Source organism: Choloepus didactylus, chromosome 16 (genome assembly GCF_015220235.1).
Source record: "Choloepus didactylus isolate mChoDid1 chromosome 16, mChoDid1.pri, whole genome shotgun sequence".
NCBI lineage: Eukaryota > Metazoa > Chordata > Mammalia > Pilosa > Megalonychidae > Choloepus > Choloepus didactylus.
Window position 1 is genome coordinate 58,142,537 of NC_051322.1, and position 72,089 is coordinate 58,214,625.

The 72,089-nt window shown below is 40.7% G+C and overlaps 1 protein-coding gene across 1 annotated transcript; it reads right to left on the reverse strand.

Annotated features, from left to right (window-relative positions):
- Nucleotides 1-7,455: 7,455 nt before the first annotated feature.
- LOC119511290 lies at nucleotides 7,456-56,734 on the reverse strand. Its single transcript, XM_037805773.1, has 4 exons — nucleotides 56,517-56,734; nucleotides 56,283-56,464; nucleotides 52,015-52,103; nucleotides 7,456-7,814 (listed from the first exon to the last, which is right to left on the reverse strand). The coding sequence occupies exons 1-4, from the start codon at nucleotides 56,732-56,734 to the stop codon at nucleotides 7,623-7,625; spliced, it is 681 nt and encodes a 226-aa protein (XP_037661701.1). The 3' UTR covers nucleotides 7,456-7,622.
- Between the last annotated feature and the right edge of the window lie 15,355 nt (nucleotides 56,735-72,089).

Consider the following 72,089-nt stretch of genomic DNA (forward strand, 5'->3'; position numbering starts at 1 on the left):
TCACCATCTGAAGGAGGAATAGAAGAGCCATCACTGAAACTTAAAACAGCACATAGCAGGAAATGAGAAAAAAAAATTATAAATATTGTAACCTTGTTTGTGTCTCTGAGGAGCAAACTGAAAAACAGATGCCTGTTATTTTAAGAGAACTGGGAGTGTGTTAGAGGTGCTAAGGAGTAGAATGTTTTTCATGGGGATTCCCAAAAGCCTGGATCTTCATCCAGCAACCTGCAGCTTTAGTGTTTGTGGTCTCTGGTATATATTTATTGTTGGGAATGAACGAGTTGGTGAGGAAAGCCCTGGTCCCTTCGAGGAGGCTTCTGTACCCACCATCACTGCCTCTCTGTGGCGAAGAGGGTCACCCAAGGATTCAGGGCCATTGCAAAGGGCCAGTCTCCACCCCCTTTCTTCCTAAACCCCCCTTCTTCCTCCCTACCACCTCTATTTCTTCCTGATTATTTTTCTGCTTTCCCACTTTTGAGGAAAAGACTAGACCAGGGAGTCTGGGGAAGACACATCCAGGCTTCTCCTCAAATCAGGTGTCATCACTGTGAGCTCTGTTCTTCCCCAGAGACAAGACCTGGAGCATGAGATGCATGTTGCCTAACTCCTTGGTCCAGCCAACTTTAGTGGCACAAAGTGAGTCCAGATAGTGAGCAGGCTGATTCAGCTCCTTGAAGGAGCCTTGGTTCTGTGGCATTTCACCTGGACTTCCCAATCTCGCCAAGCTTGCCTACTACAAGACATCAGGCATTCTACCCGGAATGCTGCATCTGATAACTAGGGGTGCTGAGTGTTCAGCTTACCTCATCTTTCTCCAAGTGGCCCAAATCTGTGCATCGTTTTCCAGATGCATGCTTATTACTAACTGTGCTCTCATAAGGATCGGTATTGAGATCTTAAATGCCAAACCCAACTTCCCGTGCATTTTTCATCTTCCTTCATCCCCTGTTGGGATGGCTCTTGTTCCTCTCCATATAATGCTTCCCTCTCCTTGATGCTTCCTCTTCTTGCCTCCTTCCTCTGATTGTGGCTGCTACTCTAAAGTTTGCTCTTGGTTCTCTTGTCTTCTCTCTCCACACATTGCCCTTTGGTAAAGTCATAACCACTGCTTTAACTATCGCCTCTAAGTGAATGACTCTTGAATCTGTACCTCCAGATCGAAGGCTCTCCACCGCAACAGTATCCAAGTCCCAAAGTGTGGCATTTGGAAATTTAAGAATTGGGAAAAAAAAAAAAAAAGTATAGTGGTGGATTGTAGCTTCACGTTTTTATAGATGAATCAGCTGAGGTCTATAGACATACCTGAGACCATGTCATTTAATTTGGGCAGCAAGCATAGCAATTTTCCTTAACCCACCTCTCCTTCCTTCTCATATTTCTTGCACCAGCTGAACTGGGCTACTGTATGCCTGCCTTTTCCTCCTGACTCCCATCCCCACCGTTTCTTACCTTGTTTCCCTCCTGAGATGTATACTCCTCCTCCTCCATCTGTCTACATGAGTACTATCCTAGTTTAGCACACGTGAAGCATTAGTGTTCTCTCCCCTATTTCCTTTCAGTTGACAGGGGTGGGGGGAGCCCAGTGATCGAAGGGGTGCCAGGATGGAGAGGAAAGTGGACTCTAATGGATCAGCTGGAGAAAACATGTCTACAGACTGGACCTCAGTGTCCTCGGGGGCTCAGTGGGACCTGCCCATAGATTTCAGAGAACAAAGACATGAAAACCACCCCCTCTCTCTTCATTCTTTCTACTACCCACCTCGCCATTGCTAATATTTAGTAAGATCCAAAGTACCTTTGACTAACTACATGTCAAAAAGGTAAGTGTTGTGTGGGAGAAAATTCAATGAAAACTTTTGAAACCATTATTTTTAACAACCCACTACAAAACATGTCCAAAATAGCTATGGGTAATTTAAGAGGTGTAGGAAAGATTTTGACTGTGTTCAAGTTTCTTAGAGAATGCTATATTTTAGGCATTATTGAAAACTTCTGGTTTAAAGGACAGCTATTTTTATCAACATGAATCATACACTTTTTTCTTTTTTTTTTTTTTTTTTTTACCATTTATTCTATCTGTCCCCCACATTCTACCTTACCCGTTCATACAGGCGGAATATTCACATGGTTTTACAATTCTCTTTTGTTCTGGTCAGATTTGGGGAAAAAATTAATGTGGAATGTACATGTACCAGAAATGTTTTTATATGTTTTCTAATTTATATTTTCTCCCATTATTAAAATATTTTGAGGAAAGAAAAATGGGAACTTGGGAAATTGTGCTGGTGAATAGCACCTCATGGATACTAATAAATACCCCACAAATGAATTTCTCTTTTATTTTGTTTTAATCATTGGTATTACTGGACAGAGTTCCTAGTGAAATACATACAGTCCTCTGTTTTTGGCCTCTTAAAACTAAATCTTTGCTTAGTCTCCTGAACTACTTTATTAGTTGACCAGAAAAGTCCATATATAATGAAGATTTTAATACTTGCATTTAACTTTTTTTCTTTCCTGCTAGCTATTGTAATACCCTAGCAACTAAGAAAAAGAAAAGTATATAGAGATTCAGAATTCATAATACTTTGTTAAATTCCATCTTGTCTGTTGCTACCCCTTCCTCTAGTTTAATCACGTTCCCAATCTTCAGGGATGTCTAAGCAGTGACCACCCTAATTTGTTCATGTTGAAAAGGGGTGTTGACAGTATGGGAAAAGGGGACATACCTGGTTGATCTTCTTGAAGAGGCTATTACCTCTGGGGTTTGGGAGTTAGCTAGCATAGGAGTTCTCTGGAGGATTTAAGTTTCTGAAGAATAAACTTAGTGAGTGAAACTTTTATAGAGTCTCAGATAGGAAGCTGGTTATTCTTTAGGGTTTTGGGGACTACTGTAGATTTGGGCTTATCATACTGTGGCTATTTGGCATATCCTAGGTGAAGCTTGTATAGGAGTAACCTCCATGTCAGCCTCTCAACTCTGTTTGAATTCTCTTAGCCACTGAAACCTTATTTTGTTGCCTTTCTTTTCCCTATTGTGGTCAAAAAGGCATTCTCCACCTCTCTATGCCAGGGTCAGGCTCATTCCCAAATGTGTGTCCCATGTCACCAGGGAAACTCACTCACCTGGAGGGTCCTGTGTCACATCAGGAAAAGGGTGATGAATTTATTTGCAGAGTTGAACTTAGATAGAGAAAGTCTGTATTTGAGCAACAAAAGAGGTTCTGTGGAGGTGACTCCTAGGCATAATTATAGGTGGGCCTAGCCTCCCTTTTATAAGTATAAGTTTCAAGATTGAGGGCTTGATTTATAAAGTAGTGGGTTTCTAAGTTCACAGAGCATATGTTCTGTCCTCAATAATCCATCCATATCTCACATTATCACTTAGTCATACAATCCTCATCACTCTCCATTTTAAACAAGTCTCATGACCCAAAACAGTAGCTTATAAAACTCGCCTGACATTAGTAAAATCACACAGTCCCCAGACTCAAACCCCGGTGGTACAGTGTCTAGCCTGAGAAGCTATATTGGGAAAGAACAGTGAGAATGAGGCCAAATTCCTCAGCTATATATTGAAGCAAATCAATTACAGTTGCAGTTGAGGAATGGGATGGGGAATGAGGACAACCAATTCGTAGCTGTGCTCCACCTAAAGGTGTGTCTTGACTCCACCCATCCCTTGCAGACCCTATAAGAGTTCAAACATACCTTCATTACTAGTGCAACTCCACAACTATATGGCACTGAGGCCTGATCAGTAACCACATCTTTGCAAGTGAATACTAGCATATTATCACAATTTAATAAGGTATTAGCAAACTGAATCTGATTCTTTTCTTGCAAATGAAAGTTTGTTGGTATCCAAACTCTTAAGTAGAGGCCCCTCCCTCACATTCTAAATTATGGGTCACCAACCTTTCAAAAGGGGGGTGTCAAGTGTTGGACCCGTTTCCAGTGAGATAATGTATGGGAAGTATCTGGTAACTGGTATATCATTGAGACCCAGAAAATTGCAACACTTATTCCTCTAATCAAGCCTCAGGGTTCAATTAATTCTTCTGAGGTTCTGGGGATGGATGTTGTGCCAAGGTCTCAGACCATTGAAAATTGACCAACCTGTCTTCCTTTGTACGTTGTACTTCCTCATTGCATTTGTCACAATTCTAAGACCACTTCACTCTGTAGCTTGGGAAATCCTCATGCCAACACAGCCAGAAAATGAAAACACGGGCTCACTCTCTTAGGGCTAGCCCCCTTTGCTAAATTTAAGCTCTGGTAAGGGCTGGGGCCCTGCTGGCCATGTTCCTCCACAGAGTCCCTAGGACCTAGAATAGTCCTGGCACATAGTAGGGCACTCAGCATTAATAAAGAGTACCCTGGCTCTTGCTCCAGGTCATGTCTTCTTGAGCCTCTAACTTCTGCTATAAATACAAGCTGTTCCCATGGATTTGATGTGACTTGACTCATCCTTCACCAGTTCATGTGAGGCTCTTCACTGTGGGACATTGGTTTGGCTGAGACGGAGTTTGCCTCCTACACAGTACCTCATGGGAGACATTGTTGGACTTTCTCCTTTGTGTACTCAAAAAACACATTTTTTGCATGTAGGAGACAATCAAGCTGCTTAGGTGGCCATAGAACTTTCTGGAATTAGGAAGCTCTGTAAACAATCATCTTGCAGAGTTCAGTAAACTTCCTGCAAACACTAATAGCTATCAGTTAAAGTTTTCAAATGCATTATATTGTCTGGGGCTATTTTCACTTGTTTTTTTTTCCTAAAGTGGTGGAGAGCTACAGGATAATTTTAATTGACCTTTCTATTTTTCATCTGTACCTTACCTTTTTGAAACATTTTGTCATAAAATAACATTGGTTCTCTTTGATTGTGTGTTGCACACCATTGTTAATTATTTTGACTTATTTAGAATATAGTAACAAATGATAATTAAGACTGACTCTGAAGATTGGGAAAGCCCCATTTTCAGGACAGACAGGAAATCACAGCTTGGGCTTTGATTGACCTTGAGCTTTTTTCTCATCTTCCTGGCCTCTTCCCTCACCTTCCAGTACCCCACATTGAAACACATCCAAACTCCATAAAAGGAGAGCTTCGGTAAAAGTGGGAAGCTATTTCCCAGCAATCATTTGGAACTCAGAATTTGCAAGTGGGAAATGACCTAGAGTTCTATTGCTTCATTAAATTCCTTCATTTTATAGGGAAAGAAAATAAAGCCCAGAGTGATTAAGTGAGGAGGTAAAACTGGGACCCAGCTCCTGAAGGTCTAGGTGAAATTCTCCAGACAAAGCCTGCATGAGGAGCTCCTGCTGGGTAGAATCTACAATGAGGAAAAGTTCATGGTTCTTTTGTGCACTGTATTCTGAAAACCTCCCAAATTCTAAATCAGATTTTAAAAGTAGAAATAAAGAGGGAGAAATCTATAAGTACTTAGATGTTGGATAAAAGTTCCTAATCCTACCAGAATTCCTCTTGATTTTATTTAGCTAAATGAAGACCAAATTACCATCATGGGTGTTTTTTATGAAGGAGTGAATGACTAATTAGGTTGGCTTTTCATTGTACCCTGAAGAGATCCCCGTTGACTACATGTTTTGACAAAGCTCAAATACCATTACAGATCAAAGGGAAGGTAGTATGAGATCTGAACATGTTAAGGAAGCTACATTGAGATCCTTGTGTAAACAGGTAATTGGGGAACTGTTTCCAGCTGGACTCCTGACCCAGAAGCTGTAACATCAGGGGTGGAGAGACCCACAATCAGTGGTGTTGCTTTCCTCCAGGGCTGAGAAATGGATCCTCATCCAGGCACCCATGGCGCTCTGGAACCAACTGCTATGCTGCTTGTAAATGTGCTCCTCAGAAAGGAGACCTCCGTGCATGGCAAGCTTTTATTACTCTCCAAAGTCTCAGAATTCCTTCAAAATCATTAATATCAACACCAAAGTTAGCAATGTGAAAATTGTTAATCTTGCTAACATTAATTTAAACCATATAATCTCATTAAACCAATATTGGTTACAAATAATGTTTCATCTAAATGTTGTATGTGGTTGTATTAGAAACAGAAGACCTTGGTTAAAATGTCATCTGTGTATCCTCGGGAATGATACTTAATCCTTCAGAGTTTCATTGTAAAATGAAAAGAATAATACCTTTATTTTTGAATGATTCTGCAGATAGTGTGTCTATTGTAGGAAACAATTTTTGTAGAAGAGTGTACATTATGCTTAAGAAATGGAAACAGCCACAGCAGGTGCTACGGCAATTAAGCTTCCAAATGATTTCAAATTTTATGCTAGAATTAGTTATTTGCAAAAATTTGCACATTACCCATATTATAAATTTTAGTTTATAATCAGAAGAAATTAAGAATTTTTTTTCCTTTGAAAAATCTGAGACTCTAAAGTATTAAAAGTGTGACCAATTTGATAAAGCTTATTAGGTAATTAAATGAAACAATATGCTTATTTTTTTATACGACTAGATGTTCATATATAAAATTTCAAATAATCCCCAATTTGTGAATTCTGAGTTCTTGGAATAATTTTTTACTTTGGCCCCTTTTATTAAAATTTACTAAGCTTTTACTGTAATCACTATCAGGACTTTTTTCAAGATGATTTAAGATCCTGCAAATATCTCATCATTATACTTAGATTCTACATAAGTGGATTGGGTAAAAATCTATAGAGAAATCACTTTTGTCTGGAAGTTTTTCAGTGGGAATGGCTATGAAGAAATAATTTTACAATGTTCTCAGAAAATATATGTTCAGACCTGTTCTGGACAAAAGGGTCTGCTCTGAAGTTCTTGAGATTTAGAAAGAAATGGTCAATAAAAAAGGAGCTATTCAGACCTGTTACCATTTAAAGAGTCTATAATATAGTCATAAATTCCTCATTTCTGTAGCACTTAAGTTTCTCTTGCCAAAAGGATCAAATAGAATCTGTTATAGAGAATCATGCAGCTATTTATGAATCTGTGAACATGTATGTTTAATGGAAAGGGTAGTATTCATGGATGTATAGTGGTGCTATCTAATAAATCAGTGGATTTTACAAAGTAGGCACAGAACCTTTTCTGGTTTCAACCTGTGGAGGTCCATTTTGACACAGAACTGCAATTTCAGCATAGAACCTAACATACCAAGAGCAATTTTCACAGCTTCAATGTGGCTGCCTGGTCGACCTGCATGGTCCATAGGCTGTTTTGATAAATAGCCCTTTTGAGAGATACAAGGCATAGATGCGGGTCTACTTGGAGGTTGATGGATGTTATGGCTTCTCTTAGGGAAGGAAGGATAATTTTGGTCAACTTGTCAAGAAATTTCATACCATATTAGAGGAACAAGGAGACATTTACCCCTTAACAGAATACATATCAATTACAGGATATATCAGTACTACATTTCAATCCTTTGAGACTGTTGATCAGTTTTTAATTTCCTACCCTTAAAAAAGACAAAATGGAATGGAGAAGAAAGGAGGGGGTTCACTCTAAATCTGTCAAGTGTAAAGAAACCCCCCAACACAGTGCAATTTCTTTTGAAAATTTGTGAGCTCATGATATTGTGTAAAGGGGCTGCCTTAATGTATACTTAGTGGCTCTCCTTATCTCCAGTGAAAATTCTATTTTGTAATAAGAGAAACTCAAGAATTGAGAGAAAAACACCCTCAAGGTCACATAGTATTGGATGCATGGTGCAAGATTCTGGGGTGGCATTCCAATGATGGCGACATTTCCAGTTATCTCTGTGCGATGTGGCATTGGTTTTTTCAGACTCAGTAGCCTGGGAGGTAAAATGGAGATATATTAGTTAGGATTGCCAGATAAAATACAGTTAAATTTGTATTTACATGCAATATTTGGGTCAAAGTTATGCTTAAAATTATTTGTTATTTATCTGAAATTCAAATTTAAACATTTTGTATTTTTTTTTTTTTTTCTAAACATGCCAAACCTACAGTAGCAGTAAATAACTATTTTCTGGTTCTATTCTCACCAGTTATTGTAAAATTTCTAAGCTCTCTTTAAATGGATCCCGAATATCTCCCATGTGTGCAGAAACACAGCTGTCTCTTAACTACTATGTGGCATCCTCTAATTTCTCTCTTCTGTTTTGGCTTCTGCTTCTTGATGCTATGTTTGTTGGCAAATCTTAAAATACTTGGGAGACCCCAGAAAAATGACTCTATCCTGCCCCTTTGGCTGGATCATTTTCCTCTGAAGCTGCTCAAGTTGCATTGTGTCAGGGCCATACAGGGGCTTTGGACACTGGTTGCTTTGGAAATTAAGAATTCCCTGCGATATATGACCGTAGGTGACAGCAGAAGCATTAGTGTCAGAGATCTGAGAGTTCTAGACCTGGCTTCTTTACCTTCTGGATGTGTGACTTTGAGCAACATTCTTTATCTAAATAGGCTTCAGTTTCTCATCTACAAAATAGGATAATACCCATACCTATTTCAAATAATCATTCAAGGATTATTATTTGAGAATTAAATCAGACAACACATGAAAATTATGTATCATGTCTACCACAAAGTTTGTGTAAATACCTTGAAGAAATAAAGCAACCTAAAAGACCATAGATAAAAGACCGGTTGAATAAATAAGGGTACATTCACACAGTGGAATACTATGAAGGTGTTAAAAAATTGAGGAAGATCTCTGTGAATTAATATGGAATATATTTATAAATTGAATGTATGTGGGTTATATTGCTAAATTTTTTAGAAATCAAGGTACCAAAAAGAATATGTATTTTATTCCACTTTTTTTGTGTGAGAAGGAAGGGGAAATGAGAGTATATAGGAGGCAGGGCTTCTAGAATGGCATAGAAAATTCATTCCTCCATTAAAGCAACAGAACACTGGAAAAGTTGTCAGAGTCAACTTTTTCAGAACTCTGGAAATTACCCAAAGGCTTGTAACAATCTGTTTATTCAAGAAAAATGGCTACATCTTGGTAAAAACAGTAAGATTTGTGGCATGTTAAGCAGTTCTGTTTCCCATCTCCTTCTCCCCAGCTCCGCAGTAGCCCTGAACATCAGCAGCTTCATAACCACAGTATCTATGAAAACCAGCAGACAAATAGCCACTGAAAGGGACAGAATAGGCTTGGAGCTTTTCCAAAAAGCACCATCCTCAGAGAATTGTCAGTGTTTGACCTTTATGGAGGCTTTCTGGAAGAAGCCCTATTCCCAGAGTTTGCCATTGTTTGACCTGACTCTGAGCTTGGTTGGTCTGAAGACCTCTATCCCCAGGGCACAGGCTGAAAATTATCAGTGGCAATTGTTTAACATGGCAGCTAACTAAGGCAGGGATAACAGTTGAGGCCAAAGGAAAAAAAAAGGCTCATACACACCCAAAAAAATGTAAAGGGAATATCTGGAAAATGAGATGTCCATCGGGGGCTTTGAAAAGCTATGACATATTCCTGGAGAAATATTCCCAGAGAAAGCCAAGCACATGTGCAAAGATGTGCACGTGCCCAGGAAAGATCTGAGGAGACCCTAAGTGCTCATCTCTGAATGACCTTGAGCTCTACACTAATATCATACTTAATGGTGAAAGACCGAAAGCTTCCCCTCTGTGTCTGCACCCATCACTTCTGTTCAACGTGGTGCTGGAGGTTCTAGCCAGAGCAATTAGGCAAGAAAAAGAGATAAAGTTATCCATATTGAAAAGAAAGAAGCATTTCACAAAAGTCCACATATTGTACGGTTCCGTTTATGTGAAATGTCTAGAATAGGTAAATCCATAGAGAAAAAGGGTTTATTAGTGTTTTCCAAGGGCTAGGGGTAGGGAGGCAATGAGGAGTGACTGCAAATGAGTATGGATTTCTTTTAGAGGTGATGCAAATGTTTTAAATTAGATACGGTAAGGATCACTGTTACGGATTAAAGCATGTCCCTCACAAAGACAAGTTCAAATTCCAACCCCTGGTCCTGTGGATATGAACCCATTTGTAAATAGGGTCTTTGGGGATGTTATTGGCTAAGGTGAGGTCCAACTGAAACAGGATGGCCCTTAATCCATTATGACTGGAGTCCTTAGAAGAAGAGGAATTTCCGACACAGGAGTAAGAGACAGGAGACAGACTATCTTGTGATGGGGGCAAGATTCAGTTATGGATTGCTGATAAGCCATCACTAAAATGCTACAGACTTCAGAGAAAGCATGATCCTGTTGACCATTTGATTTTAGACTTCTGGCCTCCAAAACTTTAAGGCAATAAATTCCTGTTGTTTAAGCCAGTCAGTTCGTGGTATTTGTTATAGCAGCCCTGGAAAACTAAGACAGTTACATGACTCTGATAATACGCTAAAGCCAACTGAATTGTATCATTTTAAATGGTGAATTTTATGGTGAGTTAATTGTATCTAAATATTTATATATATGTGTGTGTGTGTGTGTGTGTGTGTGTATTATTTAAAATATGAATATGCTTTTTTCTTTTGTAAAGAAAAATGCAAAATGAATATACCAGAAAATAATGAAATTATAAACTATAGATGGTGGGTAGGAATGAGATGAAAAAGGCAGGAAAAAGAATGAGACCTCTTTATGTATAATTTTTAAATGAATGCTTTGACTATTGAACCATGTTAATGTTTTGTACATTCAAAAATTAAAGTTAAATAACAAGGGTGGGGAAAATCTTAAGATTAAATACAACCAGAAATAAATTAACCTAACTACATCAATTTGATAATTAAAACATTCAGAAGAAAGTAAATTGCTTGTGTATATGCTATTCTGCAAATGAGTATAGAACCAAACGAACTACAAAAAAGTGATGGCTTTGAGAACTAGGAACCTCACTGTAGGAAAAGGGGTATATTAGGTTGAATGAAATTGCTGATATTCAATAGTTTTCAACCTCCCTCACCATGGAAATTTTATATGATTCAACCTAATAACAAATGAATGGAAGGAAAAAGGAAGAAGCCTGTGCTGTTGGATTGGAATTGGAGGTATCAGTGTAACCTAATCATCTTATATTTGCTAATTCTGTCCATTGGATGGACCTAGATATAATGGTACTCCAGTAGCAATGAGCACACTAGGCTTTTGATTTCTAAATGCCATTCCCCTTTAAAAGAAACCAATGCTTAGTAAAATCACTGCTTCCAGATCTGGGGCAGGAAAGGTTCCATGCTCACATGCAGCATCTTGAAGTGCTAGAAGGCAAGGAAGAAATCATAGACTCATTGAGATGTGTCAGAAGAACACAGGAGCCAACTTCAAGGGATTCCCACTGGCCAAATGACAATTTGAGAATGAAAAAAGAATGATGACCGGTATAAATTATTATACATGGAATTGAAAGAATAAAAAGGATGTTTTGGTAAGAACAGGGAAATGAAATCTCTTCTTTACATAAGAATACTAGTTAATAAATGTAGAAGAAATGGCAATTAGGAAATCTCCATTTTGTAACCACCACTGTAATAATTAATTTAGACAAGGATCATCAATGAATGCTAGAGCCATTGGGTTAAAATTTGTTGGGTTGCAGAAAGAGTTAACATAGCAGTACTGAGACTGCCATTCTTTGGCAAGGTTGGCCTTTGGTTGGCATCTGGAAGCTAGGATTTCAGGAAGGTTCCCAGAACTGATAAGAGTGGCTCATTATGCCTAAACTGTAAAAACAGTGGTTTTTCCTGAACATCTGCTTTCTTTCTGGAATCCTGGAACTCTAGTACATATGAGGCAGAGGGTGCCCGTGTAATGAACCCTTGGTAAAAACCTTGAGCACTGAGTCTCCAATGAACTTCCCTGGTAGACGACATATCACACATGCTGCCAAAACTTATGGCTGGGAGAATTAACCGTGTCCTATATGATTCCATTGGGAAAGGACTCTTGGACGCTTGTGCCTGGTTTCCCCTGGACTTCACCCCATATGCCTTTTCTCTTTGTTGACTATGCTTGTATATTTTTGCTGAGTCCTCCTTGCAAAATATCAATACTGGGTGTGGGCTTGGGACCCCCGACATATTGAAGAACAAGATATTCACACAATATCAAAGCATCATCCTACAGATTATCCACTAATTACAAAGGGAATTGGTATCTTAACATGTGAGGAATTTGGCAAACATCTTATTCAAATAATCAAAATCAACAAAAATGGGACAGACTTACATCATGTGCATCAAGATATGATGTACTACTCTTGCCAAAATGTTTAACCTAAATCTATCATGAAGAAACAAACAGACAAATCCAAATAGAAGGACATTCTACAAAACAACTATCCTGGACTCTTCAAAAATGTCAGAGTCATGAAAGACAAAGGCTGAGGAGCTGTTGTAGATTAAAGAAGACTAAAGAAACAGGACAACTAAATGCAATGTGTGTTCCTGGGAAGCTATGAAGGACATTATTGGAATAAATGGAGTATTTGAATGTGGAATGTCTATTAAATAATAATATTGTACCAACATTAACTTTCTTGACTAATAATTATATTATGGTTATACACAAGAAAGATTTTATTCTTAAGAGATACATGCTGCTGTATCCAGGGGTGAAGGGTCATGACATGTGTAACTCACTTATTCTTAGATAGTTCAGCATCTATCTCTATCCATCTGTCTGTCTGTCTGTCTGTCTATCAATCAAAAGCAACCATGACAAAATGATAATAACTGGTGAATCTTGGTGTAGGGTAAATGCATGTTAATTGTATTTTTCCTGCAATTTCTCTATAGGTTTGAAAATGTTTTTTAATCATGAGGAGAGAGGAAAAATCAAAGTCCCCAAGAAGAAGCCTTCTTTGTTCCTTGTGGTCTGAATGATGGTCCTGACATGTCATTGTAAGGGTTTTCACTGATAATGCTTTCCATAAGACTCAAAGAGGTGATGAGTTTGGGGAATATTTTAGTAGTATTGTTTTCCTGTGTTCCCCTCACCTTCTTTGACTCTAAATTATACGTATGTTAACCTGTTCTATGTTATTCCACAACTCACAGAAGGAGTACAGTTTTGGGTTTTGTTTTTTTTTCTCCAGGTTTTTCCTCCAATTTTCATTTTGTGAAATGCTACTGCTGACTTAAAGTTCACTGATAATGCCTTCTGCAGTGTCTAATCTCTTAATTCTATCAAGTATATTTTTCATCCTAGATAATTTTTTATATCTAGACGATTGATCTGGGTCTTTCTGATATCTTCATTCCTTTCCTCAGCATGCTTATGATTTCCTCTAATTTCTTAGAGCAATTTTCTATGGACTATAGAACTATTTTAACATCTTTGTGTATTAATTCTATAATCTGTGTCACTTTGGGGGCTGTTCCTTTGCATCAATCAGTGCAAAGTGGAAGACACAAGGGAAATCCTCTGCAGTTCTCTGAGACTCTTTCTATGTATGCAGCCCCCCCTCTTTCGTGCATTGCCCTGAAATTTGTAGCCTTCTGAACTCTGTCTCAACTCTGGGAGACCTCCACTCTCTGTTTGGGATTCTCCCTTCCCAGTGATGTGGTCTTGAAATTCTGGGGTAATATTCTTCTGCTTATTTGTAGGCACTTTTTTTTTATTGGAATCCATACATTGTGAACTTTATATGATGGTGTTCTAGTTTGCTAATGCTGCTGGAATGCAAAACACCAGAGATGGATTGGCTTTTATAAAGGGGGGTTTATTTGGTTACACAGTTACAGTCTTAAGGCCATAAAATGTCCAAGGTAACACATCAGCAGTTGGGTACCTTCACTGGAGGATGGCCATTGGTGTTTGGAAAACCTCTGTTAGCTGGGAAGGCACATGGCTGGCATCTGCTCCCAAGTTCTGGTTTCAAAATGGCTTTCTCCCAGGATGTTCCTCTCTAGGCTGCAGTTCCTCAAAAATGTCACTGTTAGTTGCACTTGGGATATTTGTCCTCTCAGCTCCTCCAGAGCAAGAGTCTGCTTTCAACGGCCATTTTCAATCTCTCTCTCATCTGCAGCTCCTGTGCTTTCTTCAAAGTGTCCCTCTTGACTGTAGCAGTTTACTCCTTCTGTCTGATCTTATATAGTGCTCCAGTAATTTAATTCGGACCCACCCTGAATGGGCAGGGCCAACACCTTCATGGAAATTATCCAATCAGAGTCATTACCCACAGTTGGGTGGAGTGCAAAAATTACAATCTAATTAACACTGATAGGTCTGCCCATACACGATTACATCAAAGATAATGGCATTTGGGGGGACATAATACATTCAAACTGGTACAGATGGTTACCAGATTTCTTTGTCAGCCTTTAAATTCGTTACTCTTTGTTCTGGAATGCAGTTAACTTATTTGAGACCAGTTTGAGCCTTTTAAATCTTGCTTTAAAGGTTGCTAGCACATTTCCAGAACAGTGTTATCAGTCTAGGAATCATTTGGTCCCACTCTTAAAGCCACAAACTCCTGAGGACTCTACTTAATGCTCGTATGTAGGAGGTCTTTCCTCTCCGGCTGGTGGGAAAACTCACTGAACTCTGGAGGTTTTTCCGCATGCTCCTTTCCATTGGTTCTTTCTTCAACCTTAGTAGTTTCCTCACACAGATGCATCAATCAGTGCAAAGTGGAAGACACAAGGGAAATCCTCTGCAGTTCTCTGAGACTCTTCCTGTGTATGCAGCGCCCCCTCTTTCGTGCATTGCCCTGAAATTTGTAGCCTTCTGAACTCTGTCTCAACTCTGGGAGACCGCCACTCTCTGTTTGGGATTCTCCCTTCCCAGTGATGTGGTCTTGAAATTCTCTTCAGGCAGTGAGCTGGGCAGTTGTAGGGCTCACCTCATTTGTTTCCCTTTTCTCAGGGAGTATTCTGTTTGCTATCTGTTGTTCATTATCTAAAACTTTTTTTCCTATATTTCATCCAGTTTTCTAGTTATTTGAGGTGAGAGATTAAATTTGGTTCCTATTATTCCATAAGGGCTGGAAGTGGTAGTCTTCAGTGAGACTATGTTTATTATAAAATGAGAAAATGCTTACTTAAGAAAATTTAAAAATTCCTTAAAACATAAAGAAGCAAAACCAAAATATCCACTGATCATTTGCCAAGCATAAATTTTGTTTATTTTTCTCAGGTATTCTGTTTCCTATGAGTAGCTTGCTTTATTTTTTAAAACAAATATATTTAAAATATAATTTTAATACTTTTTTACTTAACATTGTTTCATAAGCATTTTCCTATGCACTTAGCAGCTCTTATAAAACCTGGACAATATCCCAACATGTAGATATGTGTACCATAGATTACTCAACCCTTCGTTTGCCAGATGGACAGTTTTAGCTGGTCCCCAGTTTTTGCTATTTTATAATGACAATGCAATGAATATCTTTACACAGGTATTTTTGTTGAAATTTTGAATGATTTATTAGGCAATATTGGAATTACTAAATCAAAGGATACAAGTACTTCAAGGTACTGTATTCATTTGGCCAAGGTGATTTTTGAAGAGTTGTATCAATCAAAATATTTTATTCACCACTCCATGTACATTTATGAAGTGTTTACTCTGTGCCACTCACTGTGCCAGGTCTGGTGATGTAAGACAAACAAGACCCTGACCCTGAGTTCAAGGAGCTTGCGATCTAGTTGGGGAGACAAAGAGGAAAATAGATGAGTGCCACAAAGCATTATAGGGTTCTGTGGATGTGTGAACAGGATGCAGTGGGTTGCTTAGGCAGAGGGATTTGTGTACTTCGTTACCTAACCCAGAACCTGGCACAAAGTAGGCATTTAATAAATAGTTGTTGAGGGCAATGAAGGGAGGGAGGGAGAAGAGGGTGGGAGGACTGTCCATCTCCATTACTGGCTGATTCAGAAAAGGTTTCTTAGAAGAACCTGTGATTTGCAATAAGCATATCCTTTATTCATTCATCCGTTCACTGAACAAACAGTTTTTGGCAGTGCTCCCAGGGCTGTGCTAAGCTCTAAGCACATCACCACTATTGTTCCTATGGAATTTTCTGCCTGTTAAGGAAGACAGGTAACAAACAAGTAATTAAAATAATTAAGGAGATAGAGGGTAGCATAAGGTATATCATAGGAGTGAGTCATTTAGTCTCAGGATCAGGGATGCTTCCTATAGGAGTAACGACTAAGGCATGACTTAAAGGATAAGTAAAAGTTAGGAAAAAGGGGAAACTGGAAAATTATTCTAGGCAGAGGCAGTTACATCATTCATCTATGTGCAAATAAATGTTTTCTAACATTTGAGGCAGCTTCAAAGCAGTTTGTTTAGACACTTTCACACACACACACACCCCTTCCCCAGGAATCTGGTTTATATTATTCTTTGCTTTCTAAACCCTTTCTTTTATGAACAGTACAAAAGTAAACTTCACCCTAGATCCTATCCATATTCACATTTACTGGGGTCCAAAACCAAAGAGTTTAGTTGTGTTGCTTTTAAAACCATCTCCTTTGACAAACAATGCTGTGTGTTTTTTACAGTTTGAGGAAATTGAGCCACAGGCCATGATGCCCAGGTGGCACACTGGGAACCCGTCAGCCCCTGTCATGCTCGTGCCTTGGTCAGCCTGACTCCACGTGGCCATCCCGACGTGCCGTAATCCAGCGCACTCAGTGGGAGGCCGCCACAAAGACACACAGGATGCATGGGTAGGTTTTGCTGTGTCACTTGAGATATGGGAGTGTGTGTGTGTGTGTGTGTGTTTATGTATATAGATTATGTATATTTAATTTTGTAACTATATATTTCTGGTCATTAAGAGACCACCTGGGAACTAATGCTGCAGAGGATGGTATGGCATAAAACCTCACCAGACATCATTGTTTAAAATGTCTTCAGTGAACCGCTACTGAAAGGGAATGAAGTATTCCATAGGAATGTATTTCCATACCATTGAAGTTAACCCTGTAGGCACAAACACTTTTTAAAATGTAAATGTTAGTGAACATAAATGATTCTAAAATAAATAACAGACACTTTGCTTCACTTTCTTAGTGTTTCTAAGCACTGTTTAACCTGATTACTCAGCCTATAAACATTGACTGTTTTCTATCATTTATTGATTATTATTAATTGTCTGCTATGTATTTGGCCTTATGCTAGGAATTGGGGATGAATAAAACAAAATCCCTAATGTATAAAAATGCAATATTTAATAAGGAAAGAAATGTACCTATTCAAGTAGGCTAAATAGGCCTGACAAATATGCTAAGTGTTGTGGGAATTTGCTTGAGAGACTGCTCTTTGTGAGTCCAGGAAGGCACCACAGATAAGGTGACACTGGAACTGGACCTTTGTGGTGGTGGATGGGGACAGCATGCTAGGGGTGGGGGCTGGTGTTACCAGGTTGAGAAGAGGAGGAGGAGGAGCTTCCTGACCATGGGATAGCAGGAACAAGAGCACAGGGTGCACACAGAGGATGCTGAGTGGGAGAGGGCCCAAGGAGTATGGAGGGAAGTAGCAGAGAGCTTGGAAGGGCAATTTGGGGCCAGATCAGGAAGGGCCCTGGGTGCCATGCCAAGGATGGGAATCTGAGATTTCTGACAAGGGGAGTAGCATGATCTGTGTTGATTTTTACACACATTACTCAGGTGGAGCCTGAAAAATGATGCATGGAATGGTTGGCAGAGAGTGGAAACAGAGAAACCAGTTAGACATCTGGCCAACACCACAGGAGGGACAGGCTGGGGGCTGAATCAGGCCCATGGGGAGAAGAGGAAGGGCTCAGTTTGCAGTAATAGCTAAGAAGTAGATTCAGAAACAGCGATAAAATATGGTGTGAGAGCACAGGCCTTCGAGACAGACCTGAGTTAGCATGAAGGCCTTGCCCCTCACTAGCTGAGGGACCTTGGGCAAACCACGTCACCTCTCTGTGCTTCCGTTTCCGTGTCTGTCAAAATGTTAATTATACCTCCCAGGACAGCTGGCAAGATCAACTGAGATAATGAATGCAAAGCATCTAGCACAGTTGGCAATTTGCAATTTAGAGTTCTTTTCCTTGTACCAAATGACCCAGAGCATCAAAGCATCCATTTTAACATATTGGTGGTCCATCTGGGCATTATTCGGTCTCTAGAGCTCTCTCGAGCTCGCGCTAGGAAATTCGAGGGCGCATAGAGAGAGACACTAAACTCTCCTCCCTCCTCTCTCCTCTCTCTCTCTCTTCTCTCTTCTCCCCCCCTCCCTCCTCTCTCTCTCTTAGCTCAGCCTTTCTGCCACAATTTGATTGTTATTCCGGTCAATAAATATGTACTGTGTGCCAGGCAACATTGCCCTGCATGCTCCGAGCCAGCTTTGCCTCCACTCCTATCTGATGGCTTCTACTCTGCTTGGGCTCAGAGAGTAGAGAGCTAAATGTGTGCTTAGCATACAGGAAGTAAGCATGGACCACCCTGAGGCCCCCAACGCCTGCCCCAGCATGGAAAATCTGAGGCATTGGGGCTGCCCTTACACTGCTACTTTCAGTCTGAGCACTTTCCTTCCATGTCTTCCAAATGGCCAAACTCCCAGGAGGACCCTGTGGATGTGGGAGGCCCTGCTCTCTGCACAGGCAGTGGGGCCTGGGCTGGGCGCACCCCTGAACACTGCAGAGGAATCTGGGTTACACAGCAGCCATACCCTAAGAAAAGAATTTCCCACAAGCAGAGGGGGTAGGGAATGAGGTCGTTACCCAAGGAGCTGTGGAATCTGCTCCTGGAGATGCCTTGAGGCAGAAGACACTCTCCCAGGCTGGGCTGCACACTGTGGCTGCTCCCCCTGGAGAAGGGGGGTGGCGGCCCACCTAAAACCCTCCCCCAGGGCCTATCTTCTCCATTGTAGGGAGACTGTAGCACAAAACCCCACAGTGATGCATCTCCTGAAGGCAAGGCAGTTTGGGGGATGTTGCTGACCGAGACCTCAGGGCCAGTGGTGCTCTTGATGGAGAACATCTGTATTGGGCAGCAGAGTGGGAAAGAATGAAGGATTTTCTGGGAGCCTGACTGGCTCCAGGACGCGTTTGGTGAAGTAGCGGGGAAGGCTGGGATGTGTAAACACGGCGTGAATGTGCTTCTCAGGATTGGCTGTGTCTGCTGAGGTGAACCACAGGCCCTTTTCTTCTCAGGCACAAGATGGGAAAAGGATCCTTGTAAAGTATCTGTGCTTATTTGTGTGATTCCCTGGGTAGACAGATGTATGTTTCTTGCCCTGGGGGATGAATGAGTACCCATAGATATCATCTTTTTCCTTCTACAGTTGTTATTTATACAAAATTCACTATTTATATAGCTTGCTCCCATCTAATGTGCCAGTGTCCTGAAATCAGTTTATCTATGGAATGCTTTCCCAAGGATGCTGATAACGCAAAGAAGCAGATACTCCCTTTTGGATATTTGCATTTCTGTGGAGATGGAGGAGTTAAGTAATAGACCCCTACTCTCCAAAAAAGAAATGGAGGAAACATTGGAATACTATATGCCAATCAATCTGACCGACAAACTTAATGGAAGCTTCTGGATTAGGAAAAACAAGAAGTCGGGGGATAAGAGCTAAAACTCTAATTGGAACAGGTCATGATTTTGGTGAAGAACTTAAATGGCCACTTATTAGAAATTCTGTCCTGACCTCACCAGCTTTGGAAGCTCCATGACTGTTGGGGCAGCAGCTGGAAAAGGTCCTTCCTGCCTCCCCAGACCTCCTGAGCTAAGAGGTGGAAACAATCTGAGGGTGAAGTGGATTTTCTCCCTTAAGCACCTTTGACCATTCTGTTTTGATCCAGATCCAGGTCAGTGGGCAGAGAAAGAATCTTTGAAAGGCCTACAAGGTAGGGAAGACTATTTAGGATATTGAAATGTATATATGGCTGCCTAGAAGTGCACAGCAGTGTGTGTGTATGTGTGTGTGTGTGTGCGTATTCCCTCTAGCTGTCTCAGGACAACTAGATCACACCTAACCTTTTTAGAATTGATTCATATGTAATCCCTCCTTCCTCTCTGAGGCCTTTTCTAGCTCCTTTCTGTGGCACCCATACCAGGTAGAATCTCTCTTTGGGTCCCCTCTTACCTCACATATTCACACGATTTTTACCCCACCTGTAACTCTCATTTCCTGTTTAATTATGGTCAGAGATTTTGTCCGAATTATTTTTGTAACCAAGCATCTAACACTGGCCCTGATACATAATAAAGAATGCAATTGAATAAATTAATCTATGCATAATGCAACATTTCCCCCTCTATTTATGCATTCATGGAACATGAGCTCCACATGGGGCTGCTGCAAATGAGAGGATAAGTTTAAGGGACCCAGTGTGACAGAGACCCCAGAAAGCTACAGCCCTCAAGTTTGCAATCTAGAACCCGAAGACTTGCCATGCTTTGAAACTGCAACATTTTGCCCATTCTACCTAGCAGTGTAAGCTCCACATTATGGGACAAATTCTTAAAATTCCAAGCTCCTGCCTGAAATGGAACTGCTGGTTGGGGGGGGGGGGTGGAGGGGGCGGGGAGGGGGCAGAATCAGAAGAGGGAGGATAGCAACAGAGCAGGGCTGGGAGAGCTTCCTGCTGGGAGAGCCTCCCGCTGGGGCTCGGGACACTGCTGAGGCAACATCTAGCTTCTGGTTTTTGCTCTCAAAGCCCCTCAATTCTCTGGGGCTCATCTTGGTCTCAGTCTTCTGCCCTGAATTTTGAACCCCTGGGCCTTGGATCTTTTGTCTTCTATAGACTCTAGTCTCCTATGTGACCTGGTTCCCCTGAACTTCTATAGACATGGGCCCTACCTCCTGTTTGAACTCAGAAAACTATGCTGAACCCATCTCAGCCGAAGGCCCACAACCCACTTCCCACTTGCAGAAGGGATTCTGTACTCATGTCTGACACACCTCACAGGGATAAAATGAGCTAATAGGAAGTTCTTAGTGGTGGAAATAGAATTGGAGGAGTTAGTGGTGCTAGAAGTAGCAGTTGCCAAGACTGAGTAAAACAGTAACTGGCTACCAACCTTTAGGGAAAAGAGTCTTGGGCTTCCCCAGTTCGTTAGCTCTGAACTGATGGCATAGGCAGAGTCTACCTCCATCCAGGCTTGGAGTGCAGGAGACTGAAGGTCCTGGAAAGCCCAGCTCTAATGCACCATCACAGATCTGTGTCTATTACTTGCTAGTAGTCATTAAAAATATTTCTGCTTATTCAGCAAGGCATATTTACTGGGGCTTAGGAGAACCCATAAAACATTGCACTCTATTCAAAGTATTCTTCAGATAAACCCTCTAAAGCTTTGAAGTATCCACTTGCCAAGGATTTTTCATAATCTTTATACCCTTGGCAGAGTGCCTGTGTGTGTGTTTGTGTGTGTGTGTGTGTGTGTGCACTTTTTTTTTTTTTAGGGTCTCGATAGAGCTAAAGATCAACCCACACTACAGGGATGGATGGAATTTTTTTTTTTATTTTTGGATTGATGAATACAAGGACATGCAGACATCACTTTTATAGTTTCATCATTTGCCAAGAGTATGGTGTGGTGGAAAGAGCACTGGGATGGGATTTAGGAGATCTGGCCTCTAATGGTCACTCTGCCACCAACCTAGCTCTGGGGCCTCAGACAGGCCAGTTAGCTTTCAGGCTTTAGATTTCTGATGTATAAAGTTAAAGGGTTAGGTTAGGTAGATGAGCTCTAAGCTCTGACTGACTTGGCTGAAGGCTCAGTCAAATGCAGTGCTTTCCCAAATCCCAGCAGCACCCAGGAAGTACATTTTGGAGATGGTGAAGCATTAAGGAAGAAGATACCTGCAGAAAGACACCAGGATTCTTTTTCAATCAACATGAAACACTAACCAGTTTTGCTTTTTTAATTTTTGGAGAGAGAGAGAGAGAGAGAGAGAGAGAGAGTATATTTATATACCTGAGCTCACGAATTTGTGAACAGGAACTCTGAGGACTTTTTCATTAGTTTTGAAAGTGTTTTAGTGGTCATCTAATCCTGTGGTTTCCAAACTTTTTATAAGCAGCAGAATCCTTTCTTCAGTGAAATTTTATACAAAAGACAAACATAGAGCTTTGGCTATGGGAACCCAGAGCTCCATCTGTTTCTCTGCCTTCCTCATTCTCCCACCTGCCTCCCACTTTGACCTCTAAGGCTCCCACAGGACCCAGAGCTTCTGGGCACCCAGATGAACATTTTACAGGGATTCAGACTGAGGCTGAGAGAGGCAGTGACTTGCATAGGATCATATACCCAACTGGTGGAAAAGCTGGGGCTTCTCAATGCCTGCCCAGGGATCTTCTGAAGACATCATGTTATAATGCTTTTTTTTTTCCACCATCATCATGTCCTCTCTGAGGACAGTGGAAGCTTATTAAAAGTTAGCAACAGTGAAAACACATCTATGTTAAGATTTAGGTAACTATGGGCATATCATCCTCTGGCTAAGTTCACAGATTACTCTTTTGTGAAGACAAATATGTCCTTACTCCTAAAATACTTTTTAAACTGAGCTATTGAAAATAAGTCTTGTTTGCAAGTTCATTTCATATATAACTAAAGAAAAGAAATGGTTCAGGAAGAGGCAGAATGAAATCTGTTCACTCTGCCATTTGGGATCATGTCCATGGCAGCATACTGGCAGCATAAGCTCTCAAAATATGCACATAAATTTTAGGGCCCCTTGGGATGGCCCTGGTGTACTGGACATCTCTGAGAAAATGTGCAGTGTTCATCGTAATTGTATAGCTCCAGGGTCCAACTCTAGATTGTAAAATATTTCCCCCTTTGGACTTCAACTCAACAATAATTCAACTGTATGACAAATCAGTACGAAGTGGACCTTGAGCAAAAGTGATAGGTATCTTCAGCTTGGCCAGAGCTGCCCAGAAGGCTCGGTGGCAGATGACAACATCGTACTTACAGCCTTCCTCTCCCACGAAAGAAAAGCATTTCCATTGTGCACCCCAAGCACACTTAATACAAAATCTTGTTCCCACTTTTCCTGTAAGCAGTACTTGGCAGTTTTCATTAAGTTCCTGATGATTTGTTCTGGTTGCAAATAAACTTCCCTGTCTACTTTATAGGCATGCTGGATCACAAACTATCAGAGTTGGAATTGGCCTCGGAGATCATCGAATCCAGTCCTGGCATTTCAGACCAAAGGAATTGGAGGTAATGAGAAGGGACATGACTTGTCCTAGGTCACATAGAAAGTAAATAACAGAGCTGGGGCATGAACTGAACTGTGTTCCTGGTATCCACTTCCTTTCCACTTCTGGGTGTTACGTCTTTTAAATCAGTCACAAACAAGGAGATGAAGTGTTTTTTTTTTTTATGTCGTTCACTGGCCTGGTATTTGCAGTCAGATTTTTTGAGTCCCTGCAATGTGCTTAGGAAACCCCTCCATAGCCTTCCATTTGGAGGGAAAGAAAGATATTGAACAAATACTACTATATGATTAAGTACATAATTGCAAGTGAGCAAACTTCTAAGAAGAATTAGCTGTGATAGGAGCATTATCTTGCTGATATGGGCTGTTTATACTCAGGGTCCATTTGGATTGATCAATCCTGTGATTTAGTAGTTAAATATGTTGATTTTTACCCTTGGTTATATACTAAAGATTGTTTACATAATGTGTGGATTATTTAAGCTATTTGATTCTTCTCTATGTTTCTTCTCCCTGATGGTCTCTCGGCTTTTCCAGGGAAAGAGGTTCTGCAAAAGAACTAAAATTCCTATAAACCATATTATTCTTTTACATAACTGCTCTGACAATGAGAGTACTGAGGAGAGCATTTGAATCATCTGTAAGTTCCATGTATTTGTGCTCTCCCAGGTGTGGTGGTTTGAAGTTCTATGTACCCCAGGAAAAAAACATGTTCCTAAACCAAATCTATTCCTGTCGATGTGAACCCATGTAAGTAGGACCTTTTGATGAGGCTACTTCAGTTAAGGTGTGGCCCATCTCAGTCAGGACCAGCCTTAATCCTATTACTGGAGTCCTTTATACATGGAATGAAATTCAGACATAGGGAGAGATGGACAGAGGTTAGCAACCGGAAGCTGAATATCAGCAGAACCCAGAAAAGAAGGGAGAGACCAAGGGAAGTTGTCAGGTGCCTTGCCATGTGTGCCAGTTTGTATATATTATGTCCCCCAAGAAAAAGCATTATCCTTTAATGCAGTCTTATAGGGGCAGAGGTATTAGTGTTGATTAGGTTGTAACCTTCTGATTGAGTGTTTCCTTGGAAATGTGATCCACCCAACTGTGAGTGATACCTTTGATTAGAGTGTGACCTGTTGACTGAATGCTTCCATTGGAATGTGGCCCCGCCCATTCAGGGTGGGTCTTGATTAGTTCATTGGAGTCCTATAAAAAGAGCTCATAAACAGAGGGACCTCAGAGCAACTGACACTGACATTTTGGAGAAGCTGCAGTACAACAGACATTTTGGAAGATGGCTGTTGAAAGCTGACATTTTGGAGAACGCCATTTTGAAACGCAACCTGGGAGCAAGCAGACACCAGCCATGTGCCTTCCCAGCTAACAGAGGTTTTTGGACGCCATCGGCTATCTAAATGAAGGTACTCGGTTGCTGATGCCTTACCTTGGTCACTTTATGGCCTTAAGACTGTAACTCTGTAACCAAATAAACCCCCTTTATAAAACCCAATCCACTTCTGGTATTTTGCATTCTGGCAGCATTAGCAAACCAGAACACCATGTGACAAGCTAAGGACCAAAGATCTCCAGTAGCCAGTCCCAGAACACCAAAGTCCTCGGGAAGAAATCATCACTTTGATGATGCCTTGATTTGGACCTTTTTCTAACCTCAAAACCATGAGCAAATAAATTCCCATTGCTTAACCTGACCCATTTTGTGGTATTGAGCAGCCCAGGAAACTAAAACACCAGGACAGAAAATGTTGGATATTGGAACCCTGATACCACAGTTACATAGTTCCAGATTTATATTGAAATGAAAGCAGTGACTTCAAAATTGAACAAAAACCTGTTTTGAATATTAACACCTCCCCCTCTCCAACCCTCATCTTCCCCCATAACATTTTAGCATGATATTCCTGTTTGTTAAAACTACTCCTGCAAAGGCTGTCTCTGCAAAGTAGGAAATCTTAACATGAATCTTTCTGGAAAGTAAGCTATCATGTCCCAATTCCCTGTAATTCCAGGAGTGCATAAAGAAGAAACAGTTAAAGGAAATCCCTACATATTGGGATACACATAGAAGAGTTCATCACAGCATATTTTTTCTAAAGCAAAAAGGTTTGGATTTGGAATCTGGGGCAGCACCAGAAGCTTGCAGCTTGGTCCAAGCTCTTATATGTCTCTTCCCAGTTCACTTCCCACCCAGGAAGGTTCCTCTTCTTTCTTCTCCACCCTGTTCATCAGATTTCCCTGAACCCCTTCCTTTTCTTCCCCTTAGTCCCCAAGTTTATTCAGATTGTTCTCTTCTTCCCTGATGACTCCCTCTCGGCCTTTCCTGGCTTTCCTTAAGCCCTGTATCTTCATGGGTGGCTCCATTGCCTCTCCCCCTTGCCAGCCTTCCCCTCTCCTTCTCCCGTCACCTGCACCCCCCCTCCCAAACCCCAGTCATGAGCTCTATCTAAAAAGCCAGAACTATCCAATAGAAGGGGGTCAGAGCACAGCTTTCTCTCCCAGAATTTCTTTCCTTTGGCCCAGCAAGTGTCTGAGTGAGAGGGCACTGAGCTCACCTGGCAAAGACAAAGTCTCCACAGCGAGTTGGCTTTGAGTCAGTGTTCAGCTGTGGTCAATACTTTCTCTCAGCTGAGAAACTGGGCCAAGTGTGGCCCAAGTCCCATTAAAAGTCCAGTTCTGGAATAGAGTTCTATTCCTCATCTCCGTCGACTTTCCCCAGAGAGCCTAGGAGGCCAGAAGAGCCATTTCTACAACAGGCCCTTATCAGGGTGGTTTGGCATCACTTTTCCTCTCCAGGAAAAGAACTAGAGTTACATTTTTTTTTAAAGCAAGTCCAAAATAAATTTAGAATTAGAGAATAGCCTCTCCGTTTACAAATGGTTTTACTATCAGCATGTTTTAAATAGAACACGCCTATGTTACATTTATAATAGGATTCAATTTACAAACACTTCTAAGCTATTTTCAGGGATATATTTATTGCATAAAATAAGGTGCACTTACACAAGCAAGTCATTGTCCTGCCTGGGAGGAGATGGAACTCACCTTGCCTGATCACCTTGCTCTTGTCCTGACCTTCCACCTCTCACTGTCTCCGTATTTCCTGCTTCTATTCCTGCTCTTCCCACATGTCTAAGGTGTGGCTACAAAATTTAACAAGCACACTGGAATGTGGCAAAGTAGGCATTCAGTATATATTATGAGAATAACTTGACTTGAATTATACCTCCAAATGACTATTGTCCTCTTAAGTAGTCATTTTTAAAATGTATTGCAATGATGCTGCTTTTACTTAAAACCTCATCTTGGAATTTATCTCTGAATTACTTTGGAATTGCATCCAGATCCAGTTGATGAGCCAGACAAAAAATTATAAAGCCATAGAGGGACTTAAAAATCATCTGGTGCCGCCCCCACCCCCCATTTTATAGATGAAGAAACGGAGCCTCACAGAATTTGTGCATTTGGTTTTTCCTTCCACATCAAGAAGTTGTTACTTCATTCTTTTGTTGCATGAACCAAAAATTGATAGTAATGTTCAACTGTTAGTAGACTCAAATGTCTTTATCTAGCCTGTAGATATAATAATATAATCGCTACCATCTATTAAACTTGTAGTATACGCCAACACCTATGCTAGTCACTTATCACAAGAAAACCATACCCCAGAGATATTAGAATTCTCAGTTTAAGGAGGAGGAAAATGAAGCTTGGAAACTAAAAGGGACTTGATGAAAACAGTTAAGAGGTGGCCGGGGTGGAACTTGGACCCGGATCTCTGTTTCCCAAGCCCTTGGGCTTTTCATGACTTTATGGTGCACTAAACAAGCCAAGAAGCTGTTTTCAAAATGTTAGGAATTGTCATTATTGTAAAAACTAAAAGAGCTTGCAACTGTAACAAAGCATTTCCCATGAATCAGCCATGTACATATACTTTCACACGTAAGCTGGTTTACAAGAGGTCATAGAATGCTACAGCTAGATGGGAAATTTAAGACAATCTGGTCCCAAATGCTCGTTTTCTAAGTAAATAGTTCTAGAAAAGTAAACAAACTCGCCCCAAGCCAAGTGTGGAGCCAGGACTTGGGGTAATGCCTCCTGCTTCCTGGCGGTGCCTTCTCCACACTGCCATATAGGCTGACTCAACACCATACCCTCGTGCTAGAATGTGGAGGTGTCAAGACTTCAGGACAGCACTTCAACCCAGGTACATTAGATCCTTCTTAATAAATCAGTCTCATGCAGTGGGAAAAGTTTATATAAGACAACTCCCTTCAATGTCATGCCCAGACATTGCCTAACTTCTAAAGCCAGTCGTTTTCTCACATCTAGATCTTCCCATTGACATACTTGGAGGAGACAGGACTCACTTTGAGTAACTATCGTTCTGGAAACCTCTAATGAAAGTCGCTTACAAAGAAAATTGTATGAAAGAAAGCAGAAGGAGAAGAATACAAAGGGTCCTGAAATAAAACCTTTCTAGTCACCTGGTTTTATGGATCAGGGCACTGAGGCAGGGAACAGTTTGCTGGCTGGCTTACCCAAGCTCAAGCAGTTAGGAAAGATCAGATCCAGTGCCTGACAATAACCCTCCCGACTCACAGTTCACTCCTTTCTGCAACACTATCAAGTTGCCTCTTGTGCCTCCTAGATCTGAGTAAAAGGAATCTTTACCTGACACAACCTGAATTCCTTTTGGCTTATTAAAACTCAAGTCCACCCTGCAAGAGAAAATAATTGCCACCACCATGTCAGAGCTTCAGATAAGATTTTGCATTTTTTGGGTGGGATGTGAGCATAGCAGAAGCAGGCCTAGTATTGCCAAGAGATGAAAGCCACATTTTAGGGACAGAGCCTGCATTATTTACGGTCACAACTTACATTGTACAAACTCGTATTGTTTAAGAAGAGAGATCAGATTTTACCTACCAAGATTTGTTATGGAATTCCTCTTCTGCAAGGTTGAATCAGTAATCTGCCAGTTGATTTGCTATTTGTTGAGCCTGGCCCTTTGTGTGGCTTGAGCAAGCCTCCATGAGAAAAAATGAAAAAAGAGAATGGGCTTTGGGTGTCTTCAAGGAGCATAGAGAGATTTGTTTCTATTGTGTGGTCTTTTCTTCAATGGATGGTCAACTCTGGGGGCCTGGACTGTGTCTGAGTCACCTGTGTGCCCATCAGCTAGTGTAGGGTATGTGCATGGTTCACACTAAATATTCGCTGAAAGAATAAACAGATGAATTCATCTGTGAGATAAAACAAGTGGAATGGCAACATAAGGCACTTCAGGTCTCTGCTGTGAATGTTATGTTGGTAACAAGCACCATTGGAAGTCAAAATAAATAAGTAGGCAAAAGGCTTATTGGAAGTGTAGGAACTAAACTGGACCCAGAAAGATGGTTCAAATTTGATCAATATTAGAAGCCAAGGTATTACAGGAAGAGAAAAATAACGGGAGCAACTGAAGATAAAGTAACAAAGTGGTAGACAAAGCTTGGATGTCTCCATCTGGCTGTCCTAGACACCGTCCTCTAACTCACATGCCCAAAAATGAATGCTTCCTATTTCCTCCCAAACTACTCTCTGTCCCAGTTGGGAATGGGATCATCTAAGCCAGAAACACAGAGGTCATTTCTTTTACCAACACAACTGATCAGTCATTGAGTTGAGATGTTTCTGTCTTAGAAATATTTCTCAGTTCTAGCTCCTCCATCCCATGCAGATGTCCATGGCCCCAGTTCAAACTGGTGATACCTGTCACATTGCCACAGTTCTCTAATTGGTCTCCAGATGGGCCCTGCCCAAATCATCTCCACAACAATGTTAGTTTAGACCTTTTCTCATTCTAAAAATGTTATTAAAAATTACTATACATAAAAGGTAGATAATTGTGCAAATACAGATAGATTATGTATGTATGTGTGTGTTTGCGCTGTGTGCTGTGAAGTTGTACATGGTGACTAAAAGGAATCTGTGACTGCCGTTCTAATATCCTAGTGGCCAATAAAAAGAAGAAAATTCTCTATCACCTGGTTTGCATTGTCCATAGATTAAAAAAAAGAAAAAAATCATGCTCTCTGTTAAGGAGAAGCAAAACATTTCTTAACAATAAGATAAGAAGAATGTTTCTCTTGGGGCCTCTTAAAGGAAATATCCTTAGAGCAAATTTCATATAAAAATGTTGTCTCCTAATGCAAGGTGAGAGCATAACACAAAAATATAATTCAAAATATAATAAGAAATGCAGACCAATTCTGTATTCTCCAATGGTCTCTCTTGACTGGGATGGGGGTGGGGGTGGGGATCTAGATTATTTGGAGGATTGTATGAACGGAAAATGCTTCAGGAAACACTTTATATTATTTTGTACACTTGAATTCCTGTTATAAGTTGGGCTGTTTATTAAAAGGTACCATATACCTTGTAATCCCAGCTATTTAAAAATATGGATAGAGAAAAAGACTGATAGAGTGTATTCCAAAATGTCATTAGCAGTTAACTTTGCATAATTTTATATGTAATTTTTTTCTTATTGTTGCTTATGCTTTTAATACACTTTCCCAAGTTTCTACAATGCACAATAATAGTTTTATAATTTAAAAAAATTAGAAAATTATCTTTGATCTACCATGATACGGGAGAATGATTCATCTAAAATTTACCAATCCCCCGTAGCTCTTCCAACACCCCACACTCCTCAATGGTTCAGGCATTTATTCTTGTTGTGATTTTCCCTTGGAATACCCTCCCTTGCCTTTCCTCTTCTCCTTTGAATGCCCACCTCACTTAGGCAGTGCAGTCAAGATTCGGATCAATTGTCCTCTTCTCCAGGAAGTGTTTCTTGACCCCTTTTCTCTGCATACCCACCTCCAAATTATCTGTTTCCCTAAGCCCCTCAGCACCATACTTAGCATCTCCATAACCTCCATCATGTTGAATTTATATTCTCTTTACCTGTCTGCCTCCCCTTAAATGAACCAGAAGCCTCACCCTGGTCATTTATCTTTACTTTCCCAATGCCTAGCATGTTGTCCGCGGTGGGCATTCTGTGAGCTTTGTTATACTAAATGTTTAAATCATCCTGCCATGAGTACTGCTGAATGTTGCAGAGGTTTCCCATAACCTTTCTCACACAGCGGATTGTAAAAGGATCAAAGGCGCCATTCTCCAAGGTTCTTCCCAAGGCAGCCTTTGCCATGTCCTGGACAGAGACGGACAATGTCTAATGATTGAAATCTTTTCCGATGAGGCTGGTAGTCATGTGAGGGTGTCCTCCCTCTCCTGTTGCTCCCCTTCTGTGCTCCTGGGAAGCTGCACATGGACCCAGAGACTCTGGAAGCTAGTCTACCTCCTCTACTTGACTTGTGACCCACCCAATGCCCAGAGGAGGTGCATGATTTATCCCGGGTCCCAGAGCCGGTGTGGGCCCTTCATGCCCACCTCAGGGCTAGGTAGGCAGTTCTGTAGGTCTTCCTAAACAGGCAAATTTTATTTGCTCTGAATATGGCATCCAAATATCAGCTGTCCTCTTATTAGCACCACATCCCATTGTCCCCACTGAGGGACCAATTTCCAGTTTTATTCAAGGTCTCCTCTGCATTGTGATCACTAGAACCCATCCCCTCTTCTTCCTAGGCTCACAGCTAGACTCTGTCACCCAGCCTCCCTTGCATTTAGCCATGGCCAGGTGACTGAGTTCTGGGGGCCAATGAAACGGGAGTAGAAGTGAGGAGCATCACTTCCAGGCCTGGCCCATGAAAACCTTCCCTGGATGACTCACCATGGTTTCTTTTCCTCCATCTTCCAGCCAGCCGTCGACACACTGAACACAGCACAGCCCCCGTCAGCCTGGGGCCCTGAGTGTGCGGAGCTAAGCTGCCTGCTCCTGTAGCTAGTTGTGTCTGGGCAAGAAATAAACTTTTCTTGTGTTAAGCCTCAGACATTTAAGATTTGTTAACAGTCTTAGAGTTACCTTAACTTTTATACCAGGCCACACATTCTCCAGGCTCTGGGCAGTAAAGGACACATAGCATACAGAATTTAACTTGATCTCTTTTGTAAAATGATCCTTATGGTGGGTCACAGTTCCTCCAAAAGAGAAAGACTGGAAGAGCCTCCTCATTGATACTTTTATTGCCTGAACCTAGAATAAAAATTCATTATTATTTGCTAGGCGTACACATACTCATGGCTGCAGAGATGCCTGCTTTCATTCTAGGGCTAGAGTTGGCAAATACTTTTTTAAGAGCCAGATAATAAATATTTTAGGCTTTGTGGGCCACATATAGACTCTGTCACCTATTCTTCAGTGTTAGTTGGTTTTATTTAACAACACTTTGCAAATGTAAAAACATTCTCGTAAGCCTTACAGAAATAGGCCACAGGCCAGATTTCGTCCACAGGTCATGATCCATTGCTGTTCTGTGAGAACAAACAACCTCCTACTGCAATGCCGTTCTAGGCTTCTCCTAAATACAGCGCTTTCATAAGGTATTGTAAATGAAGCTTCTCAGATCTGCCTCCTGCATTAACCTATGGGCTCCTGGCGTGTAGAGATTTTGGCTTACCTCTGTTTCCCCAGGGCCATATCACAAAGCTGCAGAGAAAATGCTCTTGAGGAATTTTGGTGAATGAATGAATACACAAATGTGTGTGTTCCAGAAACTATTTTTATGTGTACTCCAGAAGTTTAAGGGTCACAAAGGAGTCTGTTTTGGAAAACTTAAGGGATCTACTAAACTACTTCATTCAGCCAGGTCCTCAGAGTAGACCGGACTGTGTATATTGAGATCAGTGAGGATGAGAGGGATAGTGGAAAGAGAACAAGCTTTGGAGTCAAATGGACCTAAGAGTGAATCCCATGTCACATTTACTAGGCATGGGATGTTGGAACTCTTTGGCTGAGTGACTTTCTGAGCTTCCATTTCCTCATCTGATAAAGGGGGTAATTTATCCACATAATTGCTTTCAGAGTGCTAAAACAGTGTCAACATACAATAGGTAATCAATAGACAGCAGTGGTGGTAAAAGTATGAACACTGAAGACCCCCACTTCATGTCAAAGAGGCCCCCAGAGACCACAGAAAGGTAGACTTTGAGCTGGAATATCACAGTCTTACTAGGTTTGAGCCAGAGTAGTGGCTCTCAACCAGCACTACCCCTCTCACCCCCCGCCCCGGGTACCTTTGGCAATACCTGGAAATATTTTTGATCATCACAGCAGGTGGGTGCGGGTAGTGCTACTACAACTACATGTAGTGCATAGAGGCCAAGGATGCCGCCAAACATGCTGTAATACACTAGACAGCCCCCTCAGCAAAGAATTTTCTGGTCCAAAATGTCAAAAGTGCCCAGACTGACAAACCGTAGGCTAGAGGGATGAGTCTCTCCTTTGACCATGACAGGGACTTTAGGAGCCTCTCAGAGAGATGTGCAGAGTGCCCACAGCAGTAACCCACTCATTATCAAACTCGGTGCTGGCTTCCTTCCCCACCCCCTACTGGTGCTTCCTGGGCTCAACCCCAAATAAACTACCTTCATGACAGTCCCAGTCTCAGGGTGGGCTTTGAGGGAACCCTGCTGAAGACAAGCACGTGCAGAGTGAGACACCTTTGCCTCATTCCTGGAGTTTAACCAGTGTGCGGCTTTCAGTAAGATGGTTCCCATGTCATCAGATGGCTTGAAGAGTTAGAGGAATCTCTTGCAACCAAAGTTGTTGATGTGCTTACCTGCAGGGAAGTCTTCCTGGGGATTGAGTTATGGATGTGTGGGTCCAGGCGGCCTGTTCCCCCTGCTTTGCTGGATGTTTCACAGGGGGGAGCAGGTCCAGGTAGGCACTATCCTAGAGACTCGATGGAAATGATAGACTGTCCTGCTGGTCCTTCGTAATCCAGAAGCACAACATAGAATTCAGGTCTGACCATCAATGATAGGGCAGATCTACAGCCCCTAAACCATTTACTATCAGTCTTAGAATCCATGATATTATTGTTAGTGTGTATGAGCATAATGTATGGTGGGAGGCATGTTTATCTATCTAATGATGCTTTAATTAATGCTGATATTAAAGTTAGCTTGAATTCTCAGAGCACCCTGGAGATGCAGCTTATGGAGCAACAGATGATGGGGAAAAGACAGTCCACAATTAAAATGTGACATGGGATAAATGCCAAAGCAGAGGTCCCACCCTGGGAGAGTTATGAATTGACTGCACCCCTTCTCATTCCATCCCCTCAGTCATTGCTGATGGGCAGAGGGAAACCATTTTCTGCCATCTGGTTTTTGCAAAAGTCAGGCAGTAAACTCCTGGGGACGGGGAATCTTATCTTGTGTAGTTCAAGAATGAGCACAACTGTGTATACTCAAGCCCTATTAGTACTGAATGCAATAATAAAAATAGCCCAAATGTGGATATTTGATAATGTCCCTGCAGTCAATTCAAACCTTACTCATCATGTGAAGGGTTTGGGGTTCACCAGCTGATGCTTTGTGTCTAACAGATGAGCACATTTGCTGATAAGGCGGCAGGGCGAGTGGGAAAGTCACACAGTAGTTCCCAGGATCCTGGAAAAATGGCAGTTAAATCACAATTTTTTTCCTTGATGTTTGCTTTTGGCACTTAGTTCTTTTCAAATGAAAACTATGCCAAACATCTTGTATGAACACTTCTACTCGGCAAGTATGTGAACAATCCTTATGTGGCGTGCCAGGAGAAGGGGTGAGGGGAAGGGGAAGGGCCAGTTCTTGGGGAAAGCACGGGACACCCGACCCTTTTCGCCGCAGGCCGGAGCTGGGGAGCGCAGAGTGCGGGGCGCGTGCATGGCTCCAGCTCCTCCCACGGCTGCCTGACTGCGGGCCCACCCAGCCAAGCCCCTCAGTGATTTTGAGGGTTGGCAGTCACTGGCACTTCCTCCCCCCAGGAAAAGCACAAAGGCTTTAGGTGAATGCCGCATTGTTGGGGGAGCTGGAGCTGAACTGCCCCCCCAGAATGGCCAACAGGAGGCTCAGGGGGTTGAGTGCGTGTTTGTACATAAACCTGCAGATGTGTGTGTGCGTGTGAACCTGTGGACGTCTGTTCATGGGGGGAGGTCAGAATGTTCATGGATGGACAGGGCGGTCTGTGCCTGGAGAAAGCCTGCCACATCGGATTTCCTGGGGAAGAACTGTCCCCTCCTGAGCGAGAAAATCCTTTTCCCAGGCTCTGAGAAGCTGCGGGGAGGCCGCTTGCCCCTCAGCCTTGCCGGGACCTGGGACCTGAGTGATGCTCGTGGGATGCTAGCGTTGGGCCAGCATGAGGGCAAGGAGGGAGATCCTCTCCCAGGAAAAGCGACCCCCCAAGACAAGCCACCCCAGTTCCCTGGGCTTCTGGGCTCCGACCCTCCGTGCCAATGCTTTCCATCCGGGACTGAGGGGAAGCGTCCTTCTCAGTTCCCAGAGCAGACTGTTCCTAGGAAAGGGCAGAATCTTAGGAGGAAATCACATCATCCGTGAGTTCCTTTGTACTATTTTTCAGGGCTGCCTTTGGAGCCAATAATCTGTCATTCCTTGAATAAACAAGCACCTTATCATATCACAAACATTTATTTAACCCTTTTCTCCGGCACTTTTACCAGCAGGGGGAAAGAAAGTGCTTAGCAGGGCAGCAGGAGCCCTGTGACAGAAATGCCAAATTCCCTGAAGTTACACCCAATCTGTAAAGTGTCAGCCGCCCTTCTCCCTGCCTCCATAAAACACTGGAGCCAGTCGCCCAGACTCAAGCCCAGCTCTCCCACCTCCCCTCCCATGTCCTCCCCCTGCCTCATCTCCATTAATACCCCTCGCCCTTCTGCAGACAGGCCCTTAATTCCATTCAAATGGAGCCTGGGCTGATTTGTTAGGTTCTTTAGGGGGCCGATGAGGGAAATGGAAGGGGCAGAGGGACAGGCAAGGGAGTGTTTACATTTCTCCTTTTAATGACAGCCCACTTGATGGACAGAGCTGGTGAGCCCAAGCATTTTTTAATGTGTGTGTCTGTGTGTGTGTGTGTGTGTGTGTGTGATTTTTAAAAGGCATATTCTTGACTCTGACATCACCAGAAAATGGAATGAGCAAAGTATGTAAATTGCTCCAAACTCTCACAATATCCACTTTCTCTCAGTGGATGGATTTTGTTTTTCTTTTCTGGTGTTGCTCCCACACAATGGGGCCAAATCTTGTTCAGGACAAAGAAACATATAAATAGAACATGCATGTGGTATGCAAGGGAACTCTTGGAGACCAGAGCGAGACTGTTTGGAAAGACTGTTTAATGCGGCTGCCGGATGGATGGGGTCTCGGCCTGAGGGTTCAACAGGCTGAATGTCTGGTCTGCTTGTCCCTAAGCTTTAAGTCAGAAACTGCAAATCCATTCTCATTCTTGGGGAAACACTAAGAAATACTGGAACGGGTAGAAATTTAAAAACAAGAATTTGAAGTACCTGTATGTGAGCGTGAGAAAGAGAGTATATGTGTGTGTGTGTGTTGGATATAGGGTGGTGGTAGCCTAATTAAGAGGCTGAACATGTTTTGCAGAGGTAGTGGAGCAGTTTCCTTTTTCCTTTACCATGAAAGATGCTAAGTCATAAGCAGTATCTCCTACTCTGCATCATCTCCATGGGTACCATGTAACAGCTAAAACTTCCATCAAATGTGTTTTCCTGTATTATACATTTCCAATTGTTTCAGTGTCAATCATCCTTCAGCCTCTCCCTCTGGTCTTATAAGTGCACACTACAGCTCTAGCCAAAGAGACTTTTATCAGCGTGAAGTTTGAACAAACTAATGTGTGTAGGCCCTGAGCAGTTATTTTTGTTTCCAAGTCTGGACATAGAATCACTTGTTCAATTTCCTGCTGGGTTATGTCAAGCAGTTTTAACATGTAAATGTCTGATAAGAAGACTGACTAATTTTGCTGTCAGAGTTGTCTTTATTTTTTTCTGCTTCCTTTATTCTTTACTCTTGCTCTGTCATCATCATCATTTACCATTACTAGTACTAACAAGTATAGCCTTATTATTTGTTTAGAATGTGTTCTTATTTTAAGCTGTTTTTTGGTGTTTTGTTTTGTTTTGTTTTGTTCTTTAACTCTGCATCCCTGAAGTTTGTGTGGTTCTGTTGGTTCAGATGTCTGTGCTTTACAACTTGGATTCAAAATAAATACACCTCACAGACTCGTTAATGTCCTCAACATCAGTTAAACCAATGAAATTAATTTTTAAAATTATTTTTTAAATTTAAATTAAAAAAAAAATAGTAGTAATCCACACTGCTTCCATTTTATTGATATTCCCTAACCAACCTCACCCCTGCTTCAGGTGATGGGGCCTCACGACATCTACAGTAAAATCCTACGAGCCACTTGAGCACCAGTTTCCAAAACCTGCCCTGGCTGTCACGTATAGATAAATTGATCCCTTTGAGTGGGTTTTCCAGTCAGCAGCTCGATCAAAGAAGCAGATCTTTTCAAATAATTTTTAACTCTCTGGCCAAATACACAGACTTGGCTGACTGACTCAACATAAACCTCCCGTCAAACATCTGGTGCTGTTCTCACACTGAATGTGTAAACCCGCTTATGCATCAGACCCGTGGGCTCAGGGCCCTCATTTAGGAATAGTCTTTAATGACTCAAACGCCAAAGCCTGCCCTCCCTTTGGCTGGGAACAGAAATAGAATCCATCCATTCTGGGTCTCTGACAGCAAGCCAGGTACGGCTCTGCTCCCTCGTCAGTGCTTCACGGCATGTGACGGGAGGCCCGGGCATCCCTGCCCTCAGCGTCTCGCCGTCCACTCCACCCCCCAGCCCCAGGCCTTCCTCTGCTGCCCCATCTCTCAGCTGCCCTCCACTTTAGAGATTTTTGAGATAACAAAATGTGAGACAAAATGCAAACTGCTTTGAAAATGATCGTTTCTTCATTTAGCATCCACTGATGATTGATTAAAGGCCCCTCCCTCTTCTCCTTCCCCCACAGTGAACTTTAAATCCTTTCATCCATGGGGACTGAAGGCCAAGTATCTGGATTTTCTTTCCCAGCAGGCCCACTTGCCAGTCTGGTTTTTTTCCTCTTTGTTTGGATGCTGGTCTTTGGCTCCTTGCCAATGCCCAGATGTAAACTATTGTCTGATTATTAAAAAATAAAACAAAACAAAACACCCAAATGCACACATGCCATCCGTGCTAACAAGCAGAGAACTGTCTGCATATTGTAAAGTTACGGTCCCAAGTAGTCGAAGAGACGTCCCCTGCAGCTCTAGGAACACTTGCTTTTCTCCAAGGCTTTATTAAAAACAAATTTAGGCGAACAGACACACCTCTGTGCTCTGAAGGCTTTGCTCAGCAGCCCTTGGTGGGCCTGGGAGGAAGGCAAACTTGGTCTTCCCTACCCCCTCCAATGTGTAAGGTCACCATCCTTTGTCCCCCAAAGAGCTTCACCATGTAGTACTCCCAGTCTAGTAGCCCGTGTCCTCATGTTTGGTCTCCTTGCCCTTCAACAAAATGAGTTTTCCCTTCTAGTCCTACTGAGTCATAGTGGTAGCTTATTGGAGAGGAGAGAGCACTGGGTGAGGAGTTGGGAAATTTTACTGGTTGCAAGACTCTGGGCAACTTTCTGTTTCTGTTCAGTTTCCCTGCCTGCAAATTAAGAGGGCTAATTTAGATACATTCTTTCCATTTTCCTCAAAAAAAATATTTATTTAGCCCCTACTCTGTGCTAGACACTAAGAATGGAACAGAAAACAGGACAAACAAGTCCCTGTTTGAAAAAAAAGAGAAAAAAGAAAACAAAGTCTAAACATCCTTGGAGCTCCAACGACCTTTGAATGTATAATTGATAATAGCAGAATGTGCTGTTCTGATTTATTGAGGATCAAAGTCTTTAGCTAAAGGAATGGGCTCTAAACTTAGAATTTCAGGCATAGCTTATATAGGGAATAAGGGATCAGAAGGCCTTCATGGGTCCAGAAATCCCCACTTAGGTGGATACCAACTTCATCTGTCCTGAAGGCAGAACCCAGCCAGAACCATCTCTAGTTCTGTACCTCTCACATAGAGCCAGGTATCGACAGCTACCATTCCACTTTCCATTTTTCACTGGGATATTTTCAGGAACAGCAGCCAAGTGTGACACAACCTCCGTCTCTAGCCCCACCCTTCAGTGGAACTGTTATTTTTAGGCTTCTCTCTCCTTTTACATCCATTTACACACCTCCCTCAGTGACTCATTTTTGTCAATAGCACCATGCACACGTGGCTTCTTGAACATGGGGATGGCTTGTTTGAACAAACCAGCTCACTCAACTCCATTTCTCCTTGCAATTCTCAAAAGACTCTAGTGTAGGGAAAGCTACAGGACTTCTGCAAAAGTTCCTCCAAACACAAGCTATACAAAATGACCCCCCCCACACACACCTCAAAGTAGCCACCTAAAAGCTGCCAGTGAATGAATGAATTACTCAGACTAGAGCTGAGCATATTGTTTCAATATTTCCTTTGCTCCAGCTCACATCCATATGACTGACACTTGATCCCAGAGTTTCAGGTACAGTAAAATGCTCTTACTCAATTTGGGCTGTTTCACCCAGGCATTGAGGTCATGTCCTGAAAAATCACACTTTGCAGGGCTGTTAGTCATTTGTACAAGTTGCTGGACTCTCAAAATAACACATAATGAAATTGGAGTCTTTCTGGAAGGTGTTGAGCATGAATCATTTATTTCTATCAGGATTTTTGTGTGTGTGTGTGTGAGTCTATCTCAGGCAATATGGCAAGGACAAAAGCTTTGCCACACGAATCCAGGTCAGTGCTCCACTCAAGGAACACAAAGAAGTACACAGTGGAATGATATGGCGATTCCTTCCAAGTTAAGCAAGTAAATCCTCCATTCGTAAAGCCATCCAGCAGTCACTTATAGGGTATTTGCAGCAGCATCTCACACCAGTCTCCCCCTACCCAACTTGATCGAAACACACTGCTTTGTTTGTATGTTGGTTGGTTTTCTGTCATTTCTGGTCTTCAGCTATTCCAACCTCTTTCTTATCACAAGTCTTCCTCATGTGATATTCCCTCTCCTACAATATTCTCCACCCCACCCCACCCCCATTCTACACCTGGCTGAGCCTTGTTTCTTGGTTTAAAGGTCTCTTCTCCAGGGAAGTTGTCTCCGTCTCTTCAGGAGCAGGTGGATTCCCTTGTCCCTTACTTTCATAGCAGTCTATATTTTCCATTTGACATTCTTATCACAACCGTGCTTAAATATTCAATTAATTTGCTGAGTATCTGTCTTCCCCACCGTATTTCAGATTTCATGGAGGTAAGTTCATGTTCATTCACTGCTGCTCCAGTGCCCAGCACAATGCCTCACAAGAGGAATATTTCTCTCACTTATCAAGTAGGTGTCCCTGCCCTCAAATTTTACAATCTGGTACGGAAGCCAGCTGAAATAAACAGTATGGTGCATTCACAGTTATATAAACATGTACACTGTTTGTACAAAGACCAAAAAACCCAACAAATTATTCTGCTGTGAGATAACATGAGAGGAGACCCGACAGAAATGGTAAATTAACATTTGAGCTGATCTTTGAGGTATGAATAGGAGATCAGGTGAAAAGATGTGAGAAAGGAATTCTGAACAGAAGACTTAATACAAAAAAAAAAAAAAAATCCTGAGAGGTTTGAAAGTATAGACTTAGTTTGGGGAAAAGCATATAGTCAGTTGTGTTAGAATAGAATAGGAATTCAGGAAATGAGTCTGGAAAAATAGTGGAGTACTTCTGTTGTCTTCTGGGGACTTTATACGTTAAGCAAAAAGTAACAGAATGTTCAATACATGAAAATAAAATAAACAGAAGCTCCTCTCTACTCCCCTCACTCCTTTTTTAATTTTTATTTCATTTCATTTCATTTTATTTATTTATTTATTTATTTAATTTTTTTAGTTTTTATTGAGATTGTTCACATACCATACAACTATCCAAAGATCCAAAGTGTACAATCAGTTGCCCATGGTACCATCACACAGCTGTGCATCCATCACAATTAATTTTTTTAATTTTTAGAACATTTTCATTGCTCCAGGAAAGAAATAAAGAAAAAAAAAAGAAACTCCAATCCTCCCATACCCCTAATCAACCGCTCTCCGTTATTGATTCATAGTTTTGGTATAGTACATTTGTTACTGTTGATGAAAGAATGTTAAAATACTAGTAACTGTAGTATGTAGTTTGCAATAGGCATATATTTTTTTCCTATATGCCCCTGTATTATTAACTTCTAGTTATAGTGTCATACATTTGTTCTAGTTCATGAGAGGGATTTCTAATATTTGTACAGTTAATCACGGACATTGTCCACCACAAGATTAACTGTTTTATACATTCCCATCTTTTAACCTCCAACTTTCCTTCTGGTGACATACGTGACTCTGAGTTTACCATTTCCACCACCTTCACACACCATTCAGCACTGTTAGTTACTCTTACAACGTGCTCCCATCACTTCTGTCCATTTCCAAACGTTTAAGTTCACCCTAGTTGAACATTTTGCCCATAATAAGCAACTGCTCCCCATTCTTTAGCCTCGTTCTATATCCTGGTAACTTGTATTTCATGTCTATGAGTTTACATATTATAATTAGTTCATATCAGTGAGACCATGCAGTATCTGATTTCACTCAGTATAGTGCCCTCAGGGTTTCTTCATCAACCCATTTTTTTTAAGATGGTTTTGTTCACACACCATACATTCCATTCTAAGTAAACAATCGTTGGTTCCCTGTATAGTCATGTATTTACGTATTCAGTACCATTGCCACTGTCTATATAAGGACATCTCCATTTTTTCCACGAAGAAGGAGGAAGAATCAAAGTAGGTAGAGAGACAAAAGAAAAAGAAAAAAGAAAGAGAAACAAGCAAACAAAAAAAAACATGGCAGCTAGAAAGCAACAAAAGGAAAGATAGCATTCAGCTAAAGTAGAATAAAGAGTCAGACAACATCACCAATGGAGTCCCATACCCTTCCCCTATGTGCCCCCCCCCCATATGCTTTTACCTTTGGTATACTGCCTGTGTTATTTTAAAGGAAGCATAATACCATGTTTCTGTTAATTATAGTCTCTAGTTTCCATTGATTGTATTTTCCCCTGAATCACACCCTATTTTTAACACCATGCAATGTTGACATTCATTTGTTCTACCTCATGTAAAAACATATTTGTACCTTTTATTACAATTGTTGAGCCCCCTAGGTTTCACTGAGTTATACAGTCCCAGTCTTTATCTTTTGTCTTTGTTCTGGCATCCCACATGCTCCTAACCTTACTCTTTCAACCATATTCACAGTCATCTTTGTTCAGTGTATTTACAATGCTGTGCTATCTCCCAAAATTGTTTTCCAAACCTCTCACTCCTGTCTTTTCCTTTCTGTCTGCATTGCTTCCTTTAGTGTTTCCTGTAGAGCAGGTATCTTGTTCACAAACTCTGTCATTGTCTGTTTGTCACAGAATATTTTAAGCTCTCCCTCATATTTGAAGGACAGTTTTGCCGGATATAGGATTCTTGGCTGGGGGTTTTTCTCTTTCAGTATCTTAAATATATCACCCCACTTCCTTCTTGCCTTCATGGTTTCTATTGAGAAATCTGCACATAGTCTTATCAGGCTTCCTTTGTATGTGATGGGTCGCTTTTCTCTTGCTGCTTTCAGGATTCTCTTTTTATCTTTGCCATTTGATAATCTGATTATTAAGTGTCTTTGGCATAGGCCTATTCAGATCTATTCTGTTTGGGGTAAGCTGTGCGTCTTGGATCTGTAATTTTATGTCTTTCATAAGAGATGGGAAATTTTCATTGATTATTTCCTCTATTATTGCTTCTGCCCCTTTTCCCTTCTCTTCTCCTTCTAGGACACCAATGACATGTACATTCCTGCATTTTGTTTTGTCCTTAAGTTCCCAGAGATGTTGCTCATATTTTTCCATTCTTTTCTCTATCTGTTCTTTTGCATGTAGGCTTTCAGGTGCATTGTTCTCCAATTCCTGAGTGTTTTCTTCTGCTGCTTGAGATCTTCTGTTGTATGTTTCCATTGTGTCTTTCATCTCTTTTGTTGTGCCTTTCATTTCCATAGGTTCGGCCAGTTGTTTTTTCGAACTTTAGATTTATTCCTTATGTATGCCCAGTGTTTTCATTAAACGCTTCATCTCCATTGCCATATCTTCCCTAAACTTTTTGAATTGATTTAGTATTAGTTGTTTAAGTTCCTGTATCTCAGGTGAAGTGTAAGTTTGTTCCTTTGACTGGGCCATAACTTCATTTTTCTTAGTATAGGTTGTAGTTTTCTGTTGTCTAGGCATCTGATTTCCTTGGTTACCCCAATCAGGTTTTCCCAGACCAGAACGGGCTCAGGTCTCAGCAGGAGGCAATAGTATCACATCTCCCTGAGGGTTTTTCTTAGAAGATTGATGCACCCTGTGAGGCCTTATGTCACTGTGCTTTTCTGCCCAGCAGGTGGCACCTGTCAGCCTGTAGCTACAGACTGGTGTAAGGAGGTGTGGCCCGTGGCTGTTTTCCCCCAGGCTCTGGGGAGCGATTCTGAATGGAAAGCAGGTAGTAGAGCTTGGTACCACCTTCTTCTTTTTAGAGAAAATACACCCCTTAGGGAAAGGTCATTTACATTTGAATAGACTCTCTGCCTGTGCTATCTCCACCCTTGTCTGGTCAGAGCACTGGGAACTGAAAATGGCTGCAAAAGGGACAGAAAGCTCCCTTTAGGGCCAGTCCGTGGCCACCCTCCGGCTCTCCTAGATCAGTCATCACCAAAAGCATCTGTCTGCTTGTTGGGGATTTGTAGATTGTATTGAGCAGTCCGATTTGTTAATTAAAACCTCAGTTGGGGCTCAGCTGAACTATATTCACTTGCTCAGAGAGAGCTACTCTCTAGCACTGTGAGGCTTTGCGGTTCAGGCTGTGGAGGAAGGGGGCTCCTGGCTTGGATCCGCAGTTTTTACTTACAGATTTTATGCTGTGATCTCGGGCATTCCTCCCAATTCAGGCTGGTGTATGATGAGTGGACTGTCACATTTGTCTCCCCCTCCCACAGTTATTCCAGATTGTTTACTAGTTGTTCCTGGTTGTTTATTAATTGTTCCAGGGGGACAAACTAGCTTCCATTCCTCTCTGCTGCCATCTTTTTCCATCTCCCCTCATTCCTTTTGACCTTGGAAACCTAGAACTGTTTCCTGGTACTGTTTGTACAATTAGGCAGTGAGCCAGACGGGATCATTGGAAGTTTTCTCCCATGTGTGAGAGGCATGAAGATTAGCACAAGTGTTTTGTGTAGAGTAGACAAGGATGGTAAGTCAGAAAACACACATACACGGAGTAGGCAGGGGCCACATTTTATCTCCAGTTCAACACTCAGCAAATGATCACTGAGGGCTGCTGGGTGCTGGCTGGTGTGCTGCCCCAGATGCCTTTTCCCTGAGGAGTCAAGGTTGGGAGATGACTGACTCTTTTCTTGTGTCTCAAGAGAAGCTATGATTATAAACAAAAAAACAAACAAGCCAAATAACTTGGATTCTTCTCAGGCAGTGCTAAAATTGGAAACTGATCTCTCCCCTCCAAAAATGAAAAGAACTTTTCCAACAGATAGATGCAATAGGACTTTTGCCACCACTGAGGGGAGGTCACACTTCCTGAAGAGCAAGCATTTGCAAAGATCCATGTAGTAACAAATAGAAACATAGATAAATATTTTTCCATAATATTATTTCTGTAGACAGATTCTTAAATTAACTTGTCAATAAACAATCCTTTTATAATATGAGTTCAAATTTTCTCAACCATCAAATTTTGCTGTCCTTATGTCTGAAGTTAAAACACGCAAACAAAACTTTTTTGGTATCATCAAGTATGTGTACTAGCACTGTGTAGTTGCAGATGACGATTGCACTGAAGCCCCCGGTGGCCACAGAGACTGTTGGTAAGTGGCTCTCTTCACAGAATGGGGCACATTCTAGTTTGGGTGACTCCAAAGTGAGTTGAGAAGTCTCTTCTGGTACTTTGAAGCCCTTTTCCCCATACATCATGGCAATATTTTGTATAGGTGTGTAAACAGTGTAGAAATTAGAACAAAATACTGCTCTGTGATAGCTCTCAACAAAGTTTACTTGTTTCAGAACATTGCTGCAGATGGATCATTACTGTGTTTGATTTTAGAAAGACTTTACATTCTTCTGTCTGTTCCCATCTCATTCCCCATATTCCATCTTCGGCAATACATATTTCTGCCTTTGATTTTAGTTTTTGGTAGAAGAGAAGGTTGGAGGTATGAGTGGGTGTTCCAGTTTGCAAATGCTGCCATTATGCAAAATACCAGAAATGGATTGCCTCTTGTCGCAGCCCAAGAGGGCCATGCCAGTCCAGAGGCCAAAGAAGACAACTGGCATTTCCTGATACATGAACCTTCATTCAGGGCTTACTTACAGGGTGAGAAGTCGTGGAGAGATCATAACAGTTCTCTGAGGCCAGGCAGGCATCGCATTCACAGGAAAAGACGACCAAGCAATGCAAAAAGGGCAGAAAGCCTTTTATACGGGTTTAAGACAAAGGCCCTTCCAAGGGTGGGGGGAGCATAGATGCAGGAACAGGTTACTTTGACCTGGGGGAGGGGTGCAGGAAGGACTAGAATAACACTTGCATAATTACATTTTGCTTATTTTGTGAGACTAAGAGCCTCTCACTTCCTGCCTGCTTGCATAAAGTTACATTTTAAGGTCAGTTTACCCTTTTTCCCTTTACTGGCTTAGAAAGACAATAGGTTAAACATTTAGCTGCCTAGGTCATGCAGACTGCTGTGCACCAAAGATCTGCAGGCCTGTTTTGCTCAGGCCATGGGTTGCCACACCTTTTATAAAGGGGGTTTATTTGATTACAGATTTATAGTCTGAAGGCCATAGAAATGTCCAAATTAAGGCATCGACACAAGTAATACCTTCACCGAAGGAAGGCATATGGCGTCTGGAAAACCCCTGTTAGCTGGGAAGGCACATGGCTGGTGTCTGTGTTCCAGCTTCTCTCTCAGCTCCTGTGCATTCTTCAAAATGTTGCTCTTGGGGCGTTTTGTCCTCTCTTAGCTTCTGCGGAGCAAACCCTGGGCTAGCATCTCCAAAGTGTCAGCAAAAGTCTGCTTAGTGGCCATCTCCAAAATGTCTCTCTCGGCTGCTCTGTGGTCTTTCTGTTGTAAGCTCTTTTATAGGACTCCAGTGATTAAATCAAGACCCACCCTGACTGGGTAAGGTCCATATCTCCCTGGAAATAGTTTAATCAAACATTTTGCCAACAGCTGATTGAGTCACATCTCCGTGGAAACACTCAATCAAAAGATTCCAACCTAATCAACACTAGTACGTCTGCCCCCACAAGATTGCATTAAAGAACATGGCATTTTGGGGGACATAATACATTTAAACTGGCACAGTGGGTGAACAGAAAAGGGCCCAAAGCCAATAGATTCAGTAATGGTAGAGCTGATATAGGTGCATGCTAAAACATTCCAAAGCTAAAAGTAACTCTCCCACACCTGCCCTTAGGCCAGGAGTACCCAAAGTACCAAGTTCTTGTTTATGCTTCCACAGATAGTCTAATGAAAATAAAAGAAATATGTATATGTTGTCCATATAAGGTAGCAGAGTATTCTTACCTTTATGCACCTTGATTTAGTCACCTAGCAATAAATCTTGATGTTCATTCCATGCTATTTTATAGATCTGCATCAGTTTTTGACAGTACACAATAGTCCATTGCAAAGATGTAACAATGTATTCAGTAAGTCCTCTGTAGACAGAAATTAGGTTATTTCCAAGGTTTTGTTTTTACAATGTTGTAATGAATAAACTTGAACACTCCATTTCATATGTTTGTGAATATATCTGTAAGATACATTCCTAGAAGTAAAACTTCTATATCAAAGGGCTTGCAATTTAAAAGTATGATGTATAGAACCAAATGCTCTCCAAGAAGAATGTACCATGTTACATTGTCACCAGCCATGTACGAGAGAACCTGTTTCCTTACATCCTTGCTAACACAAGGTACTAGCAACTGTCTTCATCTTTGCCAATGAAAAGTAATATTACATTTTAGTTTAAATTTGCATTTCTCTTTTTATGAATTGAGTTAAACATCTTTTCACCTGTTTAAAAGTTATGATGGTTGATTTCAGGTGTCAGCTTGGCTAGGTTATGGTGTCCAGTTGTTTGCTCAAGCAAGCACTGGCCTGATTTTACTGTGAGGGTATTTCATAGATGGATTTATATAATTAGTCAGTTGATTGCATCTACAATTGATTGCATTTACAATCAACAAAGGAAATTACCCTCAGCATGAGAGGAGCCTCTTCATCCAGTCATTTAGAGGTCTTAAAGCCAGAACTGAGGATTTCAGAAGTCAGAAAGAAACATTTCTGCCTTTTCTTCAGTTAGTCAGCTTCTCCTGGGAATATGACTTTAATTTCATCAGAGATTCCAGCTTGCAGCCTGTCCTACAGAATTCAGATTTGCCAATCCCCATGGTCATGTGAGCCAATCCCTATAATAAATTTTTTATATATATAATTTATATGTTATGTATATATTATATATATCCTGTCAGTTCTGTTTCTCCAGAGAACCCTAATACAAAAGCCATTTTTATTTATTTAATTTTTTGGAGGTGAAGTATTTTAGATGTTTTGCCCATTTTATATTGGATGATTATTTTCACATTGATTTGTACAAGTTCTTCACACATTAAGGAAAATTTGTCTCATCAGTGACATGAGCTGCACCTGCTTGTCCTGATCCATTATTTTTTCTTTATTGTTGATATTGTTGTGCAATGCAACCTTCTTACATTTTTTTTAGGGTAGAAGAGTTACCAATATATTCTTTTATGGTTTCTCAGTTTTTTGTTGTTGTTGTTGTTGTACATGGATATATCTTTGCTACTGTGAGTTTAATTTAAAAATATATTCTATTTCATCTTCTAGCACTTTTCCATGTTTTTTCCCCCTCCTAAATCTTGGCTCCATTTAGAATTTAACTGGAGTAATGTGTGAGGTCAGAATCCAAGTATATAATTTTTCCCAGAGGCCAATATATTTCAGTATCATTTATTGAATAAGCCACCTTTTCCCTACTGATTTGAGCTGTCTACTTTTGTCAAATACTAAATTTCCATATACCTTTGATTTATTTCTGGAGTTTTTATCCTAATACATGGATCTATCTATTTATTCATGTACCAATACCATGAGGTAATTAATTGCTATTACTTTACAATGTAGTTTGACACCTGCTAGGATCACTCTAACTCATTAATCATCCCCCACTCCAACTCTGGCTGTTTATCTTTGTAATATTCTGCAGTTTTTTTACAATGTCTTGTGAATTTATGTTCATTTATCTGACTTTAAGATATATTATCTTAAATACAGATAATAGTCAATCTGCTGCCCCATTCTATTCTCTTACTATTCTCTTCTGTCTCTCTGAAATGTCACTTACTTTTTGGTAGACTTTCCTTACCTCTCCATCCTCCACATCTTAACCTCTCTTTCATAATTTCCATTTCTTTGCCTGTGCACTACAATTCTGTAAAATTTATTTGTAAATTTTACAAATCAGTCCTCTAATTCTTTCTTCCACTGTGTCTAATCTGCTGCCAAAACCATCCATTGGGTGTTTAATTTCAGTTTCTGTAATGGCTGATGGATTATGTACCCCCTCTAAAGACATGTTCTTAATCTTAATCTTAATCCACATTCCTGTGGGTGTGAATTTATTTGTAACTAGAATCTTTTGAAGATGCTAGTTTTAGTTAAGTTGTGGTAATTGAGTCAGGATGAGTCTTAATCCTTATTATGGGAGATCTTATGAAGGGAAGAAACTGGAAAGAAGAAGTCGGAGAAAGCCACGAGGGGGAGTCAGAAGGTGGAAGTCAGCAGGAAACCAGAAGAGCAGACACAAGGAGAAAGAGATCACCATGTGACGGGAGGCAGAGACACAAGCCAAGGACCCCGAAAGATTGTGGCTAAGCCAGCACCTGAATACTGACTTCAGGGAGGAAGCAAGCCCTGTTAACGCCTTGATTTTGGACTTCAAATTCAAGAGACAATAAACGCTTACTATTGAAGGCAGCCCATTGTGGGGTATTCGTCGTAGCAGCATGGCAAACTAAGACAATGTATTCTTCATTTCTAGAAGTTCTATTAGGTCTTTCTCAAACCTGCCATGTCACTTTTTACTGCTTCCTGTCCCTTGCAGACATATTAAAGCTTATCTTCATTTATTTAAACCAAGTTAGCATAGCTGTTTATAGTCTGAGTCTGATAAATCAAACAGTTAAAGTTGTGTGCATCTCCTCTGCTGCCTGTTTAGTTTTGCTGGCACCCACTAATGGTGCCTTGCTTTCAGGTGTGTTTGGTGGTCTTTAACTACACTGCTTTCTGCCCTTGAAAATCATTTGTACAAACTCCATGAGGCCTAGGATGAAAGTACCTGCCTTCAGAGATTATTAGTTTGCTTCTGCCAGGTTCTTGGTAACAGTACAGTTTGGTACCATTTTAAATTACATTGAAGTTTCTTGGCCCAGCCCAGTGACATGCATTTGGGCTGCAAATATGTGCAAATACTGTCCAATGGTTCAATAGCAACATCCCATCAGGACAAGTTTTCCTTTCTTTCTGATGCTTTGCTTAGTATCAAGGCAACTCTCCCACAGTCCCCTGGTAATATGGAGAAGGGGAGCGGGGTTACCTCTGGTTCACCCTTACCCTGAGGGCAAAGCCCTGGGAATCACAGCTTAATGTTGAGGGAGGGTCTCCTGTGACAGCTCCCCTACCTTGGCTGAGCCTTGGCCTTTGATGTCTGTCTACTTCATCCTAAGATTCTATCAAAACCATAGCTTGGTTTTATAACTCCGTTTTCCCGGGACCATCAGATGTGTTCATGGCAAAGATGCATAACTCGGTAGATCTTTATTATCTTGTCAGTTTTTTTAGTGCTTGTAAGAATAATTTTATTTAATGTTCTATTCAAATTTTAGTTGTTTTGGGTAGAAGGTTTGGTCTAAATAACCTAGCCTGTTCTTACCAGAAATAGATTAATGCCTGCTGATTTTTCTTTTAAGCTTGAGAAATGGTTTATCTAGTTTTTTTAAAAAAATCTTGTATTTTTAATGGCTTTACATTACAGTTACAGATTTCTTTAGGGAGAATTTTTTTTCTGTAAGTCTTCCTGTTCAAGAATAAGGTATGCCTTTCCATTTCTTCAAATCTTCTTTTGTTTTTCAATTGCACTTTAAAGTTGTTGTCTTCTACATTTACATAAATTTTCACTGTTTGGTCAAATTTATACATTGGTGTTTTATTTCTATTATATTAATATTAATATTAAACCTTTAAATTTTCTTCAGTGCTTTGCTTTGGTGCTGTCCCATAGGTTTTGATATTATTTAACTATTTTCATTTTCCAGTTATTATTCAAATATATCCATGATGGTAGAGCTTCAAGAAAGAGTATTTTAGCATTTCTAGATGGCAGATTTTTTTCTTTTTTTCCCCTAGTTTTATGTTTACATTCTAGATGAATTGCTTTCTGATCAGAGAAACTTTTCTGTACTCATTTTAATTTTTGGAATTTATTGAATTTTTCTTTGTGGCCCTGTGTATGGTCAATTTTTATGACTATTCCAAGAGTAGTTGGAAAAGTAGATTCTGTTTTCAAGGTATAGATTTCCATATATTTCAATTAAAATTGATTTCATTAATTACATCATATTATGTTCATTGCAAAATGGATGGGAATTAAAGTCTCATATGGGGACCTTAAATTTTCCTCAGTTTTTGTATGTCCAAAAAGGTTTGCTTCTGCTTTTTTACTTGAAAATGGTTTGGCTGGGTAAAAAATTCTTTGCTTATATTTTGTAGACATTGCTCACATCTCTCTTAGTGCCATGTGTTGCTGTGGTGAAGCCTGAGACCAAGCCAATATTTTCAAGATCTTGTTGCCAAAAAGTTGAAAGGATTCTTTTGTGTCTTTAAAGTCAAATAACTTTTCTAGGTATGTCTCAATATTGATAATTTTGTGTGAATTTTTCCTGCCACAGAGTCACCCCTTTCAGTCTGTATATTGAGTCTTTCATATATGGAAAGTTTTTAAAGTTTATTAATATATTATTCCTATTCCATGCTTTTGCTTGGTTTTCTTTCCAAGAATACAAAAAAACAGGTATAGTTTATGTCCTTATCCTACTTCTAACATTTATAAACTTTATTTCCTTTTAATTTCTTCCATTTTTCTCATTCCGTCCTATGGGCATTTGGCTTCTTTCCAGCAGATTCCATCTCCCTTCTGTTGCTTCCAGTATAGTCCTTCATCTCTAAGTAGTCTTCTTTGCTAAATTCTGCCAGTTCCTGTTTCACTTCCTGCTGTCTTGCTGAATATTTCCTGAACTATTGTATTATCTGTTTTTTGAGCTCTTGTTTTTTCAGAGGTGACTGCTTCATTAAGTTTTGTTTTCTTTTTTAACTCATGGCAATATGTTGGGTCATAAATTTCATCTATTTTGTGGAAATATTTTTCTAATTTGTTTTTCTTGATTCTTTCATCCTTTTTGCATGTATGGAGACTGTGCTGGTTCCTTTTTGATTACTCATCTTTAAATTAGGTGAGATCTTTCTGAATCAGCTGTTTGCAAGAAATTTGTGTGGTTCTCATTAAACATAAGATTACACAGGTGAGAAGCAACTTTTAGTTTTTCTTCTCCTTAGCTGATAGAGATTGGCAGCCCCAGGGCTGCACACAAGGAAATCTCTCTCCTCTCCCTGCCTCGCCAACAGACTGACTAATGAACTTTTTAATCACTGCAGAGTAACTGAAGTTCTCACACTCTCAGTTTTCTTCAACTGTGATTACATAACACTTCCCTTTAGGTCAGCGATGCTCACAAACAAAAGACCGCAGTGATCCTCAAGCACCGTACATATTTAGAAATCTATATTATATATAGATATTTAAAGATATGCTTACATGAATCCCCTATTTTCATCACAGAGAGTAAAAGGACAGCCCTCCAAATGAAAAGATCCTTGTACTTATTTTCCAAGCATCAAAGTACCCAGAGAAACAATGGGAATATAATAACTACTGATCATTTGGTGCCTACGATTGGGTATATCTCATTCACTCTTTCTAACAGCGCTGTACAACAAGTGTGATTATCCACCATTCTGCAGATGTAGCACTTAAGGCTCAGAAGGTTAAGAAACTTGCTGAGGTCATACAGCTAGCAAGGACCAGAGCCGGAATTCAAACACAGGTCCCCAGAGCCTGTGCTCTCTCTCCTCTGCCATGCTTTCCAGGGGCTGTGCTGGCAGCTACCACGAAGACAAGGGCATGGGCAGCACCCTAGGACTCCTGTAGGAAAGCAAGCCTGGTCCTGAGAAAGATCGAGGCAGGGCAAGGGGGGTCTCAGATGGAGACTTGCCCAGGGAATGCAGGGTGCTGGGGCCTCTGTGCCTCACTCCTTTAGCCCTCAATTTTCCATCACCATCAGAAAGCTGCTTGAAATACTATAGCTCCAATCCCCATGACCCTCTTGGAATTCCTCCAGCACCCCCAGGGCTTTGCAGTCCCAGTATGGGAAATGCTTCTTTAGGGGGATGTTATGAATATTAAGTAACAAGTGATTATAAATCTTTTGGCAAATGTACAGTGCTATAGACATGTTAAATAACCGTATGTTCCCATTTAACTTCATTTATAGCATTTGGATGGAACTAAGACATTTTGCCTATTGCTTAGAGCTTATACTATTCAATATTTGTAAAGAAGTCATTAACCGCCTCTTACGTAAGGTATAGGGAAGTTCTCTTCATCTTCATGGCATCTGCTGCAGAGAGATTTTTGGTCTGCTCTGATTGCCCGGTTGTTGGTGGGGTCTGTTACAAATAATTGCTTAGTTACTTACACAATTTATTCCTTATTGATGGCCTCATCAATTTACTATCTCTCTGAGGATATTTACGGATCATTAAAAATCTAAGTTCTATTCTGTTGACCTTCATCTTGGATGATCAGGTTTAACACAATTCCTTTCCACGTGTTTCCATTTTGTTATGCAACATCTCCCTCTTGTCCCCAAATTAGAGTGTGTATCTCCAAAATCCAATTATCCACATTAACTGCTCTCTGGATAAATGATATCCATACGTGTTCCAAGAAACTTAAACTTTAATAACTTCATAATAAGTAATACAGACCCTTTCACTAGAATTGCCAAAAAAACAATATAATTTAACTACTTTGAAAGTCCACGTTCTTTTCTCATTCCACCCTTTCAGGGAAGTTCCAAAGAACACAAAGGAAAGGTGGTCTCATCAGACCCAAATGGAATGAGGTCTCTGGTTATCTGCAAGCCAGACAGTCAACCCTTCCTTTCCCTGAGTCTGAGTCACTTCCTTCCATGTTCTTCCTAATACTCAAGTAGTTCTGTTTTTCCTCTCTCCTCACTGGAGAGCTACTGAAAACTTCCCACTGCTCTGGAATGCCATTAAATTGTGATCATCCATCAGGTGGCCTTGTGGAGGCCATCCACTTGGACCAGAGTCTTCCAGGGTTTCATCTCTTCCTCCTTGATGTTGTCCTTAGAGGTCCTTTCCACTCAGTAGTACGTCCCACTCCCTGCCTGGTTTATGCTGCACCTCCTGGGCCCCAAATAAAAAGCTTCTGGGAGTATGGGGCTGTGAAATGCCTCAGCAGACCATTCTGCATCTTTAATAAACCAAGTTAGTACCAAGATGTTTTAAAGCAATCAGGTCTTCACTTACACCCTTTAAATATTTGTAGACAGTTTTCACAGGCCTCCATCAGGCAGCTGGGTAACCCAGTCCTGCCTGCGCTCAGAAAATGTGCATTAATGATACTGAGGCTGTTTAAAAAGATCTTTGGTGCCACTGACCAGACTCTGACTCCCTTGTTATCAGAAATGGAAAGTTAACTCATCTCTATCCTGCACATGGAGAAATTCACAAATAGCAGGGCAATCTCAAGTGACAATCATTAAATAACCTTTTATTCAATGGGCTTTTCCTCTAGGAAGATGTCCCCTCTTCTTTGCTTCCATATTTCTTTTTGCTTTTATCTTCTGGGAAAATGCATGAATCTATACTTTGTAGTAAATTACGCCACAGCAAACTTAAAACAGATTCCATTGTAAATTCCTCAAGGGTAGCAACTGTACTAGTTATTCCTGTGAGTGTGTGTAGATAGAGAGACAGAGCACCAAATGAGTGAGCAAGTGAGTGAATACATGAATAAATGAACAAGAACTACAAAAGTTCACATCAGCAAATAGGACATAGTATAATTTTTTAAAAAAAGAAAATCTGGTTATGTTTTGCATTCTCAACTGATGTTGTATTATGACTAAGATAAGCCTAAAAAAAAGTACAATGACTGAGAAAGGCACGTAGCAAGTTGCTGGCTTTGGAGTCATACATACATAAATCTGAATCCCAGCTCTGCTATTTCCTGACCTCCTTAACCTCTCTGAGCCTGTTTTCTCTTCTATAGGAGGCATAATATCTACCTTTAGGATTCATAATGGCAATGGTGTCATAGAGTGCTTGCCAAGTGACTGGCACAAGGAGGTACTTAACAATGTAATTATCTCTGGATGGCATCGTCATAAGGGTCAAAGTGAAGAAACCTCAGATTTTTAATTAATATGTGCTATGTGTTTCATGGGTCTACTCACTCATAGCTCTTAATTCTTAGGTCTTATTTTTTTTTATCCTTAATGTTTATTTTACTGAAGTAATTTCAGTACTGTTTTCAGAATTGGGAATCAGTGCCCATGTTCCCCAGGGGGGATAAAGGCCATGCTAAGTAATCCCTTAGCTGTGTCTCTGACCAGCCTTTGGAGGACAGGTTCAAAGACCAAGGTGGGACAGGGCTCCTGTCCCTGCTCATGTCTACAGCAATGATCTCATTAATCCTCACAAAAGCCCTGTGAGTAAGGTACGCTTGTTATCATCCCCATTTTAGAGATGTGGAAACAGAATCTAGGGATGCTAAATAACTTGACCAAGGTCATACACAGCTGGGGTTCAAATTCCAGCACAGGGACTTCGGGGGGGCCATGCCATGCCCTCAATCACTGTGCTCTCCAGCCTCCTGCAGGTTGTGACCTCCACAACTCTGAAACAGGACACAGCCCTGCAAAGCGAGCTTCGGTAATGGTTACATGTGCCCTAGGCTGAGATGCATCAGGATTGTGAGAGTGTTTTCCAGCTTCAGCATGGCCATGGTGGCTGGGAATATGGGCATTTCCCATGTGTTCCTGGGGAGGTGGAGAGAGACGTTCCATCAAGGAATGGAGTGGGACCAATAAGTAGTGTGTGTGGCACACAGACACCTGTCCACACAAATCCACTCTCCTTTCCATGAGAAGTCCCAGGTGAGCCAGAAGTGATGCTCCTGCTTCTCTTTAAACTCTTTACATGCATCTTTTCCCTCTTTAACAATTTTATCCCTAATTCCATGCTTTACATGTTACCTCCCCCCTTGCCACCCCCACCTGCCTCACCCCCCAAAATTCTGGCTATCCAGTTAGAACATATTCTTCCTAGTATCTTATATCCAGATTTCCAGTGTTCTCAGTTTCTCCTTGTCCTGTGAAAGCTGTTGACATAGAGGCTTGCTATTTAATTAATATACCTTTATGTTCAAATCTCAGCTTGGAATCCATAGCAAATATCTTTTCTTAAGACAGGATTGAAATTAAAGCACAATAGAAAAAAGAGCTTAGCATTGAATAAATGCATCACCCCCCCCCCCCCCACATACATACTTTGAAAAAAAATCCCATGAACTCTAGTGTCAGTCTGACTTCTGGAAACGTCTTTCCATCAAACTCATATATTTTCTGAACTTTGACACCTCTAGCAATTGTGATCACTTTACAGTTTCCCCTCTTCCAGCTGGGATTTTGCAATTCAGAGATCATGCTTGCTGCACAGCCACATCAGCAGTTAATAAACTAGGCTCCCCCTTGCCATCTTTCCGAACAGGGCTGGTGGCTCCAAGGCTCCACAGAATTTGGGGGGAACTTATTCCCCCCAAGATTGAGCCTCTTCTTGGGCCATAAGGTCAAAATTCTTTGTGAAGGCTGTGCTGCTCCCAATAAGGATTGGGGCTGAGATTCCCCATGGTATAGCTAGCTCCACAGACTCTTCTCTGGAGCCTAGGAACCAATATGTTCCAGAATGTTTTAGATTTCAGAGAAGAAATGTTGTCCATACACTGAATATGAGGTAACATCCACCAGTGGGTCTGGAGCAGCACCTCGTAATCAAACACATTAATTTCTGCAGCTAAGCAAATGAATATTCCCTCTAAGTGGAGTAAGTATAAGCAATAAGTAGCCTAGCAGCAGTTCAGTTCAGCTTCTGCCTTAGATCGAAGTAGTCTTTTGTTGCCAAATGAGTTACCCCAAACCTTTTGGTTTTCAGAGGTTTTTGGCTTTGGGAATCGATAGATGAGAGACTATAAATGCAAACAGCCACCATTTGGTGAGCATTTCCTAGCCTCTTGTTCAACCCTCCCAGGAAGGTACTGTCCTTAGCTTCCTTCAGCAAATGAAGAAACTTTGATATGGAGAGTTTAGGAAAACTGCTGGAGCTCACAGAGCTAGTAAAAGGATTCCAACCAGACTGTGATGCTCCCCCCTGAGGAAAGAACCCAGCCCCACAGATGGTTTCTTAAGGCGGCACCTTTCTGTCTCCCCTCTGGGCCAAGCAGGCTCCTGCCAGCTCAGCTTCCCAGGTTTCCTCACTTAGCTTGAGCTCTTAGAGCCATCAGGTTGACACTGATCCCCTGTTACTCATGTGGGGCCTCTCTCGTTTTCTTGCTAAAGATATTTTTAAAATAGTCTGGGGCCCCAGACATTCTTGAAGCAGTCATTTCCTTCCCTTCTCATTTATTAATGGGTCTATTTCTTTCCACTCCCCAGTGTTTCTCCGGGGCACTTGCGAGAGGCCTGTTTATTGCCTTTGGCTGACATTACCTTTCTCCGTCTCCACCCCCACCTTTATCTGCTCGGTGCCAGCGGGACTAACCTTTGCGCGGTTCCTCCTTTCGGCTTCGCTCTCCCCCTCGGTCCTCCTCGGGCGGGCCCTCCAGCCTGAGACTGCTGGGTGCCCCTGGCCTCCTCTCCGGGGAGGGCCGGGTGGCGGCCGGGGTGAAGGCTCCCCTCCTCCCCCCATCGCAAGGGTCCCTTCTCTGTGGGAAGGGGCGGATCCTTTTTTATTTCTTTCACGCAGAGCGCAGCGCTGAGCGCGCCCCGAGCGGACCGGGGACCCTTCCCACGCTGTGCCTGGTGCGGTGCAGGACGGCGCCTCACTTGGCAGCCCCTGACTGCCTTGTGGGGTCGGTGACGGCGATTAACTGACACCAGGGGGGCTGGCAGCCGATCTGGCTTCTGCTTTCCAGACCTCATCCAGAGGCGGCTCTGGCCCCGCTTCAGCCTCCGTAGCGCTGACTGAGTGCGGGCAGTCCTGGGCCTGCCCATCGGCCCCCTGCTCACCAGCCGTGCAAGTTTTTACTTATCCTCTTTTTCCTTCATTTCCTCACCGATAAATGGGAGTTAGGAAAATACCACCTAAACCAGGGCGTTGTTCTGAGGATTTAAGTTATTAAATGAGCGGATGCTCGTGGAGCAATCGGCACGGTCCCCACCCTGCCTGGTCACGGTCAGCCCTCCGTGCACAGAGGCTGTGTTATTTATGTCTCCTCACTCCTTAGTGCTCCAGTGTGAACCCTCATTCCACCAAGGTTTACAAATACTAGTGTTAAAATCGTCACCTCCCACCCATTTCCCCACCATCACTATTGTTACAATTGCTCTCTTTATTTTGTAGAATATTTAAGGCCAGGCATTTCAGAGCGGAAAGGAACACCAGTGATCCTTTGCCCTCATTTTGTAGATAAAGAAGATTCTGTAAACGTACCCAGGGCCAACTAACCTACAGGCAGGGCTGGGACTAGAACTCAAGGGTGGGGATTACCTGTTAGCTATCTGTGACCATCTGTCCTGCTTTGCCTGGAATTCTCACGATTTTAGCACCAAAAGACCAGCTTCCTGGAAAACCAGCCAGATCCAGGCAAACCAGGACAGTTGCTCACTCTAAGCCTTGGGCATTTTTGAGACTAGTTACTTTATTAATCAAAAGATTACATTTGCTGTTTTCTCAGCTTTTTACAGCAGGGGAGAAGCAAACATCCTACAAATGCCAATTCTGCATATAGGCAATATTTGAAAACACTGAGATCTGAAAACTCATAAAATAAACCTTTTCAATTAGCTCTGTTGCTTTTTTATACTTACCTGCTGTGTTATTTCTCATGAGATTACTCCACAACTAAAGAGTAAACTATTGCAGGCTGTCCCGAGGAAGTAGGCGCAGTTTCAAGTTGACTGAAAATGGCTGTTAATAAAGAAATTTTACAAAGTTCTAACTAACTTTGGGGAGTAGCTTACAATCCATCAGACTTAATCCCCTATGTTTAAAAAATTTTGCCCTTCTGGAAAACATTATAAGGCACTTTTGTTGCAGACTATACCCATGGAATGGAAGTGCTATGCAAACTAAAACATTTAATGGTGTTATTAATCCAAATATCTTACCACAGTGGTTGTTTCTTTTGGAAGAAGGTGGATAAATCTAAGACTCCACTTGGACTGAAATAGGCAGATACTCAAGACAAGTGATTATTTCTCCTACTTGTTCAATCTATAACAAATGTGTATTGCATGCTTAATATAGGAGTGTCCCAGGTGTTGGGCAGCGAGTGAATTGTGTTGAATAAGACAGAAAATGGCTGCTGTCCTAATGGCATTCTAGTCTAGCAGGAAAGAAAAAATTAAAAAATTACACAAATAATGATAGAATTGTAATTGTAGTAAGTACTACGAAGCAGAGTGCAGGGTGCCCTGGGAACAGTCAGTGGGTTACCTAACCTAATCTGAGTGATGTTTAAACCATGATATGAAGGATAAGTGAACTAGGCTCAGACTTGGGGAAATAGCACTGCAGGTAAAGCCGTGAGGGGCTAAACAGCTTGGCATATATACTGAAAGGTCAGTGTGCCAGGAGGATCAGGTCAGGTATATATAGAGGGGCAAGAGATGAAGCTGGAGGGTAAACAGTGTTCAGATCATACAAGAACTCATAGGACAAATTGAGGGCCTCAAAATTTACCTGGAGAGCAATAGGACTCAATGATTTTCAGTAGAAGAATGACCACATCAAATTTGCATTTTTGAGATATAATTTACATATAATAAAATGTACATATCTAAGTGTTCATTTGGATGAGTTCTGACAATTAAATGCCCTTATATAATCACCACCCAAAACAAGACATGGAACATTTCCAGGAAATTTCAAGAATGTTCCCTTGTGCTCCTTTTCAAGCAATCTCTCCCTCCATAGATTAATTTGTCTGCTCTTTAAGTTCATATAAATGGAATCATATAGTGTGTGTTTCAGGCTTCTCATTTTAATGTTTTTTGAGATGCATTCCTATTGTTACATACAGCAGATCATTTCTTTTTGTTCATGTTTTTTGTTTTTTTTCTTTTTTGTAGCACTCTGTTGTATGAATAAACTGTGATTTGTTTATTCATTCTCCTCTTGATGGACATTTGAGTTGTTTCTCAGATTCGCATTTTAAGAAGATAACTTTGGTTCTCGATTGGGGGACAGACTGGAAATCTGGGAGATCAACTGGGAGGCTGTTGCAAGAATCAAGATTGACATAATGGCAGCTTTGTCTAGGATGTCAGGTGGAAATAGAAATAAATATGCGACTGAAAATTATGAAGAGAGAAAGGGAGGTATCAAAGATGCTGCCAAAGTTTTTGACTTGAGCAACTGGTTGTATCGTGGTCCCATTTACTGAAATGGTGAAACCATGAGGGCCAGATATGAGGTGGTAGTTGAAGTGGAGATTGAGGTTGCATTTTCTAGCATGTTAACTTTGAGATAACTGGCAGACATCCATGTGGAGATCCCAAGTAAATTTGTTGGATATTTGGATCTGGAGCCCAAAAGAGAAGTCTGGACTTGAGGATTTGGGAGTATCTACATATATAGATTATGTTTACATTTATGAGAGTACATGAAATTGTGTTCTAGATATATAGTATAGAATAAGAGAAGGTCAGCAAGAAGAGGACAACATGGCAAAGAATGAGCAAAGTAAACATTAATAATAGGTGAATTAAGGTGGAAATGCATTGTCAGGCAAGGCAAAATTTTAAGACTGATAGCTGCTCAAAATTAACTGACATATTCATGAACATTTAGAGTAAATTTTTAAAATATTTTAACATATAAACTAGAAACACAGTATTTTGGAAAAGGATAAGTAATATCCTTTTGGTTTCAGGGAGACCACAGTAGCTTGACTAGGTTTGAAATGGTTTTTCTTAATTGGGAGTACTTAGTGTTTAGCTTTGAGGAACCCACAATTTCTGTAAATGTATGTTTTTCTGGGGAGAGAGTCTGTGATTTTCAGCAGTGTCTGTAAGGGATAAGCAACCCCAAAGAGGTTAAGGATCACTGACTTAACAGGCACAAGAATAATATTTCAATTCCTAAACTAAGATAACAACACTGTTGCAAACTCTACAAGCTATCAGAACCTCTTTAGTAGCTTCATCAATACTACAACCTTGCACTAAGAACTTCTATTCAGTTCCTGTGACATCATAGCATTATCATTCTGGAAGGAGACCTTGACATCAGTCAACTTCCTCCAGCTGTGCCTAGAGCTTAGAATGTGGAATGCATTCAGCCAGTTAGGGACACAGTGGGAATTGCAAGCAAATTGCAAGCAATGAACTTGATCCTAAGTTCAGAGCCCTCCCTACAGCATACCTCTTGCCCTCTTACTTCCATCTTAAGACACATTTTTCATCTGAAGTCTTCCAGTCCCAGAGCCCTTCTACAGTTGCCAATCAAAAGAATACCTTCTTCATTACTCCTCGATGTCGCCAGCACCATCAGGGACTACTAGTGATCTGACTCCTTCCCTGCACAGTCATCAGCAGGATGAATTTATAGATATCTCCAATGGGAATCTCAAAAAGGATTTCTTGCATAATCACCATCCCTGGTTCCTTCTCCTGCCTAGTATTTGAAGGCCACCTTTATTTTGTCAATAGTTACCCTGTCGGGACCCATCATAAACCAGCTTCTTTGAAAATCACTCACAGCTTCACCATCCTCTGTGTCTCCACTTCACATTAGAGCCCAGTCTCAACATTCATTCTCACCTTGTTACCATGAGTGATCCAACCGGACAGGTGTCACAAGTGTGTTAGGGAGACCCTTGCCACTTACCGTCAAGGAATAGGTAGTAAACACCACAGACACCCAGGCCTGGACTACAGGGTGAGGGAAAACTTTGAGTATCAGAATGTTTTAAAAATGAGCACAAGTAAAGACCAAGAAAATCATTTCTTTGATCCTGATGTATCCCTGCAAGGAAACCCTGATGTATGTGTCCCCTGGGAGAAGCAGATGGGGGCCACTGCAGTCTTCTGGTTGAAAGGACTGCCTGCCAAGGCTTGTTAGGAATATGTGTTGCTTTATGGTATTCATAAAATAATATGAGGTTTGAGATGAGGTTTGAGATGAAGGTAAATCGATACTAGATTGCCAAGGTTGCAAAAATTATTCACCCAATTCATCAGGCATGGTCTAAGGGCTTGAGAACTGCCCAGGGAGAGAAGCACTCCTTGTAGAGTATTTTTTGGTTTGGGAAATCAATGAGGACCCCTAAAATTCTTGTCAAGTAACGACAAACCACACAGGAGCAATATTTGTTTTTAATCTTCACGGTGATTATATAGATGTTACAGAGGTGAGAAAAATGCTTCTGCAAGAATGTCCTTTGGCAAAACCACTAGAATGTTACTATTAAAAATTACACATGTTGGAGAGGATGTGGAGAAATAAGAACACTCATTTATTGCTGGAGGAATGTAAAATGGTGCAGCCACTGTGGAAGACAGTTTCACAGTTCCTCAGAAAGTTAAGTATAAAACTACTACATGGCCTGGCAATCCCACTTTCAAAAGAATTGAAAGCAAGGACTAGAACAGACATTTGCACAGAAATATTCACAGCAGCATTATTCACAATTGCCAAAAGATGGAAACAACCCAAGTATCCATCAACTGAGGAGTGAATAAATAAAATGTGGTATATACATACAATGGAATATTACTCAACTATAAAAAGGAATGAAGTTCTGATACATGGGACAACATGCATGTTGAGTGAAATAAGCCAGACACAAAAGGCAAAATATTGTATAATCTCACCGATATGAAATAATTAGAATAAACAAACTTATAGAGTCAGAATCTGGAATGTAGTTTACCACGGAATGGGTTGTGGGTAGGGAATAGGGATTTAAGGCTTAAAATGTACAGAGCTTCTATTTGGGATGATGGAAAAGTTTTAGTAATGGATGGTGGTGGTGGTAACACAACCTTGTGAAAGTAATTAACAGCACTAAATTATATATTTGAATGTGGTTAAAAGGGAAATGTTAAGTTGTGTATATGGCAGTAGAATACAAATTTTTTTGAAAAATCCACAGAACTGAACAACACAAACAGTGAACCCTCGGTTAAACCATGGATTATAGTTAATGGTACAAATATAAAAATGTGCTTTCATCAATTGTAACAAACATACCACACAAATGCAAGATGTTAATAGTAGGGTGGTATATGGGAATCTTGTACATTTAAAAAAATGTCCTTTGGAAATTGTTCTTTCAGCAATCTTTCAAAATTGCATGCTGAGTCTGGAGAGGCAGGGCCCTTGCTGGAATTTCATTAAAAACCTGGGGATGTGGGTCAGGGTGAGTAGCTTAATGTTACTCACACATTCTTAATAACCTGTTAGACCAGGAATCCTTTCTAGGTTTAGGACCAATTTGCCTTTAAACTATAAACAAGTTGCTGTCCATATAGCATGGATCCTTACCCCCCCCAAAAAAGAGAGAACATGACTTTTCAAGGCTGAATTAAATTTCCAAGATGAAAACAAAACTGTGAGCATGAATAACTGCCATTAAGGAATGAGGTTCGCCCCAATTTGGACATATTTTAGAATAATCCTTGCCAGGAGGGTTGGCTGAGAAGCATCTTGTAGTGACATGAATACCTTAGAGGTAAATTAACCTAAGTTACTATAAAGTATCTTGTGGAAAATCAGAAAAGATCTGCTACTAGGTAGGAAAGTGGTTGGGTCATATCTACACAGGATTGGCAGTGGCCACATCCAGAAATCTGACTTGAGAACTGACTGCATCTCAGACCCTGGTTATCTAGCTTGAGAGTACTTCTACCCAGAGAGTCTAGACAGAGTCCTATAATGCCACTCTGGCAGACAGATTTCCCAGGTCTGAAGTCTCTGCAGTTACTCTTACTTATTTTCTTCATTGTCACACATTCTCTCTCCTCTGCATACTTCTCACCTTCACAAACGTTTTAGAAGTTGTTGGTTTTCTTATAGATTGCTGCAAATATAAGTGTCTTCTGAAATAATCCTTTGAAAAGGAACTTTTAAAGAAAGGACTTTGTGCAGGTTTTCTTTCATGAATGGCATTTATTCTTTTGAGCTCTGTTATAGCTAATAGCTTCCCCAAACTCCCATAAAATAAAATGCTCCACTGAAAGCTGTGGGCTGAAACTTCTATGAGAGCCATCACTCAGGACGCCTGGCCTCAGGGGCTCCAGTGTTAGAACCAGTAGAACTTGGGGTTGTCTAATCCACCCACCAACTTTCAGCTCAAAACCATTCTTTCAAGCCAGTGAGATTTTCAATGTTTTAGTAGTAACTTAAAAAAAAATCAAAAAAATCTTTCCCACGATGGGAATTTCCTGGGAAATGGCCTGTGTCGGTGTATTTTTTGCTGCTGTTTTGCTGTTGTTTTCATTGTATTGTGTTGGTTTTTGTTTTTTCTTGGCCAAGTGCTGAAAACCATTAAGTCATCTCAAGAAAATAACAAAACCGACCATTGAAAACTTCCTCCATAACTTTCTAGAATTTTCTGCCACCCAAATACCCAGCTTCTTCATACTGGGCCTTACGTCCCTATCAATCCTGACATGTTTTGCCCTTGCTTGTGTAGTTCCTGCTGCCTGCAAGGCTGTCTCCACCTCTGTCTCCAGTCTTTCGATTTTTCTATCCCCCAGGTCCTGGCTGAGCTACCATTTCCTCTCTTTCCTTGTCTCCAAGGCTGGGAAGACCATCCTTCTTCTGTTCATTGGTTGTAAGCTGTTCCTACCTCTTTTTTCGCATCTGGCACATTGTACTAAGGATTACTTTCAGACAAGTTTATCTCCCACACGACATCATCAGCTCTTCCTCAAGGGGAGAAACTTTCTTTTTTTTTTGGTGGGGGGGGGGGGTCTCCCATGGCCTTGCAATAAAAGGAATTAAATACAATTAATGTCTAGTTCAAATAATCCAAAGGGACCTTGATAAAGAAAATAGGTGGAAAAGAGCAGCTCAAAAACATAAATCTAAAAGGGTAACACATAGCCTTAGCCTTAATGATGGTGAGGATGATGGCAATGGTTAATTCTTAATGGTTAATTCTGTTCTAAATACTTCACACATATTAACTCATTTAAGACTCTCAGCCATCCAAAGAAGTCGGCGATATTTAAGCATATTTTATAAATGAAGAACTGAAGACCAAGAGTATTTGGGTCACTTGTATAAGGTCACACAGCTCAGAGGTATAGAGCTGGGATTATGGAATTAGGGAACCAGGGGCCCATGCATGTAACTCCTTCACTATACTGGCTCTATTGAGGGATGGGGGAGAAGACAAATCACATGTTAGGCTAGAGCTGGTATGCTTTTAACATCAGCTGGAAGAACCATTTCTTCCCACCAGCTGGATCTCGGTCATTGCCTTTCCATAGTTGCATGCTCTTCCCTTCTCCCAAGTTGGCCTGGGGAGGCCCCCGGAGCACTATCCCTTATGTACTAGAAATAGACAATCTATCAGATATCCTTGGACTCATAGATATCACACCTGGAGGGGATCCTAGAGAAAGTCTCGTCCTAGACCTTCAATTACAGAGATACCTGGCTTGCCCTTGTTACTAGCTTATCAGGATACACAAGCTGACTCACAGTCAAGGGCTTTTCTAGAGGACTCATCTGAGAACAGCATGCAGGGCATGTGAATTTCCTGTCATTAGGTATTCCTTTTTACTTGATGACTACATAGTATCCCACTCCATAGTTGGATCATAATTTATTTAGCCAATCTCTAGTGTGTTTAGGTTATTTCCAGTGTTTTGCATGTGAGAATAAATAAACCATGGAAAATGTTCTAGGAGATAAATCTTTGATCTTTGGATACAACCATGATATTTCTTTTTGTTAAATTTCTAAAAAGAAATTACTGAAAAAATTGGGCATACATATCTTTAGGATTTTAATGCATATTATCAAGTTGACTACCAGAAAGAGAGTACTGATTATGTTCTCAAGAGCAGTTTATGAGGGTACCTATCTCCAGTAGCAAAGCTGGATTTAAAAATAAAGAAAATTTTTGGCAATACGATTGACGGAAAAAAAAGCACATCAATGTTATTTTCATTTGCATTGCCACTTTTTCATTGCCACTTGTAATCTTTCTTCTGCATTATACTTATTCTTTTTTTTTTTTTTTGCTGGGTTAAGGTGTTAAGGTTTGAATATTTTTAATGCATTTTTTTATTGTGAACTTTAACATACATACATAACAGTGATAACTTTCAAAGTATGATTTAACAAGTAAACAGCAAATTTCAAAGAATATCATGGGTCACAATTATGCAACTTCAGCTATTTTCATTATTGTAAAATATAACATACATACAGAAAAGTGTTACCTTTTGATGTACAGCTCAACAAGCAGTTATATTGGTAATTTCAAAAATTGTTATGGGTTACAGTTCCACAGTTTTTCTTTCCTTATTAAGAAATATAGGGTATATACAGAAAGGTGACAATTTTCAAAGCACAATTCAACAAGCAGCTATAGAGCAAATTTTAAAGAATGTTATAGGTTACAGTTCCACCATGGCATTTACCCTCTTCCAGCTATTCTAACACCCTAGTGTTACACTGAAACTGTAACATTTCAGTATTCATAGAACTCTGTTAAATCTTATCTTGTTTGTCACTACCCCTACCTCTCATTTAATCTCTTTCTTCATCTTCAGGGGTGTCTAGGCAGTGATCACCCTAATTTGTTCATTTTGAAAGGGGGTGTTGACAGTATGGGGAAGGGGGCTGCATCTGATTGTTGATCTTAAAGAGGCTGTTGCCTCTGGGTTTTAGGATTTGTCTGGCATAGGAACACTCTGGTGGATTTAAGTTTCTGCTCTCAGAAACAGGTAAAACTTAGTGAATCTTTTATAGAATCTCATGTAGGGACCTAGGTATTTGGGGACTACTTTTGGTAAGGGCATGGCATACTGTGGCCACTTGGGATGTCTAGCAGGAGCTTGCATAAGAGAAACTTCCAGGATAGCTTCTTGACTCTGTTTGGAATCTCTCAGCCACTGTGACCTCAGCTTGTTACCTTTCTTTTCCCCCTTCTGGTCACGAAGGCATTTTCAATCCCTCACTGCCAGGGCCAGGCTCATTCCTGGGAGTCATGTCCCACGTTGCCAGGGAGATTGATTCCTTTAGGAGTCATGTCTCTTGAGGGGGAGGGGAGATAGTTATTCTTGTCCTTTGCACAATTTACTATTGAGATGTTTGTCTACTGTGATAGTTATGAAAGGTCTTCATACATGGAAGATACTGATCCTTTCCCTACTCTGAAGGTTGCCGTTATCCCTGAGTCTTCAGTTGGGCTTTCATTTTTGTTTATGGTGTTTTTCATTTTTGTGCTGTCATTTTTAAAACTTCTGGCTTCTGTCTTTGATATCCTTCCCATTCATATATATTTTCTTCTAAAATTTTTATGGTTCACTTTTTTATACTTCAATGCTAACTCATCTGGAATTTATTTTATTTGGTTTGAGGTGGAGATTAAATTTATTTCTTGCCGAATGGTTAGCCAAATATCCTAACACGATTTACTGAAAAAACTATTTTCCCTAGTGATTTATGATGCCACTTTTACTACATGTGAAATATACATGTATGTAGGTTACAGTGTATGTTTTTAAACTCGATTCTGTACTATTCTTTTACTATTATGCTTTCTAATCATTTTTAATGCTCAGCATTATTGCACACTTGTTCCTCCAGCTTAACTTTAAAATTACTATTTCAAGAGCATGTCCAATTTCATGAAATCTCAATCTACTTTTATTGGCATTAAGTAAACATATATTACTCTATCCCTGTTATTTTCCTCAGTAAAGTTTTTTTTTTTTTTTTTTTTTTTTTTTTTTTTTTTAAATAGCTTATCTGTTCTTCTTGGATTATTGTTCCCCCTTCCTTAATTGCTCTCTACTGCTAGTTCCCCTACATTCTACATTATAAACCATTTGTTTTACATTTTTCAAAGTTCACATTAGTGGTAGCATATAATATTTCTCTTTTTGTGCCTGGCTTATTTCGCTCAGCATTATGTCTTCAAGGTTCATCCATGTTGTCATATGTTTCACCAGATCGTTCCTTCTTACTGCCGCGTAGTATTCCATCGTGTGTATCTACCACATTTTATTTATCCACTCATCTGTTGAAGGACATTTGGGTTGTTTCCATCTCTTGGCAATTGTGAATAATGCTGCTATGAACATTGGCGTGCAGATATCTGTTCATGTCACTGCTTTCCGATCTTCCGGGTATATACCGAGAAGTGCAATCGCTGGATCGAATGGTAGCTCTATATCTAGTTTTCTAAGGAACTGCCAGACTGACTTCCAGAGTGGCTGAACCATTATACAGTCCCACCAACAATGAATAAGAGTTCCAATTTCTCCACATCCCCTCCAGCATTTGTAGTTTCCTGTTTGTTTAATGGCAGCCATTCTAACCGGTGTTAGATGGTATCTCATTGTGGTCTTAATTTGCATCTCTCTAATAGCTAGTGAAGCTGAACATTTTTTCATGTGTTTCTTGGCCATTTGTATTTCCTCTTCAGAGAACTGTCCTTTCATATCTTTTGCCCATTTTATAATTGGGCTGTCTGTACTATTGTCATTGAGTTGTAGGATTTCTTTGTATATGCAAGATATCAGTCTTTTGTCAGATACATGGTTTCCAAAAATTTTTTCCCATTGAGTTGGCTGCCTCTTTACCTTTTTGAGAAATTCCTTTGAGGTGCAGAAACTTCTAAGCTTGAGGAGTTCCCATTTATCTATTTTCTCTTTTGTTGCTTGTGCTTTGGGTGTAAAGTCTAGGAAGTGGCCTCCTAATACAAGGTCTTGAAGATGTTTTCCTACATTATCTTCTAGGAGTTTTATGGTACTTTCTTTTATATTGAGATCTTTGGTCCATTTTGAGTTAATTTTTGTGTAGCGGGTGAGGTAGGGGTCCTCTTTCATTCTTTTGGATATGGATATCCAACTCTCCCAGCCCCATTTGTTGAAAAGACCATTATGGCTCAGTTCGGTGACTTTGGGGGCCTTATCAAAGATCAGTCGGCCATAGATCTGAGGGTCTATCTCTGAATTCTCAATTCGATTCCATTGATCTATATGTCTATCTTTGTGCCAGTACCATGCTGTTTTGGCAACTGTGGCTTTATAATAAGCTTCAAAGTCAGGGAGTGTAAGTCCTCCCACTTCGTTTTTCTTTTTTAGAGTGTCTTTAGCAATTCGAGGCATCTTCCCTTTCCAAATAAATTTGATAACTAGCTTTTCCAAGTCTGCAAAGTAGGTTGTTGGAATTTTGATTGGGATTGCATTGAATCTGTAGATGAGTTTGGGTAGAATTGACATCTTAATGACATTTAGCCTTCCTATCCATGAACATGGAATATTTTTCCATCTTTTAAGGTCCCCTTCTATTTCTTTTAGTAGAGTTATGTAGTTTTCTTTGTATAGGTCTTTTACATCTTTGGTTAAGTTGATTCCTAGGTACTTGATTTTTTTAGTTGCTATTGAAAATGGTATCTTTTTCTTGAGTGTCTCTTCAGTTTGTTCATTTCTAGCATATAGAAACATTACTGACTTATGTGCATTAATCTTGTATCCCGCTACTTTGCTAAATTTGTTTATTAGCTCTAGTAGGTGTATCGTTGATTTCTCAGGGTTTTCTAGATATAAGATCATATCATCTGCAAACAATGAGAGTTTTATTTCTTCTTTTCCAATTTGGATGCCTTTTATTTCTTTGTCTTGCCGGATTGCCCTGGCTAGCACTTCCAGCACAATGTTGAATAACAGTGGTGACAGCGGGCATCCTTGTCTTGTTCCTGATCTTAGAGGGAAGGCTTTCAGTCTCTCACCATTGAGTACTATGCTGGCTGTGGGTTTTTCATATATGCTCTTTATCATATTGAGGAAGTTTCCTTCAATTCCTACCTTTTGAAGTGTTTTTATCAAAAAGGGATGTTGGATTTTGTCAAATGCTTTTTCAGCATCTATTGAGATGATCAATTGATTTTTCCCTTTCGAGTTTTTAATGTGTTGTAATACATTGATTGTTTTTCTTATGTTGAACCATCCTTGCATGCCTGGAATGAACCCCACTTGGTCATGGTGTATGATTTTTTTAATGTGTCTTTGGATTCGATTTGCAAGTATTTTGTTGAGGATTTTTGCATCTATATTCATTAGGGAGATTGGCCGGTAGTTTTCCTTTTATGTAGCATCTTTGCCTGGTTTTGGTATTAGATTGATGTTAGCTTCATAAAATGAGTTAGGTAGTGTTCCATTTTTTTCAATGTTTTGAAAGAGTTTGAGTAAGATTGGTGTCAGTTCTTTCTGGAAAGTTTGGTAGAATTCCCCTGTGAAGCCATCTGGCCCTGGGCATTTATTTGTGGGAAGATTTTTGATGACTGATTGGATCTCTTTGCTTGTGATGGGTTGGTTGAGGTCTTCTATTTCTTCTCTGGTCAGTCTAGGTTGTTCATATGTTTCCAGGAAATTGTCCATTTCTTCTACATTATCCAGTTTGTTGCCATACAGTTGTTCATAATATCCTCTTATAATTTTTTTAATTTCTTCAGGGTCTGCAGTTATGTCACCTTTTTCATTCATTATTTTGTTTATATGGGTCTTCTCTCTTTTTGATTTTGTCAGTCTAGCTAGGGGCTTGTCAATCTTGTTGATCTTCTCAAAGAACCAACTTTTGGTGATATTTATCCTTTCTATTGTTTTTTTGTTCTCTATGTCATTTATTTCTGCTTTAATCCTTGTTATTTCTTTTCTTGTACTTGGTTTAGGATTGGTTTGCTGTTCATTTTCTAGCTTCTTCAGTTGATCCATTAGTTCTTTGATTTTGGCTCTTTCTTCCTTTTTAATATATGCGTTTAGTGCTATAAATTTCCCCCTCAGCACTGCTTTTGCTGCATCCCATAGGTTTTGGTATGTTGTGTTCTCATTTTCATTCGTCTCTATATATTTAGCAATTTCTCTTGCTATTTCTTCTTTAACCCACTGATTGTTTAGGAGTGTGTTGTTTAACCTCCAGGTATTTGTGAATTTTCTAAGTCTCTGATGGTTATTGACTTCTAATTGTATTCCATTGTGGTCAGAGAATGTGCTTTGAATAATTTCAATCTTTTTAAATTTATTGAGGCTTGTATTATGTCCCAGCATATGATCTATTCTGGAGAAAGTTCCGTGAGCACTAGAAAAGTATGTGTATCCTGGTGATTTGGGATGTAATGTCCTGTAGATGTCTGTTAAATCTAATTCATTTATCAGATTGTTTAGGTTTTCAATTTCCTTATTGGTCTTCTGTCTGGTTGATCTATCTATAGGAGAGAGTGATGTGTTGAAGTCTCCCACAATTATTGTGGAAACATCAATTGCTTCCTTTAGTTTTGCCAATGTTTCTCTCATGTATTTTGTGGCACCTTGATTGGGTGCATAGACATTTACGATTGTTATTTCTTCTTGCTGAATTGCCCCTTTTATTAGTATGTAGTGGCCTTCTTTGTCTCTCAAAACATCCCTGCATTTGAAGTCTATTTTATCTGAGATTAATATTGCTACACCTGCTTTCTTTTGGCTGTAGCTTGCATGAAATATTTTTTTCCATCCTTTCACTTTCAGTTTCTTTGTGTCCCTGTGTCTAAGATGAGTCTCTTGTATGCAACATATTGATGGTTCATTTTTTTTGATCCATTCTGCGAATCTATATCTTTTAATTGGGGAGTTTAATCCATTTACATTCAACGTTAAAACCGTGAAGGCATTTCTTGAATCGGCCATCTTATCCTTTTGGATTATGTTTGCCATATTTTTCCGTCTCTCTATTAATATCCTTTATTGTACCCATACCGAATTTCTTTAGTACTGAACCTTTCTCCAAGTCTCTCTGTCCTGTCTTTGTTTCTCTGTCTGTAGGGCTCCCTTTAGTATCTCCAGTAGGGCAGGTCTCTTGTTAGCAAATTCTCTCAGCATTTCTTTGTCTGTGAAAAATTTAAGCTCTCCCTCAAATTTGAAGGAGAGCTTTGCTGGATAAAGTATTCTTGGCTGGAAATTCCTCTCACTCAGAATTTTAAATATATCGTGCCACTGCCTTCTTGCCTCCATGGTGGCTGCTGAGTAGTCACTACTTAGTCTTATGCTGTTTCCTTTGTATGTGGTGAATTGCTTTTCTCTTGCTGCTTTCAGAACTTGCTCCTTCTCTTCTATGTTTGACAGTGTGATCAGTATATGTCTCGGAGTGGGTTTTTTTGGATTTATTCTATTTGGAGTTCGCTGAGCATTTATGATTTGTGTATTTATGTTGTTTAGAAGATTTGGGAAGTTTTCCCCAACAATTTCTTTGAATACTCTTCCTAGACCTTTACCCTTTTCTTCCCCTTCTGGGACACCAATGAGTCTTATATTCGGACGTTTCATATTATCTATCATATCCCTGAGGTCCATTTCGAGTTTTTCAATTTTTTTCCCCATTCTTTCTTTTATGCTTTCATTTTCCATTCTGTCATCTTCCAGGTCACTGATTCGTTGTTCAACTTCCGCTAGTCTTGTACTATGAGTGTCCAGAATCTTTTTAATTTGGTCAACAGTTTCTTTAATTTCCATAAGATCATCCATTTTTTTATTTAGTCTTGCAATGTCTTCTTTATGCTCTTCTAGGGTCTTCTTGATTTCCTTCATATCCCGTACTATGGTCTCATTGTTCATCTTTAGTTCTTTGAGTAGCTGCTCTAGGTGTGTCTCTTCTGGTCTTTTGATTTGGGTGCTTGGGCTTGGGTTATCCATATCATCTGGTTTTTTCATATGCTTTATAATTTTCTGTTGTTTTTGGCCTCGTGGCATTTGCTGACCTTGATAGGGTTCTTTTAGGGTTTGTAGACCAGTTGAAGTCCTTATCTCTAATTTATCAGATCTACAGCTTCGTGGAGTACACTTTCTCTAACTAACCAGCAGGTGGCGTCCACGAGCCACCTGTTCTCCACAAGCCAGATCTCCCCTGCTTAGCCTTTTTGGTGAGTGGGGGAGTGAGTCTTGTGGGGCCCAATTGGTGTCCCAAGCTTGCGTGTGTAGTTGGTGTTGCCTGCCCTGTATGTGGGGCGTGTTTCTGGGCAGTCGGGGAGGGGGGGTGGCCCTAACAATCAAATCTCCCTGATGATCCTAGAGTTTTAAAGCTACTGCAATAGTCTAATCCTTCAGTTCAGTCCTGCCACAGTTTGTCTCTGCCACTGACCCACAAGTCTTTGGTATTGGCGTATGGCTCCTGAGACTTGCAAGT

Coding starts and splice junctions, on each gene's coding strand:
- LOC119511290 (XM_037805773.1), bottom strand. CDS start 56,734: ATGGGCAGGCCCAGGACTGCCCGCACTCAGTCAGCGCTACGGAGGCTG. Junction 56,465..56,516: donor CAGCGTGGGAAGGGTCCCCG/GTCCGCTCGGGG, acceptor GAAATAAAAAAG/GATCCGCCCCTTCCCACAGA. Junction 52,104..56,282: donor AAAGGAGGAACCGCGCAAAG/GTTAGTCCCGCT, acceptor TATTTGTAACAG/ACCCCACCAACAACCGGGCA.